Source organism: Dipodomys spectabilis, unplaced genomic scaffold (genome assembly GCF_019054845.1).
Source record: "Dipodomys spectabilis isolate Male_0828 unplaced genomic scaffold, ASM1905484v1 ptg000145l, whole genome shotgun sequence".
NCBI classification, from domain to species: domain Eukaryota; kingdom Metazoa; phylum Chordata; class Mammalia; order Rodentia; family Heteromyidae; genus Dipodomys; species Dipodomys spectabilis.
The window spans coordinates 25332848-25404936 of NW_024870822.1; the positions used below are offsets into that span (position 1 = coordinate 25332848).

General features: G+C 36.8%; 5 protein-coding genes across 5 annotated transcripts; 2 read left to right on the forward strand and 3 right to left on the reverse strand.

Annotated features, from left to right (window-relative positions):
- The first annotated feature begins 15240 nt into the window (after positions 1 to 15240).
- LOC122117744 (olfactory receptor 502-like) lies at positions 15241 to 16185 on the forward strand. The gene has a single exon (XM_042691546.1). The coding sequence runs from the start codon at positions 15241 to 15243 to the stop codon at positions 16183 to 16185; it is 945 nt and encodes a 314-aa protein (XP_042547480.1).
- Positions 16186 to 24035: 7850 nt separating this feature from the next.
- LOC122117746 (olfactory receptor 478-like) lies at positions 24036 to 24977 on the reverse strand. The gene has a single exon (XM_042691548.1). The coding sequence runs from the start codon at positions 24975 to 24977 to the stop codon at positions 24036 to 24038; it is 942 nt and encodes a 313-aa protein (XP_042547482.1).
- Positions 24978 to 37424: 12447 nt separating this feature from the next.
- On the reverse strand, positions 37425 to 38366 carry LOC122117753 (olfactory receptor 502-like). Its single transcript, XM_042691557.1, has one exon. It carries the CDS (start codon positions 38364 to 38366, stop codon positions 37425 to 37427), a length of 942 nt encoding a protein of 313 aa, XP_042547491.1.
- Positions 38367 to 55176: 16810 nt separating this feature from the next.
- On the reverse strand, positions 55177 to 56118 carry LOC122117766 (olfactory receptor 510-like). Its single transcript, XM_042691591.1, has one exon. It carries the CDS (start codon positions 56116 to 56118, stop codon positions 55177 to 55179), a length of 942 nt encoding a protein of 313 aa, XP_042547525.1.
- Positions 56119 to 65082: 8964 nt separating this feature from the next.
- LOC122117836 (olfactory receptor 502-like) lies at positions 65083 to 66027 on the forward strand. The gene has a single exon (XM_042691699.1). It carries the CDS (start codon positions 65083 to 65085, stop codon positions 66025 to 66027), a length of 945 nt encoding a protein of 314 aa, XP_042547633.1.
- Positions 66028 to 72089: the final 6062 nt, after the last annotated feature.

Genomic DNA, 72089 nt, shown 5'->3' on the forward strand with positions numbered 1-72089 from the left:
AGTCTTTAGCCCACTTATTTATTGGGTAGTTGTTTCTTTGAGGATTTGTTGTTGGGGGATTTAATTTTTTGAGTTCCGGGTATATTCTAGATATGAGACCCTAGTCCGTTAGTGAAGATCTTCTCCCAATCCGTGGGCTTTCTATTGATCTTGCTAGCTATGTCCTTTGCCATGCAGAAGCTCTGCAACTTCATGCAATCCCATTTGTCCAACCTTTCTTTGATTTGTTGTGTTTCTGGGTCTCTATTCAAGGAGACCTAGGGTTTCTCCTATTCCATCCTGTAATGTTTTCAGTGTCTGCTTTGACTCTGAGTTCTTTGATCCATTTGGAGTTGATTCTGGTGAAGGGTGATACATAAGATAACAACAGATGCTGGAGGGATGTGGACAGAAGGGAACTTTGCTGCATTGTTAGTGGGAGTGTAAACTTGTTCAATTACTTTGGAAAGTAGTATTGAAGTTCCACAAAAGACTCCACATAGAGCTCCCCTAGGACCCAGTAATCCCACTTTTAGGTATTTACCCAAATGATCACAAATAACACCATACTAAAGCTACCAGCACAACTATGTTTATTGCAGCATTATTTACCATAGCTAAGATATGGAACCAACCTAGGTGTCCCTAACTAGATGAATGGATCCAGAAAATGTGGTATATATACACAATGGAATTCTATGCCTCCATCAGAAAGAATGACATTGCCCCATTTATTAGGAAATGGAAAGACTTGGGAAAAAAATATTAAATGAAGTAAGCCAGGCCCAAAAAACATAGGTGCCATGGTTTCTCCTATTTGCAATAACTAGTATATGTCTGAGACAAGCAGAAAAGGCCAGATAAGTTGATGTTAGGTGAAATGAACCCCAAGATAGGTATTCAAATGTTTTTTTTACCTGTGAGTGTTTCTAACATATTTATAGTTATGATTTCTTTGTTACTTTGTATGTTCCTCCCCCACGGTATAAGCCCTGCTTTCATTTTATTTGATGTTGGCATAATTTGTGGAGGGGAAGGGAAAAAACAAATCTTTTAAATAGGGATACAGGTGGACCCATTGCAACAATGAGATGTACAAGTCATTATGTTGAAAAACGAACTTTACAACTTTGGCTGGGGGTAGGGTGGGTGGTGGGTAGTGAGGAGTGGGGGGGTTGGGTGGAGTGGGGGTTGTTAGATGGGATGGGATGGGAAGGGGAAACAAAGGAGGAGACAACAATGCTTGATAAGAAATGTATTCATTACCTTGCCCATGTAATTGTAACCCGTCTATACAGTATTTTTCACTATAAAATAAATAAATTAAAAAAAGAACATTTTCATCTACCTAGTTCTCAGGTCAGACATCAGTCCTGCTTTATAGAGGCAACTAATTTTCTGATATTTTTCACTATTGTTTAGTTTAAAAATTTCATAGTATTGAGATAAGACCATATGTCTTTTTTTGTCTGTTTCCAGTCCTGGGTGTTGAACTCAGGGACAGGGAGTTGTCCCTGAGTAGCTTTTTCCTTCTGAAGTCTAGCCCTTTACCAGTTGAACCACAGCTCTATTTCTGGATTTGTTTGGTATTTAATTGGAGATCAAAGTTTCATGGACTTTTCTGCCCTGACAGGCTTTGAACTGTGATCCTTAGATCTCAGCCTCTTTAGTATCTAGAATTACAGGTATGAGTCATGGGTGTCTGACCAGTATCTTCTTTTTTATTTTGTGTAATACTACTCTTAGTATGCTTGTGAAACTCATTCATGTTATTGTGTATCAATGGTTTTGCTCTTCGTTGCTGATGTATTCTAATATGTCAGGGTTTATGGCTCTTTTCATATAAATGGCAACTTGAATTGTTCTCATTTTGTAACTAAGAAGAAAGCTAGCTATGACTGTTGGTATTCACAAAAAAAGAGAAAAGTCCAATAGAGAAAAATCAATCAAAGCTGTTTCTTTGAGACTTTCAACAAAATTTATAATCTTTTGGGTAGAGTGAGAAAAAAAATGAAGCCACCATGGCTGGGAAGGTGGCTCAGTGGTAGAGTGCTTGTCTTGCATGCCTGAGGCCCTGGGTTCGATTCCTCAGTACCACATAAACAAAAAGAAAAAAGCCGGAAGTGGCGCTGTGGCTCAAGTGGTAGAGCAGTAGCCTTGAGCTGAAGAGCTGAGGGACAGCACCCAGGCCCAGAGTTCAGGCCCCACGACCGGACCCCCCCTCCCCCCCCCCAAAAAATGAAGCCAGAACTCAAATTAGTAGGGTCAAAAGTTGAAAAAAGAATACTGTTAATGACTTCATTCAAATAAAAAGTACATGAACAAGGGCCTGAAACTAAATCAGAAAACTTGGGAGAAAGAACACACACACACATACACACACACACACACACACACACACACACAACTATACACTTTCATGTTTGTTTAAATGGAGTTTAGAATTTTTAGTAATTTCTTTGTATGGTGATCATTCTCTCACAGAGGAGGAAGTAGAGTTATTAAAAAGAAGTTATAGCAATGGTGGCTCACGCCTGTAATCCTAGCTACTCAGGAAGCTGAGATCTGAGCATCACAGTTCAAAGCCAGCTGAAACAGCAAAATCCATGAGACTCTTATCTCCAATTAAGCACCAGGAAACAGGAAGTGGTGCTGTGGCTCAAGTGGTAGAGTACTGTCCTTGAGCTGAAGAGCACAGAGCAGAGGGAGAGCACATAGGCCCAGAGTACAAGTCCCATGACTGGTAAACGAAAAGAAAGAAAAACGAAGAAGTCATGAGGAGGGATGCTGTGGATGCAGCCCTCAGGTGCTAATCAAAGAAGGGCAGAAGTGTAGCTGTGTATAACAGAGAAATAGGACTTTCGAAGTTGATAGCTATTTTTGTGCAATTCCTTTCTTGGATCGGTCTTTTTATAGTTTTGTTTTATTTTGTTGTCAAGGTGCTGTACAGAGGGGTTACAGTTGCATAAGTAAAGAAATGAATACATTTCTTGTTGAACATTGTTACCCCCTCCTTTGTTTTTTTTCCTACTTTACCCTCCACTCTTTTTTTTCTTTTTTTTTTTTTTTTATTGTGAAAATACTGTACAGAGCGGTTACAAGTACATGGGCAAGATAATGAGTACATTTCTTTGTTTCCCTTTCCCATCCCTTCCCATCCCTCCCCGCTCCCCCAATCCTCCTCCCAGCCCCACCAAAGTTGTAAAGTTCGTTTTTTGACATAACGACTTGTACATCTCATTGTTGCAATGGGTCCACCTGTATCCCTATTTAAAAGATTTGGTTTTCCCTTCCCTTCCACAAATTATACCGACATCAAATACAGTGAAAGCAGGGGTTTTACCGTGGGGGAGGGACATACAAAGCAACAAAGAAATAATCTTATAAATGTGTTAGAAACAATCCCATGAAAGAAAAAAAACATTTGAGCCCTTATTTTAGGGTTCATTTCCCTAACATCAACTTATCTGACCTTTTCTGCTTGACTCAGACATACACTAGTTATTGCAAATAGGAGAAACCATGGCACGTATGTTCCTTTTGGCCTATCTTACTTCACTTAAAATAATTTTTTTCCAAGTCTTTCCATTTCCTAACAAATGGGGCAGTATCATTCTTTCTGATGGAGGCATAGAATTCCATTGTGTATATATATACCACATTTTCTTGCTCCATTCATCTGCAGAGGGGCATCTAGGTTGGTTCCATATCTTAGCTATAGTAAATAATGCTGCAATAAACATAATCGTGCTGGTAGCTTTAGTGTGGTCTTGTTTGTGAACATTTGGGTAAATGCCCCACCTCTACTCTTTTGCCCCTCCTCCCCCCACTCCTCCCTACCCCCGCAGTTGTAAAGTTCATTTCCAACAGTGTCTTGTGAGTATCGCTGTTGCATTGGTTCACCCTTTGTCCTTGTTTCACCATTTTGTTTTTCCCCTTCCCTTCCCCAAATCAGATAAATGTATATACAAGGCAAGGCACCAGAATCAAAAACACTGACTCCTGGAGATAAACTAAAGGAGGGGGAAAAGAAAAAAAAGACAGAACTACATACAGTACATTAAAAAACATCATCATCTACAACAACAACAACAATAAAAAAGACCTCTTGTTTCCATATCTGGAAGTTCATTTTGATCAGCATCATATTATATGGCCAGATGAACATAGCTATTGAGCTATTGTGATTGGATCTATCTTACAGAGGGCAAAGGACATACCCTTCAGCTTCCTAAGGACTGACTGCTAATATTCAAAGACAGACTCTTTTAAAATTACTTCTGGCTGAAAGGAAGGTAATTAACTAAAACAACCCCTGAGCATGTGCCCTGACACCCGTTATGGCCTATGGCCACCTGCTGAATAATATAGTGACTTAAAATAGCAGCGAAAGGCCCAATTGTAGCAATTTTGGACAACTTTGAAGCACCATAACTTTGAAGTACCATTGGTGCTCTAGCATTCCCTGTGGGCCAAGACTAAAGCTACACTTCAGCCAACCCCATGTCTTTATGCAGTGTCTCTCCCAGCCTTGTCCTCCTCTCTCATTCTCACCTGGCATTTTAGGCACATATCTTTGCATTACTTTTGAAATGTTTGCTGTACTATTTTGTCTTAAAAGTCCATCACATCTAGCATTACTAATGTAGTACTTTACAGAAAATATGAAGATCTTGAGATTTTATAAATTTTTCCCTCATGCTACCTTATGATATGTTGTGATAGGTCTTAAATTTATATAACATCACCAAAAGGAGTAGTACCATTTTATTTGGTGAGGTTTATGTATTTTAAAGGAATTTGAAGGAGTATGCGTTTATGTAAACCAGGTATTTGCTGTTTTAGATATTCTACCCTTTCAGTTAGAGATTAGAGTTAGAGATTCATTTTCTTTCCTAATGTTTATCTTCCTGAATGCATAATCAGGTTGATATTTGAGAACTGTAGTTCAAAGCCAGCCAGGGCAGGAAAGTATATGAGACTCTTATTTCCACTAAACTGCACAACAAAAAGCTGGAAATGTACCTGTGGCTCAAAGTGGTAAAGCACTCATCTTGAGCACAAAAGCTCAGGGACAGCCTTCAAGTCCAGAGGGTCCAGAGTTCAAGTCCCAGGACTAACAAAAGAAAAAAAAAAGAGTAAGTGTGTGTGAAATTTTAATATAGAAGAAAGAAGCAAATAATCTCCATTGGCAGATGACACAATTATCCACTCAAATGTTAGGCTTACCAAAGAAAATTTGTGCCTGGGGCTGGACTAAAGGCTGTGGAGGAAAAGAGAGACATCCCCAAACAAATAGAGTGCATGAAGCAAGATTTGTTGGTTTCCTGCTATGCTTACTGAATGAGTTATATCAGACAACAAGTGCAGAAAAATAAATGTGATGACCTGAGGGGTCAGAGGACTGAGTGAGGAGCAGATATTTAGCAGCTGGTTTAGTTGTTTAGCAGCTGATAATGGGATGGTTACCTAACTGCAAGGGAGCTGCAGAGTCAATGATTGTAGAAAATGCAAAAATAAATGAAATGAGACATTATAGCATAGAATTTTAGGGACAGTTTTGCTAAAACTAGTTTTAAAATTACAGTGGAATTACTCTATTTAATTGTGTACAGGTTCTCGCATATGTTTATGATGATATTCCTTATGTGTCAGTGAAAATAAAACCATTACATTTAGAATTCTTTCATGTAATCCTTGTTTTTCTTTTCCTTTTTCTGAGTCGTGGGGATTGAACTCTGGGGCTGGACGCTGTCCCTGAGGTCTTCAGCTCAAGGCAAGCCCTCCACTACCACTTGAACCACAGTGTTACTCCCTCTTTCGTGTCATCTTGTCATCCCAGATTTATCTTGGCAGCAGTTCCATTGTCTCATGGACTCCCTGGTGGATGAGAACCTCACTGCAGTGACAAAGTTCATTGTGTTGGGTTTAACACAGGACTGAATTCTTCTAGTCGTCTTCATCATTATCTTATGCATCTACCTGGAACCATTAACCGGCAATCTCTGAGAAGTCCTCTTATCAAAGTGTCTACTAAGCTTCACCGTTGCGTTTACTTTTTTCTTGAGCAATTTGGCTTTTGCTGACATTGAAATTGAGAGTATATGGCCATCTTAATAATTGAGAAGTATTCAAGAGAGCAATCTGACACTTTTACTCATCTTAATAATTGAGAAATATTCAAGAGAGCAATCTGACACTTTTACTATTCTGGAAGTCATCCTAACATTATGTTGATGAATATTTTCATACGCAGTTTTTAGGCACCAATTTTGTTCTTCTGGCAGAATAATATAGATCTTAAGTTGTTTTGATCCTTGAACTTCAACTTTATGTGGTATTCCAATTCACAGTAATCCCACAGTACTTAATGTTATGTGTTATAGTGGTCAGTATAAAGTACTAGCACTAAGCTATATTGGATGGTTAAAGCTAGTGCTAGATTTTATACTTGAAGTTTACTACTATTTCTAAATCTTGAATATTGAAATATTTATGATTCTGATAATGTTTATCCATGAAGCAATTTGTTTGATTATACTCTATTAACAAGATTAAAGGACTATACATGAAGACCTGAAGAGAAACAATACACTTGACCACTAGAGAACTGGTAGCATCAGAACAATGGGTTTATTGTGTACATTGCATTGCCCAATATTTACTGCAGAACTTAATGATGTTTCATGATGCTTTTGAATTCATTGTTGCATCTCCAGCTTCATCAGGGATTTATCCCTAAGGGAAAATAAAAATAAAAAAAAATAGCTATGTAACCATAGCTTTGAGTTTGTGTTACTACTAAAAGGTGAGTGAGGTCTCATTTCAAGAGGCAAGATGTTGGGTTTTGGTAATGAATATGACTCCATGCTGAAGACAGCTAGCAGTCTCTACAGCTAGCAGTTATCCCATGGCACAGTGTAGAAGTGGGAAGATGCAATCAGGTAGGGAGCAATTTGGACTGACTTGCTCTGCTTACATCATGGTCATGTGAGTAACTAGTCATGATCCATTCCCAGGATCCCTTGTTTACTTAACCTGAAGACAGAAATTTACACTGTCTTTTCAGCACTACACACACTTGGAACTCTGCCAAACTGCTAGCTTGGAGTTGATTACTTAAGTTGTTACTTAAATGTTGATAATTAATTAGAAGAATAAAATATCTAAAGGTACACATTTTGCAGTAATACTTTGTTTATACACCTGATGTTTTGTAAAGTAGGATTTATGAATAGCTTGGTCATACATTCTTTAGATTTAGAGATCAGGATTATCCTAACCAGTAGCTCAGAGATCTTTCTTAAATGTTTAGTATGTTCTTTATTCAATATGTATTACACTTAACACATCTTTACTTATGCTAGAAAGTGTGATTTAGAAATCATTGTTTTAGGAAAATATGATTTAGGAATTAACTTATTTTAATTTGAGATGATCATAGAGGGCTTTTGCAATTGATTGCATTAGTAGTTCATTCATATTACTATAGCATTAATATTACTATAGCATTAATAAATATATTAAAGCACTATTTTCTCTTTCAAATGTATAAAATATCTAATAAAATTTAAATTTTAAAATTTTTAAAAATTTTTAAAGCATTTCTTATTTTTAGTTTTTTGATCGGTTATGGGGCTTGAACTCTGGGCCTGGCACTGTCCCTCAGCTCTTCACCTCAAGGCTAGCGCTCCACCACTTGACCCACAGCTCCACTTCCAGCTTTTTTTCTGCTTATGTGGTGCTGAGGAATCGAACCTAGGGCCTCATGCATGTAAGACAAGCACTCTACCACTGAGCCACCTTCCCTGTCCATTTTTTTATTTTATTATCAAGTAGTTGTGCAAACAGTTTTCAATTCCAAGAATCAGGTTCTGAGTAGAGTGCATCTTCATCATTGTTACCCTTTCCATCATTCTCTCTTATTTTTTGCCCTCCTAGTTTTACCTTCAAGCCATGCAATTCAGTTTTTACATAATGGGCATTGGGTATAATAGCTACATTTAGTCTCTTTTTTTACTTAAAACAAAATAATTTTATCCTGAAATGTAAAACATTCTTGGTGACATTGTAACATGTAGAATTAAGAATGCTAAACAAATCTGTTTCCTGGGAGTACTGGATTTTGTGGTTTCTATAATTTAATTTTCATTATTAAGTATTTACATAAGGAACAGAAATCAGTCTTTTGGGCTTCATAGTTGTGACTTACCACTTGCTATGTAATTGTGAACAAGTTCCATATTCTTCTCCAGATTCTGCTTAACTCAGTTCTGCATGATGCAGAATAGATCATTTTTGGAACATGTAATGTATACATTTATGTATGTGTCTATATGTACACATAATTCAATATGTATACAATTCTTAGCTGCATGATTATCATTTAAGAAGCAAGCCAATATATATGAGCAGCTATCTGAGCCTTCTTTTTAACAGCCTTTATATTTTTTTTTCCTTTCAGTACAGTCAGGTCTCCTTGCGGTTATGATCAACTATATTGCCTTTTTCATTTTCCCTTAAAGCTACATATTATAAAGAGTTAAGAAAATATAAATATAAGGGAAAAGGATAACATAGATTAAAATTTTGGGGTCTGTTCTCGCTAACAGTTTTAAAATTACAGACAGAATTATCATTCCATGTCAATGCATGCTGGTACATGAATATGTTTATGATAGTCCATACATATCAATGAAAATGAAATAATTGCATTTATAATCTTTTAAAGCAATCTGTTCATCCTAGATTTGTCTTGGCAGCAGCTCTATTGTCAGATAGATTCCCTGGTGGATGGGAACTACACTGCAGTAACAGAGTTCATTCTATTGGTCTTAAATATGACCCAGTCCTTTGAGTCATCCTCTTCATCATCATTCTGTGTATGTACTTGGTGACTATATCTGGCAGTCTCTGAACAATTCTCATCAGCATCTCCATTCAGCTCCACCAACCCATGCAGTTTTTTTTCTGAGCAATTTAGCTTTTGCTTCATGATCTTTTCAATTTATATAACCCCAAACATGCTGGCTAACTTCTTGGTGGAAAGAAATACAATCTCCTACCTTGCAGGTGGCTTCCAGAATGGTTCAACTTGTTTCTTTGGGATTTTTGAAGACTTTATTTTAGCTGCCGTGGCCACTGCAACCACTACTGTATTCAACCAAAGTCTCTACAAGAGTTTGTGTGCTGTTACTTGTAGTAGCTTTCATCCTTTACCATTTCCTTTAGTTTTCTGTGGACAAAATGGAATCAACCCTTTCTCCTGTGATTTTGCTCCTTTAGTTGAGCTCTCCTGTTCTCATGTCAGTGTCCTCACACTCACTCTTTTATTCTAGCTTTTTCATTGTTTCCACAGTATCTGTCATAGCCATCTCCTACTTCTGAATGTTCATCATTGTCTTGAAGATGTGCTCCACCAAGGGCCTCCAGAAGGCCTTCTCCATGTACACCCTCCACCTCACTGCAGATGTTCTGTTCTATAGGACCGTTACATTCATTTATGTGATGCCCAATTCCAGCTACTCCACTGACCAAAACAAGGTGATATCTGTGTTCTACATGGTGGTGATCCCCATATTGAACACACTCATCTACAACCTCAAGAATAATGAGACCAAGGGGGCTCTGAAGAGATTGGGAAGAAAATGTTTTCCTAATGAGACATTAGTTTGTACAGTTTCTTATAGCAATGACATTCCATAGCTGTTGTATTAAAGAGAAGCTGCATATGTGTTATCATCATCTCATCATCATATTCATCATCATCATCATCATCATCATCATCATCATCATCATCATCATCATTGTCACCATTATCTTTAAGTAGTCATACCATGGAGTTGCTGTTCAATAAAGCAGTCTATAAATACTATATGTCTTGGTCAATGTCATCCTGAATATCTGTTTTGAAATCTATCCACTAAGGTAGCATTAGTGAATGTGATGATTTTTTTTTAGTAAACACAGGGGTTAAATTTTTGAGTCACTCACTCAGAGTGAGTTCCTTGCACAAAGTAAAATATATTTACAATTAGGAACATGAATTATGTCACATTAAACTAAGTTGTATTCATACATTGAAAAAGTTTTTCTATGGCATCTCTTAGTGAGGTTAGACCTTCTTATGGGTTGGCTCTTAAATATTGCCCAAGGTAGGTATTTGTTAAAGCGTTGGTCCTTAGTATTGTGCTATTAAGAGTGACTGCAGAGAGGTGGGAGGTGTCGGTGGAGAAGGCCTGGTGGTGTCCCTCAGTGAAGACATCTTATGTTACTGTAACTTCTTGTACATCACCTGTATGATAACAACACAATGATTTTTAAAAAGATGATAAAATTCAAGATTAGGTGGATATAAATCTGTGGGTTCATTTCTGGGTCTTCAGTTCTATTCCACTGGTCCTCAGGTCTTTTCTTGTGCCAGTACCAAACTGTTTTGATTACTAAGGCTTTGTAGTAGAGTTTGAAGTTTGGTCTTGATATTCCTCCAGCACTATTATTTCTGCTGAGGAGTGTTTTTGCTATGCAGGATCTTTTATTTGTTCCATACAAATTTTTGGTAGAACACTTAAACTAGATCCTCATATATCACATTGTACCAGAATTGACTCCAAATGGATCAAAGACCTTAGTCAAAGCAGACACCCTGAAAACATTACAGGAAGGATAGGAGAAACTCTAGGGCTCCTTGGCACAGGTCGAAATTTTCTTAATAAAGAAAGACCAGAAATCAAAGAAAGTTTGTACAAGTGGGATTGCATGAAACTGCAGAGCTTCGGCATGGCAAAGGACATAGCTAGCAAGATCAATAGAAAGCCCATTAATTGGGAGACAATCTTCACTAGCAATACAACAGACAAGGGCCTCATATCTAAAATATAGTTAGAACTCAAAAAATTAAATCCCCCAACAACAACTGTCTAATTAATATGTGGGCTAAAGACTTAAAGAGAGACTTCTCTGAAGAGGAAATAAGAATGGACAATAGACACATGAAGAAATGCTCAACCTCTCTAGCCATAAAAGAAATGTAAATCAAAACAACATTGAGATTCCACCTCACCCCAGTTAAAATGGCTATAATCAAGAACTCTAATAACAACAGATGCTGGAGGGGATGTGGCTGAAAGGGAACCCAACTACATTGATGGTGGGAGTGTAAACTTGTTCAACCACTTTGGAAAGCAGTATGGAGATTCCTCAAAAGACTCCACATAGAGCTCCCCTAGGACCCAGCAATCCCACTTTTGGGCATTTACCCAAATGTTTACAAACAAGACCACACTAAAGCTACCAGCACAACTATGTTTACTGCAGCATTATTTACCATAGCTAAGATATGGAACCAACCCAAATGCCCCTCAGTAGATGAATGGATCAAGAAAATGTGATATATAAAAATATATATACATATGAATTTTATTTTATGCCTCCATCAGAAAGAATGACACCACCCCATTTGTTAGGAAATGGAAAGACTTGGAAAAAATTATATTAAGTGAAGTAAGCCAGGCACAAAGAAACATAGGTACCATAGTTTCCCTTATCTGTAATAACTAGTATATGTCTAGAACAAGTAGAAAAGATCAAAAGCTATGTACATATGACCATATAAGATTATACTAAGTGAAATGAACCCCAAGATAGGGACACAAGAGGTTTTATCTTTGTTGCTGTTGTTTTTAATGTACTTATAATGGAATATGTGATTTTTTGTTTCTTTTGTTTTCCTTCCATTGTATAACCCTTGTTTTCACTGTAGTTGAATCTGATGCCCCATGTCTTGCATATACATTTTTCTAATTTGAGGAGGGGAAGGGAAATAACAAAAGGGAAATAACAATGAGATGTACAAGACACTATCTTGAAAACTATATACCTTTTGGGGAGGAGGGAGGAGTTGAGATTGGGAGTGAAAGGATGTTAGGGGAAAAACAAAGGCGGGGGTAACAATGCTTAATAGGAAATGTACTCATTACCTTAAGCATGTAACTGTAACCCCTCTGTATAATATCTTTACAATAAAAAATATACTTTAAAAAAGTTGATAAAATACATAAGCCTTGGCGCTGGGAAGGTGGCTCAGTGGTAGAGCGCTTGCCTTGCATGCATGAGGCCCTGGGTTGGATTCCTCAGCACCACATAAGCTGGGAAAAAAAAAAAGCCGGAAGTGGCGCTGTGCCTCAAGTGGTAAGCGCTAGCTAGCCTTGAGCTGAAGAGCTGAGGGACAGCGCCCAGGCCCAGAGTTCAGGACCCACGACTGGACGTCCCCCCTTAACCTCCCCCCCCCCAAATAAGCCTTGAGGTTGTATGTGGGATGGCCAAGAAACATGATTATCTCAAGGTGAACTCAGTATGCAAATAGATAATTCAAGCTGTAGTTATTCCTATCAAATACAGTGAAAATTATAACCAAAGAAAATAAGATATCATACATGGGAGCAAAGGGAAGCAATCGCCACTAAGCGATTAAAAGTTTAGGAAACTTTTAATTCAGTTATTATAGAACATAATAATAATTGATTAAAGAGGAAAGAATGGTTAAAACCAGCTATTAGTCTCAGATACATAATAATTGGGAGCTTCTTTGCATCCTGTATGCTGGATTTGGGGGCTCAAAAGCTGTCACCATGCCCCATAGTGATAGTCACTATGAATGTCTCTTTGAAAATTGTGAGAGGGGGCTGGGAACGTAGCTCAGTGGTAGAATGCATGCCTTGCAAGCATGAGACCCTGGGTTCGATTCCTCAGCACCACATAAACAGAAAAAGCCGGAAATGGCGCTGTGGCTCCAGTGGTAGAGCGCTAGCCTTGCGCTGAAGAGCTGAAGGACAGTGCCTAGGCCCAGAGTTTAGGCCCCATGACCGGCAAAAAAAAGAAAAGAAAATTGTGAGAAAAAGAAACAGGAAATCAAGGAGTTCATGAACAACCATATGGAATCATTAAAGCTAATGTTAGATTTTATACTTGACATTTAACACTACTTCTTTGTCATATGTATCTAGATATTTATAATTTTCATGATTTTATTAGACTAATTGGCCAATTATACTCCCTGGTAAATGTTAAACAAAGATGATAGATCTATGCTTGAAGAACAACATAGTAACGAATAATTGACCACCAGAGAATTGGTAACATCTTGGAATTTTGTTGTGAGAATTGAGTTGCTCAATAAGAACCTAAAAATGTATGAAGATGCTTTTGCATTCATAGTTGACTCTCCAGCTTCACTGGGCATTTATACCCAAGGGAGAACAAAAAATATTTCAAGCTGTATGACCACAGTGACTTTGTGCTGCTACTCAAAGGTGAATGTGTTCTCATTCCAAGAGGTAGGAGTTTCATTTATGTTAAGACTTTTGTGTCCTGAGTTTTACTTACTTAATCATAAGACAGAAAATCACATGATCCTAGCACTACCCAAACTTGACATTCTAAGAAAATGCTAGTTTTATACTAGTTATTGCAACTAAGGGAAACCATGGGACCTATGTTTCTTTGGGCCTGGTTTACTTCACTTAATATAATTTTTTCCAAGTCTTTCCATTTCCTAACAAATGGGGTGATGTCATTCTCTCTGATGGAGGTATAGAATTTCATTTGTGTGTGTGTGTATGTGTGTGTGTGTGTGTGTGTGTGTGTGTGTGTATACATATATATATACCACATTTTCTTGATCCATTCATCTACTGAGGGGCATCTGTTGGTTCCATACCTTAGCTATGGTAAATAATGCTGCAATAAACACAATTGTGCTGGTAGCTTTCATATGGTTTTGTTTGTGATCATTTGGGTAAATGCCCAAAAGTGTGATTGCTGGGTCATAGGGGAGCTCTATGTGGAGTCTTTTGAGGAACCTCCATACTACTTTCCAAAGTGGTTGAACAAGCAGAAACGGTCAGATAAGGTGATGTTAGGAGAAATGAACCCCAAGATAAGGACTCAAATGGTTTTACTTTCTTGCTATTGTTTCTAGCATATTTATAAGACTTTTTTTGTTGCTTTGTATGTTCCTCCCCTACGGTATAAGCCCTGTTTTCACTGTATTTGATGTAGGTATAATTTGTGGAGGGGAAGGGAAAAAAAACAAATTGTTTGAATAGGGATATAGGTGGACCCATTGCAACAATGAGATGTACAAGAAGTTATGTCGAAAAACGAACTTTACAACTTTGGCGCGGGCCGGGGCAGGAGGGGGGGGAGGGGGAGGGGGTATAGGAATGGATGGGAAGGGGAAAAAAAGGAGGTAACAATGCTTGATAAGAAATGTACTCATTACATTGCTCGTGTAATTGTAACCCCTCTGTACGGTATTTTCACAATAAAAAAATGAAAATGCTAGTTTTGAGATGCTCAGGCTTGTGTTGATACTTAAAATTAATTTGAAGGTTTATATGTAAAAGTATACGAATCTTTTCAGAAATATTCATTTGCTTGTAAATCTAAGTTTTTAAGGGTCAAGCATGGTGTATAAAAAGTTTAATGCATACATTCAACAGATTTAAAGTTTAGGATAAATATAGCCACAAGCTCAGTGATCCTTCTTAAATTTTTTAGTATATACTTTATACAAATGTATATCATATCATTTTCAAAGTGACTTTACTTCATGTTAAAAAGAATGAGCAGGTCCTGGCCGAGATCTGAGCATCAAGGTTCAAAGTCTGCTCAGGCAGGAAAGGCCATGAGATTCTCATTCATACTTAACTACCAAAACGCTGGAAGTGGAGCTATGGTTCAATTCATAGAGCACTAGCCTTGAGTGAAAAAGGGTTAAGGAGTGTGTACAGGACTGCCATATATATGCAAAAAATCATCTTTGGAACACATAATAAACTGTGTAATGCATAGTCCAATAAGTATACAATTCTTAGCATTTAGATATATATTAACTGCTAGGTGAGCTTTCCTTGTAATAACCTAATTTATTTTCTTTCCTATCAGTACACCCAGTCTTGTTTGTTTTTGTTCATCTACTTTGAATTTTATTTTCCTTTAAAACAACATTATATAGATTTAAGAAAATGTAAATATAACGGGAAAGAAAGATTATAGGATAGAATTTTGAGGGTGGTTTTGCTAAAATAATTAAAATTTATAGATGGAATCATCTTTCCATGTTAATGTGTACATCCTGGTACTTGAATGTGCTTATGATGACTTTTAATATACAATAAGAAAAATGGAATCAGTGCACTTATAATTTTTTCATGTAATATCTTCATCCTAGATTTGTCCTGGCAGCAGCTCCATTGTCTAATGTATTCCCTGGAAGATAGGAACCACACCACAGTGACAGAGTTCATTCTATTGGGCTTAACACGTGATCCAGTCCTTCGAGTCATCCTCTTCTTCATCATCCTGTGCATCTATCTGGTGACCATAGCTGGAAATCTCTGCACAATTCTTCTCATCAGAGTCTCTACTCAGCTCCACCACCCCATGTACTTTTTCCTCAGCAATTTAGCTTTTGCGGACATGGTGTTTTCATCTTCTGTCACACCCAACATGTTGGTTAACTTCTTGGTGGACAAAAATGTGATCTCCTACCATGGATGTGGCATTCAGCTTGGTACAGCTGTTTTCTTTGGGGCAGTTGAGTGCTTCCTTCTGGCTGCCATGGCCTATGATCGCTTTGTGGCCATCTGCAATCCACTGCTTTATTCAACCAAAATGTCCACACAAGTCTGTGTCCAGTTACTTATTGTAGCTTACACCAGTGGTTGTTTTAATGCTTCATCCTTTACTATTTCTTTCTTTTCTTTGGTATTCTGTGGATCAAACAGAGTCAATCATTTCTTCTGTGACTTTTCTCCTCTACTTGAAGTTGCCTGTTCTGAAGACAGTGTGCTCATACTTCTTTCCACATTTACCGCTGGCTTCATCATTGTGTTCACAGTGATTGTCATAGCCATCTCCTACATCTACATCCTCATCACCATCCTGAAGATGCACTCCACAGAGGGCCGCCAGAAGGCCTTCTCCACCTGCACCTCTCACCTCACTGCAGTTTCTCTGTTCTATGGGACAGTTATGTTTATTTATATGATGCCCAAATCCAGTTACTCCACTGACCAGAACAAGGTGATATCTGTGTTTTACATGGTGGTGATCCCCATGTTGAACCCCCTCATCTACAGCCTTAGGAATAATGAGATCAAGGGGGCTCTGAAAAGAGAGCTTGGGAAGAAAGTGTTTTCTTAATCTGGTTTGGTATTTTCTAATCTTCATTTTAGAATTAATAATTATTACTATACATCAAAGTAAAGTGACTTTCTGAGATGGTCCTATAACCATTGACACATAATTATCCCTGGTGAAATTTTTAGCAAGCATGGTTCATTTTGAGATCATGTACCAACTAAGAGGTTTGATGTGCTGTGATAAAATCTCACTGAATTTATGATTAAGGGCAAACTGTTATTGGAAATCCAAATTTGCTAAAAATTCTTTAAAAGTTTTTCCCCAAAAAAAGTGTTTACTCTAATATATTAGTTTGTATCTTAAGTTCCCTGAAGGATCATAAAATTAGTTAATTTCAGTTCGCTTTTGGGTAGTGGATGAAATAGTGAGGGGTAAAGAAGAACTTTAACCCACCGATTAAAGGTATTTTCCATCTTGAGATATTAATCCTTTTAATATTCTTGCAAGTATCTTGTAAGCTTTCTTCATTCTTCTTTATTACTTTTTATATTTTATGTCCAACATTGTCTTTTAGTGTAGTCTGGCTACAAGTTTATTATTTCTTTCTGTTTGATCTACTCTCCCAGTGATGTATTCTATCACATTTTTAATGTGATAAAGGGTTTGTGGTGTATTTATTTTTTATTTTTTCAAAAAATAGTAATTTGAGCTGGGTACTGGTGGCTCATGTGTGTAATTCCAGCTACTCAGAAAGCTAATATCTGAGGATTGTGGTTCAAAGGCAGGCTAGGCAGGAAAGTATGTGAGACTCATCTCCGAAGTGGAAGTGTGGCTCAAGTGGTAGAGTGCTAGCCTTGAGCAGAGAAGCTCAAGGATTATGTTCAGGCCCTGAATGCAAGCCCCAGGACTGCCTCCCCTGGTACACATATGGGTACACACATACACACACATGCACACACACTCTCTCTCTCTCTCTCTATATATATATATACACATACATAGTATTGTATAATCTCATTAGTTAATAGTTATGCAGATTTGTCAAATATTTTTTTCAAAGAAAATAAATGCTGCAAAGTCCATAGTGATACATTTTTAATATGATCTGAAGATCTTACAGAATTTTTCTGAGGCTCTGGTTCTGGCCATACAACATGTAACACATATCTCAAAAATACTGCTCAGATTTTTATATTTCCCCTATAATCTAGTATGAAATACTAAGCAGTACATTTGTCCTCAATTTCATATTGAAGCTGCATGACATTTTAACAAGCCTGATGACATTTATTGTTACTGTCAAGGAAAACAAATTAATGGACTATTTTGACTTTAATTAAATTCTGATTAATTCCTTTTTGATTACTTCAATTTCTCTCTTGAGAGTCTTAAATATACATGTACTTGCTAGAATAAATGTAATCTCCTAGTAATACATTATGGTCTTCATAAACTGCTGATAAGGTTGCTAATATTCTGTAAAGTATTTTTGTCTATTTTCATAAAAATGAAGCTGGAGTATAATTGCGTTTTCTTTTGTGCTTGTTGGGTTTCAGTATCAAGACATCTCAGATGTTATTATTGCATCAAAATAGGCCTTCATTAGTCTCTATAAACTTACAGAAGGATGTAATTAGTATTTTATTGAATGTCTTTAATATTTAATAAAATTTAATGATAAGGTATTTATGCCTGCTTTTTATTCTTTTTCATATATGGATTAAAATTTTTAATTATCAAATGAGCCTGGCTGGTTTGTTCTGCTTGAATTGATTTGAATTAGTTCTGTTTAAAAAATTCTTCAGTTTACCTGTTACCAATTATTACATACAAGTGCTCACATTTACTTGTATTCCTAAAAATAGCTGTAAAAGCTGTATTTGTATTTCTTTTGACCTTCCCTATTTGGCTATTTAGATTTTGTACTTTCATTTTATTTTTACATGATGAAAGGTAAAAATATGAGAGTGAGAAAACAAGTTTTTATTTTCTTTCACTGTCTTGTTATTGTCTATTTAAACAATTTCTGTTATTATTTTTATAGTTATTTTCCTTTTTATATGCTGTTCTTTATATTACTATTCTTTTCTACCTAATTGAGTTAAATGCAAATCTTATAGTTTTTAATATTCTATATGCAAATTAGTTTACAAACTCACTAGTTTTATAATTAGAATTAGTCTTATCAAATTCCTCTCTCCTCTTTCTCTCTTTCTCCATCTATGTTGAATGTTCATGAGCCTCTTGCTTTATTTCATTTCTCATGTTCACCCAAATGGTAGGCACAGTGCTAATAGTGCATATCAAGATGTTCTTGTTATGTCATTATGACAGCCTCAGGGCCTACAGGTTCAGCCTGGGATGCACGGAAACTCTAAATTTTTAGAAACTCAAAAATTCAGAAACTCACAAACTGAAGGGGTGCAGCTTTCTTTCCCTTTTTTAAATTTTTTAAATTTTTTATTGTGAAAATACTGTACAGAGGGGTTACAATTACATGGGCAAGGTAATGAATACTTTTCTTATCAAGAATTGTATCCTCCTCCTTTGTTTCCCCTTCCTATCCCTTCCCATTCTCCCCTTGCCCCCTGCCACTGAATCCACCTTCCCCCCTTGTCCCCCCTCACCGAAGTTGTAAAGTTCGTTTTCCACATAACGACTTGTACATCTCATTGTTGCAATGGGTCCACCTGTATCCCTATTTAAAACCATTTGTTTTTTTCCCTTCCCCTCCACAAATTATACCAACATCAAATATAGTGAAAGCAGGGGTTATACTGTGGGAGAGGGACATACAAAGCAACAAGGAAATAATCTTATAAATATGTTAGAAACAATTGCATGAAAGAAATAAACATTTGAATAAATATCTTAGTGTTCATTTCCCTAACACCAACTTATCTGACCTTTTCTGCTTGACTCAGACATTTCTTTCCCTTTTTAATAAAGTAGTATTATTGATTGTGTTGATTACCGTACATCTATATCCTAAAAAATGTTTCTTAGGGTTTCAACTGGCTCTCCTTCTTGGTGTCTTGGTTTCTTTGAGCTGGACATGCTTATCTTAATAATTGATAAAACTAATTACAGCTTTGGTTATTTATTTGCATATTCATTTTACCCTGATATAATATTAGTTTGCTCATCTTATAGTCTTGATTATCTCAAGATTTGTGATTTCCCAGTGTCCTATGGCTGTATATCTGTGAAAGCCCTGATTACTTCCCATTTTTCTTTGTCCTGAAGATATATGTCAAGTGTGTAAATCAAACTTTTTACAAAATATTCACCTTGCTTTTTTTTTTTTTTTTAAACAAACTTTGGCTCTGTTATATCAAAGCAATAGAAACTCTACAGCCTGTACAAGTGGCCTGTGTTAGTAAGACTGTTTTCTGACTTGTCAAATTCTGTTTTCGTAAAGTAACACCTCAGTGCTATGTATTTTTACTGTGCTTTCTTATTGTTTGGTAGTGAAACTCCTTATTTTCTGTAAGTCAAATATCATATTTACAACATTTTTTAACAGATCATCATTTCTTCCAGTTGTGCTCAGCGTGGAATTAATTAAAATGACCCAAACTGATACTGTGACAGGAACTCCCAAATAAATTTCATATATATGAGTAGGATATATTCTTAACTCTGTAGAGAGATGGTATCATGATCAACATGAACTGTCCTCACCTCCTGCCATCCTTGCTCAGGTTGTTTAGTGGCCACTGAGACCTGCACTGACCACTCCTTTCTCTGGCACATCAATGTCCCACACTTGCCTCTGTTTGTTCTTTCTCCATAGAATTTATTCCTCTCTCATAATCTGTGTGGTTTAATTTACTGTCTGGATCCTACACTGAAACATATAGTCCATCTTTGTTATTTCTCAGTGCAGCATCAAAAGTGAAAATCAACTCTTTCTTTCTTTTTCTTCCTTCCTTCCTTCCTTCCTTCCTTCCTTCCTTCCTTCCTTCCTTCCTTCCTTCCTTCCTTCCTTCCTTCCTTCCTTCCTTCCTTCCTTCCTTTCTTCTTTCTTTCTTTCTTTCTTTCTTTCTTTCTTTCTTTCTTTCTTTCTTTCTTTCTTTCTTTCTTTCTTTCCTTCACCATTAGGTTTGAACTCAGGGCCTGGGTGCTGTCCATGAGCTCTTTTCCTCAAGGCTAGCACTCTACCATTTGAACCACAGTGTCACTTCTGGCCTTTTCTGTTTATATGGTTCTGAAGAATCAAACCCTGGGCTTCATGCATACTAGGCAAGCACTCTAACACTGAGCCACATTCCCAACCTGCAAATACTCTCTTGAATGTAAGAATTACTCAGAATATTTCTTAAGTGTTGAAAAAAGAGGTGAATGAATAAAAAGACTAATATCTTTGGTTTTATTAAAAAAATTAGGTGGAATTTGTGTCTGGATCAACTTAAAGAGAGCAGAAGAAAAGGCATATACATGATTGTTGTCAGCATATAATGATGGAAGGTGTCTATAGGGGTGATAACACTTGTAAGGGCAGGAATACTAAGTCACCAGCATGTGGGTCAGTTCATGAAGTCAATCTAAAAGTTTAGTTGCAACTGTCTCACTGTTATCTCACCATAAGCTGCATGCTTTTCTTGGAAATTGTTTGTTTTTCTTCCATTAAGTCTTTAGAAGCCCAGGAACTCCCCGCTTTAGCTAGTGGAAGGACTTATCTGTTTTGACCAGAAAGTAGAATTCACAAATCCATCAGTGATAGTTCCTCCTATTCTTCTCCTTGGATCCCATAATTTGACAAGAGTGAGAGATTAAGAACACAGACCAGAATGTTATGTATTCACAAAGGACACTCTCCAAAGATTTTTTTCAACAGGAAGAGTTTTTGAGAATTGTTCTCTCTGTTTCCTCCTTACATTTCTCTTAAAGTCTACTGAGTCATAAATATACACACCAGGTTAATCTCAGGATAAATTGGTGTTAAAATTGTTACAATAAAGTGATTGAAATATGTGTAGTCACTTTTCCATTATTATAGCCAATAGGTGATAATAATCCACTTATAGAGATGTCAGTTTAACTTGGCCCACAGGTTTGGATGTTTTAGTCTCTGATAAGCTGATTTTGTTTCTTTGGTGACACATTACAGTAGGGACATAGGAAGGCAAAACCATTCACCCATGTGGTCAGGAGAACAAACTAGGGTCCCACAATACCCTCAGATACATTGTTCTCCTACTTAGCTTAACCTCTAAATACTTCCATCACTACCCAATAGGACACAAGGAGACACAAGTGAGTAACTTTATAAACCTTAACTTAACATCTAAACTATAGAAGATTTAACAACCTGAATATACTGCAGTGAACACGATTTGAAAAGTAAAAAAAACTGCAAAAAAGATTTCCAGCAAATACAGCAATAAGACAAGATACAAACATAAAGGGGATCCAAACAGGGAAAGAAGAAGTAAAACTCTCCCTTTTTGCAGATGACATAATCTTGTATTTAAAGAATCCCATAGACTCCACTCCCAAATGACTCAAGCTGATTCAAAACTTGGGCAAAGTAGCAGGGTATAAAATTAACCCTCAAAAACAATGGCTTTTCTGTATGCCAACAATGAGAAAAGTGTGGCTGAAATTAGGAAAGCAACTCCATTCATAATAGCCCCACAAAAAATAAAATACTGAGGAATTAACTTAACCAAAGAAATGAAGGACCTCTATGATTAAAACTTTAAAAACTTGAAAAAGGAAATCAAAACAGAACTTAGAAAGTGGCAAAAACTCCCATGCCCCTGGATTGGAAAGATCAGCATCGTGAAAATGGCAATACTTCCCAAGGCTATCTACAAATTCAATGTGATCCAATCAAAATTCCAACCTCATTCTTCAAGGAAATAGAAGAAGCAATCCAAAAATTCATATGGAACAATAAAAGACCCTGAATAGCAAAAACGATCCTCAACAGAAAGAACACTGCTGGAGGAATATCAATACCAAATTTCAAACTCTACTATAAAGCGATAGTAATCAAAACAGCTTGGTACTGGCACAAGAACAGACCTCAGGACCAATGGAATAGAATTGAAAACCCAGAAATGAACCTACAGACCTATAGCCATCTAATCTTCGATAAGGGAGCTAAAAAAACAGAATGAAGAAAGACAGCCTCTTCAGTAAATGGTGCTGGCAAAACTGATTAACAACTTGTAGAAAACTAAAGCTAGATCCTTATATATCACCCTGCACCAGACTCAACTCCAAATGGATCAAAGACCTCGGAGTCAAAACAGACACTGAAAATATTAAAGGATAGAATAGGAGAAACCCTAGGTCTCCTTAGCGTGGGTCGAATTTTTCTTAATAGAGACCCAGAAACACAACAAATCAAAGAAAGGTTGGATAAATGGGATTGCATGAAGTTGAGAGCTTCTGCATGGCAAAGGACATAGCTAGCAAGATCAATAGAAAGCCCACAGATTGGGAGAAGATCTTCACTAGCCATACAACAGACAAGGGTCTTATATCTAAAATATACTTGGAACTCAAAAAATTAAATCCCCCAACAACAAATTCTCAAAGAAATAACTGCCCAATAAATAAGTGGGCTAAAGACTTAAAGAGAAACTTCTCTGAAGAGGAAAGAAGGATGGCCAATAGACACATGAAGAAATGCTCAACCTCTCTAGCCATAAAAGAAATGCAAATCAAAACAATATTGAGATACCACCTCACTCCAGTTAGAATGGCTAAAATCAAGAACTCTAATATCAACAGATGCTGGAGGGGATGTGGACAGAAGGGAACCTTACTTCATTGTTGGTGGGAGTGTAAACTTGTTCAACCACTCTGGAAAGCAGTATGGAGGTTCCTTAAAAGACTCAACATAGAGCTCCCCTAGGACCCAGCAATCCCACTTTTGGGCATTTACCCAAATGTTTACAAACAAGACCACACTAAAGCTACCAGCACGACTATGTTTATTGCAGCACTATTTACTATAGCTAAGATATGGAACCAACCCAGATGCCCCTCAGTAGATGAATGGATCAAGAAAATGTGGTATATATACATAATGGAATTCTATGCCTCCATCAGAAAGAATGACATTGCCCCATTTGTTAGGAAATGGAAGCCTTGGGAAAAAATATATTAAATAAAGTAAACCAGGCCCAAAGAAACATAGGTCCCATGGTTTCCCTTACTTGCAATATCTAGTATTGGTCTGAGTCAAGCAGAAAATGTTAGATAAGGTGATGTTAGGGAAATAAACCCTAAAATATGTATTCAAATGTTTTTTCTTTCATGTGATTGTTTTTAACACATTTATAAGATTATTTCTTTGTTGCTTTGTATGTCCCTCCCCCACAGTATAGCCCCTACTTTCACTGTATTTAATGTTGGTATAATCTGTGGAGGGGAAGGGGAAAAGCAAATCATTTAAATAGGGATACAGGTGGACCTATTGCAACAATGAGATGTACAAGTCGTTATGTCGAAAACGAACTTTACAACTTTGGTGTATGTGTGGGGGAGCAGGGACGATTGGGTGGGGGGGGGCAGTCAGAGGATGGGAAGGGATGGGAAGAGGAAACAAAGGAGAAGGCAATAATGCTTGAGAAGAAATATACTCATTATCTTGCCCCTGTAATTGTAACCCCTCTGTACAGTATTTTCACAAAAAAAGATTTCCAGCAAAGTTTATTTTATGAAAACAGTTTATGTTCTTAATATAGATTTAGTGAGGTATTATATAGCTAACATATTAGAAAACTCTAATATACTACAGGATCTGAAAACTACCACAATGTTTTCTTAATGCTTCACCATGAATAGTTGCATATCCATAAATACAAGACAACATCAGAGAATCACTTTTCTTTTAGATACAGCTGTGGATTATTATTTGTATAGTAAAGGTTAGAAAATAGCACATCTTCCTAGAATATTTTCCTACCAAGCTCTCTTTTTAGAGCCCCCTTAATCTCATTATTCCTGAGGCTGTAGATGAGGGGGTTCAACATGGGAATCACCACCATGTAGAACACAGATATCACCTTGTTCTGGTCAGTGGAGTAACTGGATTTGGGCATCACATAAATGAATGTAATGGTTCCATAGAACAGAGAAACTGCCGTGAGGTGGGAGGTGCAGGTGGAGAAGGCCTTGTGGCGTCCTGCAGTGGAGCGCATCTTCAGGATGGTGATAAAAATATAGATATAGGAGATGGTTATGACAACTGCTGTGAAGACAACAATGAAGCCAGCAGTCAATGTGGAAAGAAATATGAGGACACTGTCTTCAGAACAGGCAACTTCCCGTAGGGGAGCAAAGTCACAGAAGAAATGATTGACTCTATTGGGTCCACAGAAGTGGAAGGAACAGAAGGAAATGGTAAAGGATGAAGCATCAAAAACCCCACCAGTGTAAGCTACTATAATTAACTTGACACAGACTTGTGTGGACATTTTGGTTGAATAAAGCAGTGGGCTGCAGATGGCCACAAAGCGATCATAGGCCATGGAAGCCAGAAGAAAGCACTCGGCTGCCCCAAAGAAAACAACTGTATCCAGCTGAATGCCACATCCATGGTAGGAGATCACATTTTTGTCCATTAGGAAGTTAACCAACATGTTGGGTGTTACAGAAGATGAAAACACCATGTCCACAAAAGCTAAATGGCTGAGGAAAAAGTACATGGGGTGGTGGAGCTGCGTGGAGACTCTGATTAGAAGGATTGTGCAGAGATTTCCAGATACAGTCACCAGGTAGATGCACAGGATGATGATGAAGAGGATGATTCGAAGGACTGGATCTTGTGTTAAGCCCAATAAAATGAACTCTGTCACTGTGGTATGGTTCCTACCTACAAGGGAATCCATCAGATAATGGAGCTCATCCCAAAACAAATCTAAGATAAATAGAGTATATAAAAGTTTATAAATGTAGTAATTTCAATTTCATTAACACATATAATATTGTGTACTTGAAACTGTGTATAAAGAAAAATCCATTGAGGAAAAACTAAACTACAAAATAAATATGATTGTACAAAAGAAATTAGATTTTATCAGGCTATGGCATGTCTTATACAATATCTTTATCTTTTTATCATTCCTTGCTTCCTTATTATAACCAGTGTGGAAATGAGTAATTTATCTTTTATGTCTTTACTTTTATATTTAAATTTTCTTCAATATATGTAATACATGACATTAAAGCCAAATAAAAATACTAGCCAGATGAATATAACCTCAGGGAAAAATGATTGTACTTGAAGGAAACAAGGTATTCAAGCTGTTGCAAGGAAGGTTCAGGTAGCACTTCATATATTTGCATGCTTTCTAAATGGTAGGCATGCAGGTAAGTATTAGATCACAATTATCTTTAGGTACATACATGGTTTATTTCATGTTCCAAAAATGATATGAAAATATTCATCATTTAGATCTGAGTTAGCAGAGTCTAGTGACAAGTATGTAACATGCCCATGGTTGCAGAGCAAGTGATAAATCCCAAATTTTCAGCCCAGAGGCTAGCTTACCAATTCCCTGCATTTTAATGAAATTAAGTTGTTGTAAAAAGCACTAACTCCATATATTTAGCCATAAATAGAAATTGTATTCGTTTTATCTTCTTCAGGCTAACATTATAAAATATCTCCTAGATTGTTTTACATTTCAAAATAGCTATCAGTTAAATAAAACCCTTTCTGAGAAGTACAAACTAGATACAAACTAGATAAAAATCCTAAATTAGCACTTTAATGAGGTTGCTCACTGCTTTGCAAGCTGTTAGAATTGATTACATATTTTTGTTTTTGAAATAGAAAATAGTATATTTGTATATACTTCGAATTACCATTGTAATCTCTGTAAATGGCACTTGATACTTACCTCAAATTAAAATTCATTCATTTAAATAAATCAGTTTTTACTCTAGGAGTAATTTCTAATTTTTTTTTCACCAAGTCAAGGCATTTTGAACATAAAATATAGCTGTATACAGTACATAGAAAAATTCCCAGGTTGATCCCATTTTTCCAAACCTTCTGTATGCTTATATAAACATATTCATAAACCCAAAGCAACCCAAATCTAAACATTTTTGCAGAAATTTGAATAGTGCTAAAATGATCATGTGCATATCTTACTGTTTAGTAAACAAAAAATCCTGGTAATGAATTATAAGTAATTACTCACATGAAATTGATGGTATAAACAGAGCAAATTAGCCCAAATCACTCAGTACCTGATTGCTTGATTACATTTGTCATGTTTCTACATGTATGAACTGTGGACTTTATATGGAAAGTAAAGTTTTCTCCATTCGTAAGTTTGCATCAAATTAATGAATAAAATTCAATTTCTTACATCTTGAAAGGAAAACTCATCATCATTCTGTACTCTTGCAAAGTCATAGTGGCTATATTACCTTTTAAAATACTTTTGTTCTCCCTTGTGAAGAAATCCTGGATGAAGCTGGAGATTCAGCTATGAATTGGATGGTATGATGGAGTCTCATTAGATTCTGGCTTAGCTATTGAGCAAGTCAATTCACACAGCAACACAGCTGACTTTTCAAGATGCTACCAATTTACTGATGGACAATTCGTTTGTTTCTATCTAAGTGCTCATGTGCACACCTCAAAACTTTAATATTTACAAGAGAATTTAATTTAAATTAATTTTCTTATAGGTAAACATTGTTTCCAGGTTTGCTTTGATATCTGTGATTAAGAAATGGTACTAATGTGCTGGGAATGTAGCTTAGTGGTAGAATGCTTGTTTAGCATGCACAAAGCCCTGGGTTTGAGTCTTCAGGACCACATAAACAGAAAAATCAGAAGTGGGACTGTGGCCCAAGTGGTAGAGTGCTAGCCTTGAGCAAAAGCTCAGGGACAGTGCCCAGGCCCTGCGTTCAGGCCCCAGGACTACCAAAAAAAAAAAAAAAAAAAAAAGAAAGAAAGAAAAAAATGCACTCAGTTCCTCAAATGAACTAATGACATTAGCTTTAATCATCCAGGATGTGTCTACTGCTAAGGATTCTGTTTTGATACCGTCAACACCTGACCCTAAATACTATGCAGGCACATGAGATAGAAATATGTAAAATTCAATTTTAAATAACCAAAAATAGGACATATAATGTCATATAGAAAGTAGAAAGTAAATCTTTAAAATTTCTCCGAAGAACTATACATTTAAAAGATGTTCAGATAACTTCTAGAATAGTGTCAAAATATTGTCTAGAATATTTCCTTTTGATTCAGAACAGCAGAATGTTCACAATGCTCTCTTATGAATCCTCTGTATGTAGGATCTGCTGTATGTAAAATACTGTAACTCCACTGTTGAGAAGGTTTTAGAACACTAGGACAATTAGAATCTCTATTGCTAAAGATTTCACTTTTCCCATATCCATATACCTAACATCAAACACGTATTTAATACTCATAGCAATTTCATGAGGTAGGTTCATTTTCTTTTTTATGTATTTTATTGTAAAAATAGTGTTCAGAGGGATTATAGTTACATGAGTAAGGTAATGAGTACATTTTCTATTGAGCATGTTACCCCTCCTTTGTTTTTCCCCTACCATCCTTTCCCTCTCCACCTCCCCAACTCTCCCACGCTAAATTGTAAAGTTCATTTTCAACATAGTGTCTTGTACATCTCATTCTTACAATGTATCCTTGTTTCAGCATTTTGTTCATTTTCTCTTTTGCACTCATTCTACAGAGGAGAAGGAAGAGCCAAAAGAGTTCAAACAACCTGTGACAATGAGTTTCAGCTTCCGCTGTTATTTCCCTGGTTCCACTGCCATCTACTGAGGTCTCTCGCTCAACTTTCACTGAAGTCTTAGTTTGGCCGAGAAGCCACAGCAGAATGTTGAGTCCGTAGGCAAGCAACTCCTACATATGGAAACTGTTCAGGTCCCTGAAGACAATCCCAAATAATGGAGTTTGGAATTCAGTGCATGAACATTATTCCCTTTACTTTCAGATTGACCATGCTGAAAGATTAGCTCCCAGTGAGCCATATATGACCCAGGAGAACTGAGCTGTTACTGAAGTAGTCCAGCCAGGTAGATGGATATTATTTGGAGATAGGATCTCTTTTCTTGGAGGATTAAAGTAAATTTAAAATGCATATATCTGGTATTATATAAGGACACAACCCTTCTAATTCTTTTGAATAAGCAAACATCAAATAAAAACATAATTGATTTTTGATGTGTCTTTATAGCTAGTTATAAGATGTAATACAACAATATGATGAAGGTATTATGAAGAAAATGAATATTTTAGGTCCTGGGATATTTTGAAATAAGTCAGGCCCAGAGAAACAAAGGATACACATTTTTTACTTCTATGTGGAAACTAGATTTAGCTTATAAATTTATAAGTAAATGTATTGGGTGGTATACAAGTGTATATAAAGATCTTAACTGAAATAGGATAGATTCAAGGGAGAACTCGATTGTGTATATATACCACATTTTCTTTTTAAAAAAAATATTGTAAAGGTGATGTACAGGCATGTTACAATTCAGGTAATGAGTACATTTCCTTTTGAACATTATCACCCACTCTCTTGTACTCTCCTAGTTTTTCCCCTTCCATTTCTCCTCACCCCTGAGTTTATAGTTCATTTCTAACATAGTATCTAGTGAATATCATTGCTGAATTGGCTTACCCTTTGCCCTACTATTTCTGTGCTTCCCTTTCATTTTATATATAAGACAGAAGGTACAGAAATCAAATACAGTGACAAAAGGGAATAAACCAAACCAAAAAAGGGGAAAAAGCACAAACAGTGCAATAAAAAAACCCTTGCTTCCATTTCTTGGAGTTTATTTTGATAAATATTATTTTATATGGTCAGATGCACATAGCTATTAAGCTCTTGTGGTCTAAGAAAATCCTCCTTTGGTCTCACTGTGTGAATGTTGGGAGTGCTATTTAATTAATCATGTCCAAGAGTAATTATTTATCTTTTACTATCCATTGGGTTTACTTGTAGATTTATAGGCACATTCTAATTATTACAAATAAGGAAAACCATGTTGCCTATGTTTCTTTGGGTCTGGCTTACTTTGCTTAGTATAATTTTTTTCAAAGTCTTTCTATTTCCTTATGAATGGAACAATGCCATTTTTCTGATGGAAGCATAGAATTATATTATGTGTATTTTACTACAGTTAATATGTCATTATCAAGAAAACAATGGAATTCTATGCCTCCATCAGAAAGAATGACATTGCCCCATTTGTTAGGAAATGGAAAGACTTGGAAAAAATTATATTAAGTAAAGTAAGCCAGGCCCAAAGAAACATAGGTCCCATGGTTTCCCTTATTTGCAATAACTAGTATATGTCTGAGACAAGCAGAAAAGGTCAGATAAGTTGATGTTAGGTGAAATGAACCCCAAGATAAAGATTCAAATGTTTTTTCGTTCTTGAGATTGTTTCTAACATATTTATAAGATGATTTCTTTGTTGCTTAGTATGTCCCTCCCCCACTGTATAACTCTTGATTTCACTGTATTTGATGTCGGTATAATTTGTGGAGGGGAAGGGAAAAAGCAAATTGCTTAAATAGGGATACAGGTGGATCCATTGCAACAATGAGATGTACAAGATGTTATGTTGAAAAATGAACTTTACAACTTTGGCCGGTAGGGGTGTGTGTGGGGGGGGGTGAGGGGGGGAGATGGGAAGGGATTGGAAGGGGAAACAAAGGAGGAGGCAACAATGCTTGATAAGAAAAGTACTCATTACCTTGCCCATGTAATTGTAACCCCTCTGTACGGTATTTTTCCAATAACCTCTGTTTTCACTGTGCTTGATGCTGGTATAATTTGTGGAGGGGAAGGGAAAAACAAATCTTTTAAATAGGGATACAGGTGGACCCACTGCAACAATGAGATGTACAAGTCGTTATGTCCAAAATGAACTTAACAACTTTGGTAGGGGGGAGGAGGATTGGATGGAGGATGGGGGGTGGGGGAGGGGAGGATAAGAAGGGATGGGGAGGAGAAACCAAGGAGGAGGCTACAATGCCTGATAAGAAATGTACTCATTATCTTGCCCATGTAATTGTAACCCCTCTGTACAGTATTTTCACAATAAAAATAGGAAAAAAAAAAACTAACAATAATAGATGCTAGAAGGGTTGTGGCCTAAAGAGAGCACTACTACAGTGTTTATGGGAATTTAAACATGTTCAATCACTGTGGAAAGCAATATGGAGGTTCCTCAAAAGAGTAAACATAGAGCTTCCCTATGGCCCAGCAATCCTACTCCTGGGCATTTATCCAAATGACCACAAAGCAGGTTGCACTAAAGTCATCAGCACAACCATGTTCATTGCAGTATTGTTTACCATAGCTAAGATATGGAATCAACCCAGATGTCCCTTCAGTGGATGAATACCACATTTTCTTTATCCATTCATCCATTGAGGGGCATCTGGGTTGATTTCTTGGCTATAGTAAGTAGTGTTGGAATGAACAGGGATGTGCTGGGAGCTTTACAGTGGACTTGTTTGTGCTCTATTGAATAAATGTCCATGTTTAGTTTCTTAAAGAACCATATTGTTTTTCAGAGTAATTGTACAAGCTTGCATTGCCAACAACAGTGTAATAGCGTTCCCTTTTGTTCCCAGTATTGTTATTGTTTCTTTTAAAAAATTAATTCATTAATTAATTCTGTTATTAATTTTATAATTATTTTCCTTTTGATATGCTGTTCTTTATACTATTTTTCCTAATTGAAATAAATGGAGATCTTTGAGTTTTTAATATTTTCCTATATGTAAAACTCTCTGAGTTTTATAACTAGAATTTGTCTTATCAACTTTCTGTCTCCTCTTTCTCTTTCTCTGTCTCTGTTGAATGTTCATGGGCCTCTTACTTTATTTCATTTCTCATGTTCATCCAAATGGTAGGCACAGTGCTTATTGTGTATATCAGCATGTTCTTGTTATGTCATGGTAATACCCTAAGAGCCTCCAAGTTCAGCCTGGGATGCACAGAATCTAAATTTATTTTTTGGTCAGTTGTGGGCCTTGAACTCTGGGCATGAGCTCTGTCCCTGAGCTTTTCAGCTCAAGTTGAGCACTCTACCATGTGAGCCACAGTGCAACTTCCAGTTTTCTGGTGGTTAATTGGTGATAAGAGTCTTGGGGACTTTCCTGCCCAAGCTGGCTTTGAATCATCGTCCTCAGATCTCAGCCTTCTGAGTAGCTAGGATTGGAGGTATGAGCCACTGGCACTTGGCCAGAATCTAAATTTTGAGCCTCAGAAACTCAGGAAGTGTAGAGGGATGCCTTCTTTCCCTTTTTAATAAAGTAATATTAATGACTGTGTTGATTACAATATATCTACATTCTAAAATTAGTGTTTCTGTTTCCGTTGTTTCCACTGGCTCTTTTTGGCATCTTGGCTTTTTTGAGCTGGGAATACTTATCTTTATTTTTGTAAATATTTTTTTATTGTAAAGATACTGTAAGATGGATTACAGTTACATGAGTAAGGTAATAAGTATATTTCCTATCAAGCATTGCTACCTCCTCTTTTGTTTTTTTCCCTGACCATCCCTTCTGTCCCCAATCTCCTCAAATCTCCCCCCGCTCCACAAAGTTGTAAAGTTCATTTTTGACATAGTGTGATGTACATCTAATTGTTACAAAGGATCAACCTATATCCTTATTTCAGCATTTTGTTATTTCTCTTCCCATTCCCAAATTAGAAAAATGTATATACAAGATGCAGGGCTTGAATCAAATACAGTGAAAACAGGAGTTATACCATAGTGGAAGAACATACAAAAGAAACAAAAACAACTCGTTTAAGGATACAGGTGGACCTGTTGCAACAATGAGAAGTACAAGGTCATGTCGAAAACGAGCTTTACAACGTTGGTGTGGGAGGGGAAGGGAGGGGGGGGGAGGGGGAGAGGATTGGGTGGAGGGGTAGGGGAGAGGTAGGGAAGGAATGTGAAGGGTAAACAAAGGAGGAGGCTGCAATGCTTGATAAGAAATGTACGCATTATCCTGCCCATGTAATTGTAACCCCTCTGTACAGTATGTTCACAAAAAAAAAAAAATTAAATTAAAAAAAAGAAAAAAGAAAAATGAACTTTACAACTTTGGTGGTGTGTGTGGGGGGAAGATGGGAAGGGATGGGAAGGGGAAACAAAAAAGGAGGCAACAATGCTTGATAAGAAATGTACTCATTACCTTGCCTATGTAATTGTAACCCTTCCATACGGTATTTTCACAATAAAAAAAATCACGCAAAAAAAAAAAAAAAACAAAAGAAACAAAAAAAACACATGGTACATTATAAATACATTAAAAACAACAGCAAAAGGGGCTGGAAAGGTGGCTCAGTGGTAGAGTGCTTGCTTTGCATGCATGAGGCCTTGGGTTCAATTCCTCAGCACCACATAAGCAAAAAGAAAAAAAGCCTGAAGTGGCACTGTAGCTCAAGTGGTAGAGCGCTAGCCTTGAGCTGAAGAGCTGAGGGACAGTGCCCAGGCCAAGAGTTCAGGCCCCAAGATCGGACCCCCCCCCCCCACCAAAAAAAAGAAAAACAACAGCAAGAAAGATAAAACTTCTTGTGTTCTTATCTTGGGGTTCATTTCACTTAGTATCGTCTTATATGGTCATATGTACATAGCTTGACCTTTTCTGCTTGTCCTAGACATATACTAGTTGCTTCCATATCTGCTAGCTATGGTGAATAATGCTGCAATAAACATAGTTGTGCTAGTAGCTTTAGTATGGCCTTGGTTATGATCATTTGGGTAAATGCCCAAAAGTAGAATTGCTGGGTCATAGGGGAGCTCTATGTGGAGTCTTTTGAGGAACTTCCATACTGCTTTTCAAAGTGATTGAACAAGTTTACATTTCCACCCACAATGCAGTAGGGTTCCCTTCTGGACATATCTCTCTAGCATCTGTTGTTATTAGAGTTCTTGATTATAGACATTCTAACTAGGGTAAGGTGGTATCTCAATATTTTGATTCGCATTGCTTTTATGGCTAGAGAAGTTGAGCATTTCTTCATGTGTCTCTTGGCTATTCTTATTTTCTCTTCAGAGAAGTTTCTCTTTAAGCCTTTAGCCCACTTATTAATTGGGCAGTTGTTTCTTTGAGGCTTTGTTGTTGGGGGATTTTATTTTTTGAGTTCTAAGTGTATTTTAGATATGAAGTCCTTGTCCATTGTATTGCTAGTGAAGATCTTCTCCTAATCTGTGGGCTTTCTACTGATCTTGCTGATCATGTCCTTTGGCATGCAGTTTCATGCAATCCCATTTGTACTAACTTTCTTTGATTTGTGGTCTTTCTTTATTAAAAAAATTTCGGGCTGGGTGCTGGTGGCTCACGCTTATATTCCTAGCTACTCAGGAGGCTGAGATCTGAGGATCATGGTTCAAAGCCAGTCCTGGCAGGAAAGTCTGTGAGACTCTTATCTCAATAAACCACTAGAAAACCGAAAGTGGTGCTGTGGCTCAAGTGGTAGAGTGCTCACCTTGAGCTGAAGTGTGCAGGGACAGTGCCCAAGCCCAGAGTTCAAACCCCACAATCTACCAAAGAACAACAACAAAAGGATTGTTTTTACTATTCTGGGTCTTTTATTGCTCCATATAAATTTTTTGGTTGTTTCTCCTACTTCACTGAAGAATGAGGTTGGGATATTGATAGATATGGCATTGAATTTGTAGACAGCCTTGGGAAGGATTGCTATTTTCATGATGTTAATCCTAACAATCCAGGAGCATGGGAGGATTTTCCACTTCCTTAGTTCTGCTTTAATTTCCTTTTTCAGGTTTTTAACATTTTCATCGTAGAAGTCCTTCACTTCTTTAGTTAGCTCTTAGGTATTTTATTTTTTGTGGGGTTATTACAAAAGGAGTTGCTTTCCTGAATTCAGCCACACTCTTCTCATTATTGGCATACAGAAAGCCATTGATTTTTTTTTGCTTTGTTTTTATTTTTTAGTTGTAACTCTATTTTTTTAATTGTGAAAATACCATAAGAAGGGTTAGAATTACATGGGCAAGATAATGAGTACATTTCTTACCAAGCATTGTTGCCTCCTTCTTTGTTTCCCCTTACCATCCCTTCCGCTCCCCCGCACTACCAAAGCCATTGATTTTTGAGGGTTAATTTTATACCCTGCTACCTTGCCAATGTTTTGAATCAGCTCAAGTACCTTAGAAGTGGAGTCCATGGGATTCTTTAAATACAAGATCATGTCATCTGCATAGAGGGAGAATTTTACTTCATATTTCCCTATTTGGATCCTCTTTATGTTTGCATCTTGTCTTATTGGTGTAGTGAGGCATTGTAATACTGAATTGAAGATAAGTGTCTCATTCCTGAATTTAGAGGATATGGCTTTATTTTTTCGCCATTAAGTATAATGCTGGCTGTAGGTTTGTCATATACAGCCTTTATTGTATTGAGGAATGTTCCCTGGATTCCTAGTTTTTCCAGAGCTTTCATCATAAAGGGGTTTTGGGTCTTTTTCTGCATCTATTGAGATAATCATGTGGTTCTTATCCTTGCTCTTGTTGATGTGATAAATTATATTAATTGATTTGTATATTCTGTGAACCAGCTTTGCATCCCTGAAATGAATCCTGTTTGATTGTGGTGTATGATTTTTTGGATGAATTGTTGAAGTCTATTGGCCAGAATTTTGTTGAGAAGCTTTGCATCGATGTTCATCAAAGAAATGAGTCTATAATTCTTTTTCTTTGATGAGTCCCAGCCTAGTTTTGGGATGAGGGTTATGATGGCTTCATAGAATAAGTTTGGTAGTGAACTTTCTCTTTCAATTTCATTGAAGAGTTGGAGGTGTAGTGGTATGAGTTCTGCTTTGAAGGCCTTGTAGAATTCAGCTGTAAATCCATCTGCTCCTGGGCTTTTCTTAGCTGGGAGGTCTCTTATTGCTCTTTCTATTTGATGCTTGATATGGGTCTGTTAAGTTAGTTTAAGTCATCTTGGTTTAGTTTGGGTATGTCAATATTTGCTAGAAATTCGTCCATTTCTTTAATATTCTCAAACTTATTAGCATAAGGTTTGAGAAATATTCCCATATAATATTCTGAATCTTAATTGTTTCTGTGGTGATGTTTCCATTTTCATCTCTGAGTTTGTTTATTTGGCTATGTTCTCTTCTTTTTCTGTAAGATTTGCTAAGGGCCTGTTAATTTTGTTAACTTTTTTGAAGAGCCAGCTCTTTGTTTTGTTGATTCTTTCTATGTTTTTTACTCTAATTCATTTAATTCTGATTTAATTTTAATTATTTGTTTCCATCTACTGGATTATGGTTTAGTTTGTTGCTCCTTTTCAAGGAGCTTCAGGTGCCTTGTTAAATTAAATGGTGCTGGAAAAATTGGTTAATCACTTGTAGAAAACTAAAGCTAGATCCTTATATATCACCCTACACCAGAATCATCTCCAAATGGACCAAAGTCCTCGTAGTCAAATGAAAACATTACAGGACATAGTAGGAGAAACCCTAGGTCTCCTTGGCACAGGCCGAAATTTTCTTAATAGAGAGCCAGAAGCACAACAAATCAAAGAAAAATTGGACAAATGGGATTGCATGAAGCTGCAGAGTTTCTGCATGGCAAAGGACATAGCTAGCAAGATCAATAGAAAGCCCACAGATTGGGAGAAGATCTTCATTAGCCATACAACAGATAAGGGTCTCATATCTAAACTAGACTTGGAAATAAAAAAATTAAATCCCCAACAACAAATCCTCAAGGAAACAATTGCCCAATAAATAAGTAGGCTAAAGTCTTAAAGAAAAACTTCTCTGAAGAGGAAATAAGAATGGCCAATAGACACATGAATTACCCAAATGATCACTAACAAGATCATACTAAAGCTACCAGCACATCTATGTGTATTGCAGCATTATTCACCATAGCTAAGATATGGAACCAACACAGATGTTCCTCAGTAGATGAATGGATCAAGAAAATGTGATATATATATATATATGATTTCTATGCCTCCATCAAAAAGAATGACATTGCCCCATTTGTTAAGAAATGGAGACTTGGAAAAAATTATATTAAGTGAAGTAAGCCAGGCCCAAAGAAATATAGGTCCCATGGTTTCCCTCATTTGCAATAACTAGTATATGTCTGGGACAAGTAGAAAAGTTCAAAAGCTATGTACATATGATCAGATAAGGTGAAGTTAAACGAAATGAAGTCCAAGATAGGGACACAAATGTTTTTTTTCTTTCTTGCTATTTTTTCTGATGCATTTATAAGGAACCATGTGATTTTTTTTGTTGCTTTGTATGTTCCTTCCCCACGGTATGACCCCTGTTTTCACTCTATTTGATGTCGGTATAATTTGGGGAGGGGAAGGCAGAAAACAAAATGTTTAAGTAGGGATACAGGTTGACCCATTGTAGCAATGAGATATACAAGACTCTGTTGAAAAACAAAGTTTACTATTTAGCCGGCAGGGGTGGGGGAGGATAGTGGTAAAGGGGAGGGTAGTTGTGGAGGTGGGAGGGAAGGGATGGTAGGGGAAAAACAAAGGAGGCGGCAACAATGCTTACTAGGAAATGTACTCATTACCTTGCTCATGTAACTATAACCCCTCTGTATAGTATTTTCAAAATAAAAAACTTTGTAAAAATAAAGTGATTGAAATATATCTAGTAACTTCTCCATTATTGTAGCCAATAGGTGACAACCAACTTATAGAGATGATCAGTTTACCTCGGGACACAAGTTTGGATGTTTTAGCCCTTGATAAGTTGATTCTGTCTCATTGGTGGCACATTATGGAAGGGACATAGTAGGGCAAAACCATTTACCCATGTGATCAGTAAGCAAACTGAAGTAGAACAAACTGTGGTCCCAGAATACATTTTTATACTTTGTTCTCAATTATCCAAACTCCCACTTAGCTCAATACTTCCATCACTACCCAGTAGGACACAAGGAGCCACAACTGAAGTAACTTTTGTTGACCTAACAAGATCTAGACTATAGTAAGATTTAACAACCTGACTACAGTAAGATTTAAACAACCAGTGCGCACCATTTCAAAAACATAAAGAAAACTTTATAAAGAGTTCCATAGAAGTTTGTTTTATGAAAAGAGTTTATGTTCTTAATATAGATTTAGTGAGGTTTTATATACCTAACATATTAGAAAACTCTAATTTACTACAGGATTTGAAAACTACTACCATGTAAAGATTAGAAAATAACAGACCGTTCTAGAATATTTTCCTACCAAGCTCTCTCTTTACAAGACCAGTGCTCTAACCCCTGAGCTATGGAGCCAGCCGCCCAAGCTCTCTCTTTAGAGCACTCTTAATCTCATTATTCCTAAGACTATAAATGAGGGGGTTCAGCATAGGAATCACGGCCATGTAGAACACAGATATCACCTTGTTTTGGTCAGTTGAGAAGTTGGATTTGGGCATCACATAAATGAATGTAAGGGTCCCATAGAATAGAGAAACTGCAGTGAGGTGGGAGGTGCAGGTGGAGAAGGCCTTGTGGCGGCCCTCAGTGGAGCGCATCTTCAGGATGGTGATGAGGATGTAGATATAGGAGATGGCTATGATAATTACTGTGAAGACAACAATGAAGCCAGCAGTCAATGTGGAAAGAAGTATGAGGACACTGTCTTCAGAACAGGCAACATCCCGTAGGGGAGCAAAGTCACAGAAGAAATGATTGACTCTATTGGGTCCACAGAAGTGGAAGGAACAGAAGGAAGTGGTAAAGGAGGAAGCATCAAAAACCCCACCAGTGTAAGCTACTATAAGTAACTTGACAAAGACTTGTGTGGACATTTTGGTTGAATACAGAAGTGGGCTGCAGATGGCCACAAACCTATCATAGGCCATGGCAGCCAGAAGAAAGCAATCAGCTGCCCCAAAGAAAACAGCTGTACCAAGCTGAATGCCACATCCATGGTAGGAGATCACATTTTTGTCCATTAGGAAGTTAACCAACATGTTGGGTGTGACAGAAGATGAAAAGAACATGTCCACAAAGGCTAAATTGCTGAGGAAAAAGTACATGGGGTGGTGGAGCTGAGTGGAGACTCTGATGAGAAGGATTGTGCAGAGATTTCCAGCTATGGTCACCAGGTAGATGCACAGGATGATGATGAAGAGGATGACTCGAAGGACTGGATCTTGTGTTAAGCCCAGTAGAATGAACTCTGTCACTTCAGTATGGTTCCCATCCACCAAGGAATCCATCAGACAATGGAGCTGCTGCCAGGACAAATCTAGGATGAATAGAGTAGAGTTTATAAGTGTACTAATTTCAATTTCATTAACACATATGGAATGTCATCATAAGCATATTCAAGCATCCTTGCACATTTAGGTGCAAAGATGTATAATTTTAAAACTGAAATTTGCCAAACCATCTTCAAATTTCTATTTTTGATGGTCTCTTAACCTTTACATTTAAATGTTCTTCAATCTGTATAATATGTGACATTAAAGCCAAATAAAAATACTAGGCAGATGAATATAACCATGAGCATGACTAAATGTACTTGAAGGAAACAAGGTGGTTAAGCTGTTGCAAGGAAGGATCATATTTATTTGCATGCCTTCTAAATGGTAAGCATGAAGGAAGAATTATATCCCTACTGAACTATGGGTACATATAATATTTATTAGATGTTCCAAAAATGATATTGTAATCTTTATCATGTAGATCTGAATTAGCAGAGTCTGTTAATGAACGTATAACCAGCCCCTGGTTGGATAGCAAGTGGTAAATCCTAAATATTCAGCCCTGAGGATTGATTGCCTATTCATTTCTTTATTGAATCAAAATGAAAAGTTGTTACAAGCACTCCATATTACCTAGCTGTAAACTGAAGTTAGATTCACTTAATCTTCTTCAGGCTAACATACTAGGGTATCTCCTAGATATTTTTACAATTCAACTTAGCTATCAGTTAAGTAAAACCCTTTCTGAGATGTAGTAAATTTGTTTCTGATACTCTGCTAGATAAAAATTCTAAATTAGGGGGCTGGGAAGGTGGCTCAGTGGTACAGCGCTTGCCTTGCATGCACGAGGCCCTGGGTTCGATTCCTCAGCACCACATAAGCAGAAAAAAGAAAAGCCCAAAGTGGCACTGTGGCTCAAGTGGTGGAGCGCTAGCCTTAAGCTGAAGAGCTGAGGGACAGTGCCCAGGCCCAGAGTTCAGGCCCACGACTGGACCAAAAACAAAAAATTCTAGGTTAGGGTTATCAATGAGTTTACTTACTCCTTTGCAAACTTGTAAAACTGATTAAAAACCTTCATGCTTTTGAAACAGAAAATAGTATTTTTATATACTTTGAATTACCATTCCAATGCCTGCGCAAAAATCACGTTATACCTAGCTCAAATTAAAGTTGATCCATTCAAATAAATCATATTCTATCATAATAGTAATGGTCCTTTTTTGTGTAAAGTCTAGACATTTTGAACATAATATATAGCTATGTAAAGTATATATTAAAAAACTCAAGGAGGATCTCTGTACTTGTTCCCAGGTTGATCCAGATGTTCCATATCTTCTATATATATCTATATACATCTATATAGATATATATACACATTTTAATAAACCCTACTCTACTCTAAAGGAATCAAGTGGATAAACAAAGTAGTTTTGCAAAGTTTTATATAGTTTTACATTTAAAAGTCTTCAATTTAATTAACAACATTTAAATATTAACACAATCCGACAACAGTGCTTAAATGATCATGTGTATTTCTTACAGTGAAGTAAATGAGCAATTCTGGCAATGAATTATAACTCATTACTCACATGAAACTGATGATGTAAAAAGAGCAAGTCATCTCAAATCATTCACTACCTGTTTGGTTGATTACTTGATTACTGCCATGTTTCTACATGCATGAACTGTGGACTTTATGGAGTCAAATTTTCTCCAATAGTAAGTGAAACTTGTACCAAATTAATGAACAAAATCCATTTTTTTACATCTTGAATGGAGAATTCACTCATCATTCTGTAGTCACACAAAGTCATAGTGGTTATATCATTTTTAAAAACACTTTAGTTCTCCCTTGTGGAGAAATCCCGGATGAAGCTGGAGATTTATCTATGAATTGGAAAGCATTATCTTCTGGAGTGGTTCTTGTACAACTCAATTCCCACTACAACAAAACTGGTCTTCCAAGATTCTACCAATTCTCTGGTGGTCAATTTATTCTTTTGTTTCTATGTAGATGCTCACGCATGCATCTCAAAACTTTAATATTTGCAAGAGTTTAATTAAATGAATTGTCTTATAGACACATATTCTTTCCAAGTTTACTTTGAGACCTATGATTAAGAAATGGTCCTAAATTGCTGAAATTAAATAATAACACTAACTTTAAAAAATTATTTTAGTGTTGTTATAGAGGTGATGTACATAGGGGTCACATTTACATGCATCAGGTGATAAGTTAATGTCCTTTTGTACCCGTGTCATGTGTTCCCTCATTCTTCCATTCCTTTCCTCCCATCTCTACTTATGAGGTGTATATTTTACTTTGATCAATATCCAGTGCAGTCCACTGCTATAATTTCTCTTTGGTTTTTGTGCTTTCTTCTCAACTCTCACACATATGCCTGTGAATATATTATATATAAGGTAGAGAATACAGAAAAAGAAAAAAATTAATAAAAAGTCTTTGTTTCCATATTTTTAGAGTTTGTTTCAGTATAACATTTTATATACACATATAGAGAGCTTGGGTATTGCACCCTGTGATTCTCTCCTAAGACTCTTTTGATCTCACTGTACGTGAGTATCTAGAATCCTGTGTAATTTGTCATATGCCAGTGCATTTTATATCTAACTTCCACATATCAGAGAAACATGCCCCGTTTGTCTCTGTGATCTTGCCTACCTCACGTAACATGGTTTGTTCTAGTTCCATCCATTTCCCTGCAAATGACATTATTTTATTCTTTCCAATGTCTGTATAAAATTCCATTGTATATAGGTACCACATTTTTTGGATCCACTCATTATGGTGGGCTATTGGGGTTGTTTCCATATTGTGAATAATGTGACAATGACTATGGGTATGCAGCTGTCCTTATCATATCCTGGTTCATGATGCACAGAGTAGATGTCTAGAAGTGGTATGGCTGGATCATAGGTCTATGTTTAGTTTTTTTTTTTTTTTTTTATTGTAAAGCTACTATACAGAGGGTTACAGTTACATGAGTGAGGTTATGAGTACACTTCCACTTGAACATTGTTACCCCCTCCATTGTTTTCCCCCTACCATCCCCTCCCTCCCTTCCCCGAGGTTCTTTTTTTTTTTTTTTTTTTGATTGTGATTAAATGATTACATAATTTCAAAGTCACAAGTTCATTCTAACTTCCCTGGAGCAAATTGTCTACCACAGTCTGTAATATATAACAGTGTTCACATGTTATATACCATATTTGTGATCAGCAGCATGGGGATATTTAGTAGTGGTTCAACCAGATGAGCGGGAGTTCTTTGTTTCTTAAGTCCTGTTAGTTTTGTCGTATCACCTAACCTTTTGGATTTAGCATCCACTTATCAGGGAGACCATGTACCGTTTGTCTCTTCGTTCTTGGCTTACCTCGCTCAACATGATTCCTTCTAGCTCCATCCATTTCCCTGCAAATGCCATTATTTTGTCATTTCTAATGGCTGCATAATATTCCATTGTGTAGAGATACCACAATTTTTGGATCCATTCATCTGTGGTGGGGCACCTAGGTTGTTTCCATATCCTAGCTATTGCGAACAGTGCTGCAATAAACATGGAGGTGCACGTGTCCTTGTATATTGGTTCCTGTTGTTCAGGGTAGATGCCTAGAAGTGGTATGACTGGGTCGTAAGGGAGGTCAATCTTTAGCTTTCTAAGGACCCTCCAGACTGCTTTCCAAAGTGGTTGTATAAGTGTACATTCCCACCAGCAGTGTAATAGGGTTCCTCTTTCTCCACATCCCCTCCAGCATTTGTCGTTGGCTGATTTGTGGATGTGGGACATTCTGACTGGGGTAAGGTGGTATCTCAGGGTTGTCTTTATTTGCATTTCCTTCACCACCAGGGATGATGAACATTTCCTCATGTGTTTCTTTGCCATTTTTATTTCTTCATTTGAGAAGTCCCTCTTTAGTTCCCTTGCCCATTTAGTAATTGGTTTGTTAGGTTTGGGAGGGATTAGTTTCTTGAGTTCCCTGTATATACAGGATGTTAACCCCTTGTCTGATATATTGCTGGTAAATATTTTTTCCCAATTAGTTGGTTGTCTTTCTAGCTTAGTTGCGATAGATTTAGCTGTGCAGAAGCTTTTTATTTTAAGGTAGTCCCATTTGTCGAGTCTCTCTCCAACTTGTTGTGACCCTGGGACTCTGTTCAGGAAGTTCCTTCCTGTGCCTATTAGTTCAAGTGTCTCTCCTACTCTGTCCTGCAGTAGTTTCAGAGATTCAGGTTTAATGTTAAGGTCTTTAATCCATTTTGAGTTGATGTTGGTGCATGGTGATAGGCTGGGGTCCACTTTTAGTTTTCTGCATGTGGCTGCCCAGTTTTCCCAGCACCAGCGGTTGAAGAGGCTGTGTTTCTTCCATTGTATGTCTTTGGCTCCTTTGTCAAATATCAGCTGGCTGTAGGCCTGTGGATTTATATCTGGATCTTCTATTCTGTTCCATTGGTCTTCGGGTCTGTTTTTGTGCCAGTACCATGCTGTCTTTGTGATTATAGCTCTGTAGTAGAGTTTGAAGTTCGGCATGGATAGCCCTCCCATATTGTCTTTATCCCCTAGAATTGTTTTGGCTATTCTAGGTCTTTTGTTGTTCCATATAAATTTTTGGACTGTTTTCTGTATTTCAGTGATGTACGTCATTGGGATTTTAATAGGAATTGCATTGAATTTGTATATTAGTTTTGGAAGTATCACCATCTTTACTATATTAAGTCGGCCTATCCAGGAGCATGGGAGGTCTTTCCATTTCCTAGTGTCTTCTGCAATTTCTTTCTTTAACTTTTTATAGTTCTCATTAAATAGTTCTTTTACATCTTTGGTTAGGTTAATTCCTAAATATTTTATTTTTTGGGAGGTTATTGTGAATGGGGTTGCTCCCTTTATTTCCCTCTCTTCCTGTGCGTTATCAGTGTATAGGAAGGCAACTGATTTTTGTGGGTTTATTTTGTATCCTGCTATTTTGCCGAAGTGACTTATGATTTCTAAAAGTTTGGGGATGGAGTTTTTGGGATCGTGGAGGTATAGTATCATGTCGTCTGCAAAAAGGCATAGTTTCACTTCTTCTTTCCCTATGCGGATCCCTTTAATGTCTTTTTCTTGCCTTATTGCCCTGGCTAAGGGTTCTAGGACTATGTTGAAGAGGAGTGGAGACAGTGGACATCCTTGCCTTGTTCCTGTTTTTAGGAGGATTGGTTGTAGCTTTTCCCCATTAAGTATAATATTGGCTATTGGTCTGTCATAAATGGCTTTTATTGTTTTTAGAAATGTTCCTTCTATTCCTATTTTCTCCAGAGCTTTTAGCATGAATGAATGTTGAATTTTATCAAAGGCCTTTTCTGCATCTGTGGCGATAATCATGTGATTCTTGACCTTGGCTCTGTTGATATGCTGGATTACATTTATTGACTTACGTATGTTAAACCATCCCTGTGTCTCTGGGATGAAGCCTACCTGATCATAGTGTATTATTTTTTTTATGTGTTTCTGGATTCTGTTAGCTAGAATCTTGTTAAGGATCTTTGCATCTGTGTTCATCAAGGAGATTGGCCTGTAATTCTCCTTTTTGGTTGGGTCTTTGCCTGGTTTGGGGATGAGTGTTATATTGGCTTCGTAGAATGAGTTTGGGATAGCTCCCTCCTTCTCTGTTTCTCTGAAGAGCTTGAGGAGTATGGGTATTAGTTCTTCTTTAAAGGTCTTATAGAATTCTGGGGCTGGGAAGGTGGCTCAGTGGTAGAGTGCTTGCCTTGCATGCATGAGGCCCTGGGTTCGATTCCTCAGCACCACATATGCAGAAAAAAAAAAAGCTGGAAGTGGCATTGTGGCTCAAGTGGTAGAGCGCTAGCCTTGAGCTGAAGAGCTGAGGGACAGCGCCCAGGCCCAGAGTTCAAGCCCACGACTGGACCCAAAAAAAAAAAAAAAAAAAAAAAAGGTCTTATAGAATTCTGCTGTGAATCCATCTGGTCCTGGGCTTTTTTTTGTTGGAAGACTTTTGATAGCTTCCTGTATCTCATTATAGGATATTGGCTTATTTAATTGGTTAACTTCTTCTTTGCTCAGTTTGGGTAACTTGTATTTCTCTAAAAATGCATCCATTTCCGCCAGATTTTCTTCCTTTAGAGAGTACAGCTTTTGAAAGTAGTCTGTTAGAATTGTTTGGATATCTTGGGTACGTGTTGTGATGTTTCCCGTGGCATCCCTAATCCTATTAATATGGGTTTCCTCTCTTCTTTTTTTAATTAATCTTGCCAACGGGCCATCAATTTTGTTTATTTTTTCAAAGAACCAGCTTTTTGTTTGGTTTATTTTGGTTATGGTTTTCTGATTTTCTAATTGGTTAATCTCTGCTCTCAATTTGGTTATCTGGCTTCGTCTAGTAGCTTTAGGTCCCATTTTTTCTTGTTTTTCTAGCTGTTTTAGTTGCAACATGAGATTATTTACTTGGTCTGTCTCCATTCTCTTGATGTGGGCACTGAGGGCAATAAATTTGCCCCTCAGGACTGCTTTTGCTGTGTCCCACAAGTTTCTTTGTGAGGTGTTTTCATTTTCATTGAGTTCTAGGAAATGCTTTATTTCTTCTCTGATCTCTTCTGTTACCCAGGCCTTGTTAAGGAGTGTGCTGTTCAATTTCCATGTATTAGAGAAATTTCTGCGGTATGCTTTGTTATTGAGAGCTAGCTTGATTCCACTGTGGTCAGATAGGATACAGGGGATTATGTCGATCCCTTTGTATTTGCTTAAGTTCCTTGAATGAACTATGATATGGTCTATTTTGGAGAAAGTTCCATGAGCTGCTGAGAAGAATGTGTACTGTGTTGTTTTAGGGTGAAATACTCGGTAGATGTCAGTTAATTCCGCTTGAAGTATGGCCTCACTTAATTCGGTAGCTTCTTTGCCAATCCTCTGGTTGGTAGACCTGTCCTTTGGTGAGAGTGGCGTGTTAAAGTCTCCTAGTATTATCGTATTGGGATCTATTTTATTCTGTAAGTTTGAGAGCATTTGTTTAACATATCTGGGTGCACCGATATTTGGGGCATATAAGTTGATGATGGTTATATCCTCCTCTTGGATTGTTCCCTTTATTAATATGTAGTGTCCGTCCTTGTCTTTCTGTACTGATTTTAATGAAAAGTTTATTTTGTCAGATATCAGGATAGCTACACCTGCTTTCTTATTGGGGGAATTTGATTGGTAGATCCTTTTCCACCCCTTCACTCTGAGTTTGTTTGTATGTTTGGCTGAGAGGTGGGTCTCCTGAAGGCAACAGATGGATGGGTCTTGTTTTCTGATCCAGTCCTCAGTTCGTTTTCTTTTAATTGGCGAATTCAGCCCATTTATATTAAGAGAAAGTATAGAGAGATGCATTGTTGTCCCTGCCATTCCGTTTTCCTAAGTTTTTCTTCTTTCCTTTCCTCCTGTGCTTGCTCAGTTAGACTTTGAGTAATGCCTGTTTGGGGCAGGTCCCAGTTCCTGGTTGCTTTCTTCAGGTTGTGTCCCCCCTCTTAGAATTCTTTGTAATGCTGGCTTAATGTTTATGTATTCATTTAGTTTTTCTTTGCTATTAAAAGTTTTTAGTTCTCCATCGAATGTGAATGCTAGCTTTGCCGGGTATATCAGTCTGGGTTGGCAGTTATTGGCTCTCAGGGCTCGTATGGTGCTTTCCCAGGCTTTTCTTGCATTCATTGTTTGTGTGGAGAGATCTGCAGTGATTCTAATTTTTTTCCCGTTGTAGTATAGCTCCTTCTTCATTTTTGCTGCATGCAGGATTGTTTCCTTATTATTCAGATCCATCATTGTTACTATTATGTGCCTAGAAGTGTTTCTCCTGGGATCTTGCTTGTTGGGTGTTCGATAAGCTTTTGTGATGTAGTTAAGATGGTCGTTTTTGAGGTGGGGAAAATTTTCATTGACTATCTTGTTAAATAGGTGTTGCATTCCCTTGCTCTGGAATTCCTCACCTTCGTCCACTCCGATTATGCGAAGGTTAAATTTTTTAGCATTATCTGCTTGCTCTTGAATTTCCCTTTGGTTTAATTTGAGTGATTTTTCCATATCTGTCACTTTTTGGTCCAGTTGGTGTATTCTGTCTTCTGTATCTGACACTCTACCTTCCATTTCATTCACTCTGTTGACCGTGGCTTCTATTGTGGTTTGCATGGTGGAAATGGATCCCTTTATGGATTCAATGTTGGTTCTCAGAGTACTGATCTCACCTCTCAATGAGGTGAGATCAGTATGCATTACCTCTAATTTGGCGTTTATCTCACTTCTTACTGAGGTTTGTGCAGCTTCTATTTTTGCATCCAATTTTTGTTTGATATCCTGTATATCTTTTGATAGTTCATCCTTGTGCTCTTTCAATTTCTGATCCATTTCTCGCTTTATTTCTTGAGTCATTGCCTCCAGCAACCCTTGGATGTAGTTTTTGTCTTCCATTCCTGCTTTGCTCCCACTGGGGCTCTCCCCTGCGTGGCTGCTGGCTTTTGAGGTGAGCTTGCTGTCCTGGGTAGTGGTAAACCTTGTGATTTTTCTCTGTGATTTTCGCATGGGGGTTCAGGAGACTGCTCTTCAATCTTGTTTTGGTGTGTCTGTCTTTGCTTGGTTGCTGATTCCTGTAGGTCGTCAGTTGTTGTTGCAGTCCGTCAGTTGTTGTTGCAGTCCGAGTTCAGTTGGGGTGGTTGCGGGCTGGGTTGGGCGGCCCCCCGCCGGGTCGTTGCGATCGCGATTGGGCGGGTGGTCTGCGGACAGGTCCCTTTGTGGCGCTGCTGGTGCCGGGCGGCTTTGGCGGGATGGAGCCTCTCCGCTCCGGTGGAGAGTGATGGGTGGGGTGGGATCCTCCTGGAGACTCCCGGCTGGTAGGTTTCTCTGTTCCTGGCGATCCGCTGTTCTGCAATCCGGTACCTGGTGATCTGCAAGCAGCCCCCTGTGCCGGGCCGGCTGGCCGGCGGCTTGGCGCACTGCCGCACGGCCAGTAAAGGTTGGGGGAGGGGTCTTCGCTCTTCTCTGTTCTGAAATTCTTCTTTTCCTCTCTTTCTTTTTTTGTTATTTTCCACCTCTGGTTTTTCTCTGAGTGTTCGTCTTTTTGTTGTTGTCGGTCTCTTGGGGAGATTAAAGGTTGGAACTCGAACTCTCTTTTTGGTTGGAGAGAGCTGTGGCATTTCCCTACTGCCCCGTCGCCATCTTGGTCCCCCTCCTATGTTTAGTTTTTTGAGGAATCTCCAGACCACTGTCCAGAGTGGTTGTACTAGTTAACATTCCTACCAACAGTACAGTAGGGTTCCTTTTCCCCCACAACCCCACCAGCATTTCTTGTTGTATTCAAAATGTTGACCAGTCTAACTTGGGTGAGGTGGAATCTCAGGGTTGTTTTGATTTGCATTTCCTTTATTGCCAGAGATGATGCGTATTTCTTCATGTTGTTCTTTGCCATTCTTTGCTCTTCTGAGAAGTCTCTCCTTAGCTCCCTTGCCTGTTTAGTAATTGATGTATTAAGTTTGGGAAGGTTTAGTTTCTTGGGTTGCTTGTATATATTGGATATTAGGCCTTTCTCTCATGTATGGTTTGCATAGATCTTTTCCCAGTTGGTTGGCTATCTTTCGAGTTTAGTAACTATGTCCTTAGATGTATAGAAAGTTTATTTTACTTTGTTAAAAAATTTTCTTTTTGTCAGTTGCGGGGCTTGAACTCTGGGCCTGGGCGCTGTCCCTGCGCTCTTCAGGTCAAGGCGAGCGCTCTACCGTGTGAGCCACAGTGCCACTTCCGGTTTTCTAGTTATTTATTGGAGATAAGAGTCTCACGGACTTTCCTGCCCGGGCTGGCTTTGAACCGTGATCCTCAGATCTCAGCCTCCTGAGTAGCTAGGATTACAGTCGTGAACCACCAGTGCCTGGCCAGAAAGTTTATTTTAATGTATTGTTATCTCACTTGTCCAGTCTTTCTCCTATCTGTGTGCCCCAGGGACTCTATTCAGGAAGTTCCTGCCTATACCTAAAGATCTAATGTTTCTCCTATTCTCTCTTGCAGTAATTTCAGAGTTTCTGATTTGATGTTGAGATCTTTGTTTCAATTTGCATTGCTCTTAGTGCATGGTGACAAGCAGAGATCCACGTTTAGTTTTCTGCTTATGGCTGCTCAGTTTTTTCAACACAAACTATTGAAATGGGCTATGTTATTTCCAATGTATGTCTTTGGTTCCTTTGTCAAATATCAGATGACTGTCTGGGTCTTCTAATCTGTTCCACTGATCTTCAGGTCGATTTTTGTGCTAATACCAAATTGTTTTTGTTATTATGGTTCTGTAGTAGAGCTTGAAATCTGACATTGTGATGCCTCTTTCATTGCTTCTTTTTTTTTTTTTTCCCTAGAATCGTTTTGCCTTTTCTATTTCTTTTATTGTTTCATAGGAATTTTTGGATTGTTTTCTCTATCTCAGTAAAGAACATCATTGGGATTTTCATGGGGATAGCATTGAATTTGTATGTCGTTTTTGGCATTTTGACCATTTTCACAATATTGATTCCACTTATGCATGGACATGGAAGGTCTTTCTATTTCCTGGTGTCCTCTTTGATTTTTTTCTTCAGATTATTATAGTTTTTGCTATAATGATCTTTTACATCTTTGGTTAGGTTAATTCCTAAGTTATTCTTTTGAGACTATTGCAAATGGGGTTATTTTCATGATTTCCTTTTCTGTTTGTACATTGATGGCATGCAGAAAGGTTACATATTTTGGTGGGTTATTTTTCTATCCTGCTACTTTATGGAAATGGTTGATCAGCTATAAGAGTTTGGGGATGGAGTTTTTTTGGATCCTTTAGGCATAAGATCACATCATCTGCAAATAGGGATAGTTTATTTCTTCTTTTCCTATGTGAATCCTTTTTGTAGAATTCAGAGCTATAATGTAGATGACTGGAATAAGTGGGCATCCTTACTTTGTTCCTGATTTTCAGGGAAACGGTTTTAGATTTTCCCCATCTATTATGATGTTGGTTTTTGGTCTGTCATATGTAGCCTTTATTGTTGTAAGGAATGTTCCTTCTATGTGTAGTCTAATGCTTTTAATATGAATAGATGTTGTATTTTGTCTGAGGATATTTCTGTATGTATTGAGATGATCATATGGTTCTTGTCATTGAATATATTGATGAGGCGAATTATATTTATTGATGTGCATATGTTAAACCAGCCTTGCATCTGTGGGGAGAAGCCTTTTTGGTCATAATGTACAATTTTGTTTTTGGCTTTGGATTCCGTTGTTGGCTAATATTTTATTGAAGAGCGTTGCACCTGTGTTTATCAGAAAAACTGGTCTGTAGTTCTCTTTTATATTTTTGTTGGATCCTTACCTAGTTTTGAGATCCTTACCTAGTGATATTGGCTTTATAGAATTCTTTCTTTCTTTTCTTCAGTAGGTTTTTTTGATCAAATGGAGTCAATCATTTCTTCTGTGATTTTGCACCTCTACTTGAAGTTGCCTCTTCTGAAGACAGTGTCCTCAAACTTCTTTCCACTTTACTGCTGCTCCTTCCTTGTGGTCACAGTGATTGTCATAGCCATCTTCTACATCTACATCCTCATCACCATCCTGAAGATGCATTCCACTGAGGGACACCATAAGTCCTTCTCTACCTGGGCCTCTCATCTCACTGAGGTCACTCAGTTCTATGGGACAGTTACATTTTTTTATGTGATGCCCAAATCTGGATACTCCACTGACCAGAACAAGGTGATAGCTGTGTTCTACATGGTGGTGATCTCCATGTTGAACCCACTCATCTACAGCCTCAAGTATAATAAGATCAAGGGGGCTCTGAAGAGAGAGCTTGGAAGGACAGTGTTTTCTTAGTCAGGTCTGTTATTTTCTAAGTTTCATTATAGGAAAATTATTATAATTATACCTAAAAGTAAACTGACTTTCTGTGGTGGTTCTACAATCATTGATACATAATTATCCATTGTGAAATTTTTAATAAGCATGCTTCATTTTGAGACCATGTACCAACTAAGAGTTTTGAAGTGCTATGATAAAATCTCATTAAGTTTATGATTAAGAACAAACTGTTACTGTAAAACAAAATTTGCTAAAAATTCTTTAAAAGTTTCTTTCCCCCAAAAGTGTTTACTGCAACATATTACTCTGGATCTTAAATTCCCTGAAGGCCCACAAAATTACTTAAGTTCAGTTCCTTGTGTGATTTTGGATAGTGGATGAAATGGTGAAGGGTGAAGAAGGGGATCTTTAACGCATTGATTAACGACCTTCTCTCTCTTGAGACATTCATCCTTTTAATGTTCTTACAAGTGTCTTGTAAGCTTTCTTCATTTCTCTTTATTCCTTTTTTTGTGTTTTATGTCTAATATTATATTAATGCAGTCTGTCTAAGAGCTTAGTATTTTTTCTTCTGTTTGATCTACTCTCCCAGTGATGTATTCTATTACATTTTTAATAGGATGATATCTGGTTTATTTATTTTTATCATTTCAAAATATAATATTTTCAGCTGGGTGCTGATGTCTCATGCCTACAATTCTAGCTACTCAGAAGGCTAAGATCTAAGGATTCAAGTTCAAAGCTAGCCCAGGCAAGAAAGTACGTGAGACTCCTATATCCAATTAACTACCAAAAATGCTGGAAGTGGAGCTGTGGCTCAAGTGGTAGAAAGCTAGCCTTGATCAGAAAAGCTCTGGACTGCGTTCAGGCCCCGAGTTTAAGACCCATGACTGCTGCCCTTCCCCATGCAGCATGTGAACAGACAGACAGACAGACAGACAGACAGTCAGACAGACAGACAGACACACGTATATAAACACACACGCATAGCATTTTGGATAACCTCATTAGTTAATATTTATGTAGTTTAGTAAAATACTTTTTTCAAAGAAAATGTAAATACTGAAAAGTCAAAGTCCATAGTGATAACTTTTTTTTAATTGTCAAGGTAATGTACAGTTACATAAGTAAGGTAGTGAGTACATTTCTTGTCAAACTTTTTACCTCTTCCCTCATTTTTCTCCCACTTTCCTTCCTCCCTAATTCCCCTCCCCCAGGTTATACAGATTATTTCCAACATATTGTCTTGTGAACATTGCTGTTCCATTGGTTCCCACCTTGTTCTTTGTCTCACCATTCTGTTGTTTCCTTTCCCTTCCCTAATTCAGATAAATGTGTCTACAGTACCGGGATACCAAAGTCAAATACAGTGACACTAGGGAGTGTGATAACATTTTTAAGTGAACTGAAGTCATTACACAGTTCTTCTGAGGCTCTGGTACTGACCATACAACATGTAGCACATTTCTCAAAAATAAAGTTCAGGATTTTTTTTATTTCTCTTATAATCTAGTATGAAATACTAAACAGTATATTTGCCCACAATTCTACACTGAGCTGCATGGCATTTAACAGGCCTGATGATGTTTCTTGTTTCCGTCAGGAAAGACAAATTAACAGAATTTTTTGACTTTAAGCAAATTCTGATTAATTCTTTTTGGTTACTTGAATTTCTCTCTTGAGGTTCTCAAATTAATCCACATGTTTTTGTTAGAATAAAGCTAATCTTATATTAGTACTTTATGGAGTTCATAAACGGATAAGGTTGCTAATATTCTGTGAAGTATTTTTGTCTATTTTCATAAAAATGAAGCTGGGCTATAATTGCATTTTCGTTTGTGATTGTTGGGTTTTAGTATTGAGAAATCTCAAATATTATTACTGAATTGAAATCTGCACTCGTTAGTCTCAATGAACTTACATGAGAGTGTAATTACTACTTCATTGAATGTTTTTTAATACTTAATAAAATTTAAAAGTAAGGCATTGCTATCTGCATTTTCTTTTTCATATACAAATTAAATTCCTTAATTATCAAATGATCCTGCTGGTTTGTTCTGTTTCAGTTGATTTGAATTAGTTCTGTTTAAAAAATTCTTCAGTTTACCTGTTACCAATTATTACATACAAGTGCTTACATTTACTTGTATTCCTAAAAATAGCTGTAAAAGCTGTATTTGTATTTCTTTTGACCTTCCCTATTTGGCTATTTGGATTTTGTACTTTCATTTTATTTTTACATGATAAAAGGTAACAAAATCAGGGTAAGAAAACAAGTATTTATTTTCTCTTTCACTGTATTGTTATTGTCTATTTAAACAATTTCTGTTATTAATTTTATAATTATTTTCCTTTTTATGTGCTATTTTTCATATTACTATTCTTCTCTAACTAATTGAAATAAATGTACACCTTATAGTTTTTAATATTCTACTATATGCAAATTAGCTTACAAACTCACTGAGTTTTATAATTAGAATTAGTCTTATCAAATTCTTCTCTCCTCTTTCTCTCTTCTTTCCCCATCTATGTTGAATGTTCATGAGCCTCTTGCTTTATTTCATTCCTCATTTTCGTCCAAATGGTAGGCACAATGTTTATAGTTGCATATCAAGATGTTCTTGTGATGTCATTGTGACAGCCCCCCCTAGGATGCACGGAAACTCTAATTTGGAATCTCAGAAACTCTGGAACTGAAGTGGTTGTGCCTTCTTTCCCTTTTTAATAAAGTAATATTGACTGTGTTGATTACCATATACTTATATTCTAGATTGAGTATTTCTGTTTCCATTGTTTCCACTGGTTCTCCTTCTTGGTGTCTTGGTTTCTTTGAGCTGGACATGTTTATCTTAGTAACTGATAGAACTAATTACAGCTTTGGTTATTTGTTTGCATATTCATTTTATCATGAGATAATATGTTTGCTCATTTTATAGATTTAATTATCTGAAGATTTGTGATTTCCTAGAGCTCTATGGCTGCATATCTGCACAAGGTGTGATTTATTTCCATTTTCCTTTATCCTGAAGATATATGGGAAGTATGTCAATCAAAATTTTCACAGTACATTCATCTAGTTTTTTTTTTTTTTACTTTGGCCCTGTTATAGTGAAACAATAAAAAAAAATCTATAGCCGTACTAGTGCCCTGTGTTAATGACAGTTTTCTGACTTGTAAAGTTCTGTTGTCATAAAAGAATACCTCAGTGCTACATATATTTTCTGTGTTCTCCTATTGTCTGGTAATGCAATTCCTTACTTCATTTAATTCAAATATCATATTTAAGATATACTTAACATTTCATCATTTGTACTAGTTGTGCTTATCATAGATTTAACTAAAAGAACCCAAACTACACTTCATGTATATGAGTGGGATATTACATTCTCAACCCTGTAGAGAGATGGTACAATGATCAATATGAACTGTCCACACCTCCTGGCATCCTTGCTCTGGTGCTTAGTGGCCACTGAGACCTGCACTGACCACTCCTTTCTCTGGCACATCAACCTCTCACACATATCTCGGTTTATTCTTTCTCAATGGAATTGATTCCTTTCTTATAATTGTATGCTTTAAGTTTCCTGTCTGGATCCTATCCTCAAACATGTATTCCATCTTGACTATTTGTCAATGTAGCATCAAAAGTACAAACAGTTTCTTGAAAATAGGAAACACTCAATGTATTTTCTAGATGTATGAAAGAAGAGGTGAATGAATAAAAAGACTAATACCTTTGACTTTAACAGCAAATTAGGTGGATATTTTTCTGAAATACTTTAAGCAGGGGAGGAGAAAAGACATATACATGATGATTGATACCATATAATGATGGAAGGTGTCTCTAGGGGTAATAACAATTGTTAAGGGCAGGAATACCAAGTCAGTAGCATGTGGGTCAGTCCATGAAGTCAATCTAAAGGTTTAGTTGTAAAAGTCTCACTGTCATCACATTATAAACTGAATGCTTTTCTTGGAAATTGTTTTTCTTCCATTCACTCTTTAGAAGTCCAGGAACTCCCTGCTTTAGCTAGCAGAAGGACTCACCTGTTTAGAACAGAAAAGTGTAATTCACAGAACCATCAGTGATAGTTCTTTCTGTTTTTCTCTTGGGACCCCATAATTTGACTGGAGCAAGAGATTAGGAACACAGAGCAGAATGTTATGTATCACAAAGGACACTCCCCAAAGACTTTTTTTTGACAAAAAGAGGTTTCCAAGAATTGTTCTTTCTGTTTCCTCCTTACATTTCTCTTAAAGTCTACTGAGTCATAAACATACCTACGAGGTTAATCTCAGGATAAGTTGATGTTGTAATTGATACAATAAAGTGACTGGAATATGGGTAGTCACTTCTCCATAATTGTAGCCAATAGGTGACATAACCAACTTATAGAGATGAACAATTTACCTTGGCACACAGGTTTAGATGCTTTAGTCCCTGATAAGTTGATTCTGTTTCTTTGATGGCACATCGTGGTAGGGATTTAGTAGGACAAAACAATTCACCCATGTGGTCAGTAAGCAAACTAAAGAAGAATAAACTGGAGTCCCACAATACACATTGATACTTTGTTCTCCATAAGCCAAAGAACTCCCACTTAGCTCAACTGCTGAATACTTCCATCATTACCCAGTAGGACACAAGGAGGCATAACTGAAGTAACTTTCGTTGGCCTTAACTAAAGATCTAGACTATAGTAAGATTTAACAATCCAAATAAACAGTAGTGAGCATGGTTTCAAAAACATAATGAAAACTTTGATTTCTAGCAAATTTGTTTTATGAAAAAAGTGTATGTTCTTATTTACTATAGGATCTGAAAACTACCACCATGTTTACTTAGTGCTTCACCATGAATAGTTGCATATCAATAAATGCAAGAAAACATCAGAGATTTACTTTTCTTTTAGATATATCTGTGGATTATTATTTGTATAGTAAAGATTAAAAAATAACAGACCTTCCTAGAATTTTTTTTTCCCAAGCTCTCTCTTTAGAGCACTCTTAATCTCATTATTCCTAAGACTATAGATGAGGGGGTTCAACATGGGAATCACCACCATGTAGAACACAGATATCACCTTGTTCTGGTCAGTGGAGTAGTTGGACTTGGGCATCACATAGATGAATGCAACAGTCCCATAGAATAGGGTGACTGCAGTGAGGTGGGAGGTGCAGGTGGAGAAGGCCTTGTGGCGGCCCTCAATGGAGCGCATCTTTAGGATGGTGATAAAAATGTACATGTAGGAGATAGCTATGACAATTACTGTGAAGACAACAATGAAGCCAGAAGCCAAAATGGAAAGAAGTACAAGGACACTGCCTTCAGAACAGGCAACTTCACGTAGGGGAGCAAAATCACAGAAGAAATGATTGACTCTATTGGGTCCACAGAAGCGAAACGAACAGAAAGAAATGGTGAAGGAGGAAGCATCTAGAAACCCACTAGTATAAGCTACAATTAGTAACCTGACACAGACTTGTATAGACATTTTGGTTGAATACAGAAGTGGGTTGCAGATGGCTACAAAGCGATCACAGGCCATGGCAGCCAGAAGGAAGCACTCAACTGCCCCAAAGAAAACAACTGTATCCAGCTGAATGCCACATCCATGGTAGGAGATCACATTTTTGTCCACCAGGAAGTTAACCAACATGTTGGGTGTGACAGAAGATGAAAACACCATGTCTGCAAAAGCTAAATGGCTGAGGAAAAAGTACATGGGGTGATGGAGCTGAGTGGAGACTCTGATGAGAAGAATTGTGCAGAGATTTCCAGATACAGTCACCAGGTAGATGCACAGGATGATGAAGAAGAGGATGACTCGAAGGACTGGATCTTGTGTTAAGCCCAGTAGAATGAACTCTGTCACTTCAGTATGGTTGCCATTGACCAGGAAATCCATGAGACAATGGAGCTTTTGTCAAGAAAAATCTTGGATGAATAGATATACAAAATTTACTGATTTCATTTTCACTAACATACATGCAATGCCATTGATAACATCGTATATATTGTAAGCACCTGTACTTATTCGCATTGACTTAGGATTCCATCTATATTTTTAAAGATGAATTTTCCAAAACCACCCACAAAAAACTATCCTATATTGTCTCTTTAACTTTATATATAAATGTTCTTCAATGTATACAATATGTGACATTAAATCCAAATAAAAATGCTAGCCAGAGGAATATAACCACAAGGACAACTGAATGCACTTGAAGGAAAAAAGGGTAAACAAAGGAGGAGGCTGCAATGCTTGGTAAGAAATGTACGCATTATCCTGCCCATGTAATTGTAACCCCTCTGTACAGTATGTTCTCAAATAAAATAAAATAAAATTAAAAAAAAACTGTTGCAAGGAAGGCTCAGGTAGCAGCTCATGTATATTTGCATGCTTTCTAAATGGTAAGCATGAGGGAAGAATTACAATCCTACTGAATTATGGTTACACACTATGATTATTGCATGTTCCAGAAACCATACTATAATCTTTATCATGTAGATCTGAGTTAGCAGAGTCTGCTGATGAATATTTAACCAGCTCATGGTTGCATAACAAGGGGTATATGCCAAATATTTAGCCTAGAGTATTGTTGCCTGTTCCTTTATTTACAGCATTATAACGAAATTAAGTTGTTGTAAAAGGCACCATAACTTAGCTATAAGTAAAAATTCAATTCATTGTATCTTCTTCAGGCTAAGTGATATGGCATTTCCTAGATAGTTTTACATTTCAAAATTGTTATAGATAAAATAAAATCCTTTTTGAGATGTAACACATTTGTTTCTGATATTCAACTAGATAAAAATTCTAAATTAGGGCTATCAATGAGTTTACTTACTGCTTTGAAAACTCGTAAAAACGATTAAGTATTTTTATGATTTTGAAACAAAAAATAATACTTTGTATATACTTTGAATTATCATTGCATTGCCTGTTCAAAAATCACTTTATACCTAGCTTAAATTTAAGTTGATCCATTCAAATAAATCATTTTCTACCATAACAATAATTTCTAATTGTTCTTTTTTGCATGAAGTTAAGACATTTTGAACATAATATGTAGTTATGTAAAATAAATATTAAAAAACTCAAGGAAGATCTCTGTGCTTGTTCCCAGGTTCATCTTGATGTTCCAAATCTTCTGTATGTATACATGAGCATTTTCATAAACCCTACTGTACTCTTAAAACAATCAAGTGGATGAACAAAGTAGTTCTGCAAAGTTTGTATAATTTTATGCTTAAAAGTCTTCAATTTAATTATTAACATTTAAGTATCAATCCAAGCTGAGAACAGTGCTGAAATGATCAGGTGTGTTTCTTACTGTTATGTGAATGAGCAATCCTGGTAATGAATCATAATGAATACTCACATGAAACTGATGATGTAAAAAGAGCAAGTCAGCCCAAATCACTCACTACCCGATTGTTTGATTACAAATGACATGTTTCTACATGAATGAACTGTGGACTTCATAAAGAGTCAAATTTTCTCCAATAGTAAGTGAAACTTGTATCAAATTAATGAACAAAATCCAATTTCTTAGGTCTTGGAAGGTGAATTCATCATTGTATAGTCACACAAAGTCGTAGTGGTTATATTACTTTTAAAAACACTTTTGTTCTCCCTTGTGGAGAAATCCTGGTTGAATCTGGAGATTCAGCTATGAGTTGGAAAGCATCATGGAGCCTCATTTTGTTCTGGAGTTGTTATTTTACAACTCTATTCCCACTACAACACAACAGATCTTCCAAGATGCTACCAATTCTCTGGTGGTCAATTTATTCTTTTGTTTCTGTCTAGATACACTTGTATACATCTCAAAACTTTAATATTTACAAGAGAGTTTAATTAAACAAATTGTCTTATAGACAGAAATTGTTTCCAAGTTTAGTTTGATATCTATGATTAAGAAATGGTCCTAAATTGCTGGAATGAAATAATAATATTAACTTTAAAAATTACTTTATTGTTTTTTATAGAAGTGATATACAGAGGAATCACATTTACATGTGCCAGGTAATAAGTCTATTTCCTTTTGTACAGTGTCTTCTCTTCCATTCCCTCCCTCCTATCTCTGCCCAGGAGTTGCATAGTTCACTTTCATCAATGTCTAGTGCACTCTACTGCTGCACATTTACACCCTTTTCCCTCAGATTCTATGCCCTCCTTCCACCCTCCCACAGATATGTCCATGAATATACCTTAGATATGGTAAATAATACAGAATCATCAGAAAAAGAAAAAGCAAATTAAGAAAAAAGTCTTTTGGTTCCATATCTGTAGAGTTCATTTCAGTATGTTTATTATTTTCTATACATATGAAAAGGTGCTTGGTCTCACTGTATGTGAGTATCTAGAATCCTGTGTAATTGTCTTATTTCAGTATGCTTTGGATCTAACTTCCACATATCGGAGAGTACATGTGCTGTTTGTCTCTCTCATCTTGGCTTACCTCACTTAGTATGGTTGGTTCTAGTTCCATCCATTTTCCTGCAAATGACATTATTTTATTCTTTCTAATGGCTATGAAAAATTGCATTGTATATAGGTACCACATTTTTTGGATCCAGTCATCTATTGCGGGGCCTGGGTTGTTTCCATCTTTTGGCTATTGTGAAGTGTGGCAATAAACATGTATCTTTATTGTATCCTGTTTCATTTTGCTCAAAGTAGATGCCTAAAGATGATATAGCTGGGTCATAGGGAAGGTTTTTGTTTAGTAATTTTTTGGCGGGGGAAGGTAGGTCATGGGGCTTGAACTCTAGGCCTAGCTGCTGTCCCTCAGCTCTTCAGCTTAAGGTGAGTGCTCTACTACTTCAGCCACAGGACCACTTCCAGTTTTCTGGTGGATTATTGGAGATAAAAGTCTCATGTACTTTCCAGCCTGGGCTGGCTTTGACCTGCGAGCCTCAGCTCTCAGCCTCCTGAGTAGCTAGTATTACAGGCATAGCTGCCGGCGCCCGATCTTTGTTTAGTTTTTTTTGAGGAATCTCTGCGTGCTTTCCAGAGTTTTTGTTACTAGTTTACATCTATTTGGTCCTGGGATTTTCCTTGTTGGAACTCATCTGATTACTTCCTCTATCTTGTTGCATGCTATTGGCTTGTCTAGCTGGTTTATATATTCTTGGTTCAGTTTTGGCAGTTTGAATGTTTCTAAAAATTCATCTATTACTGCTAGGTTTTCCTTCTTTTTTTAGTATAGGTTTGAAAGTAGTCTTTTATAATCATTTGAATTCCTTAGATGTTTGTTGTAATGTTTCCTGTAGCATCTCTGATCTTACTGATTTAAATCTCTCTTCTTTTTTCTTTTTGGTTAATCTCACAAGTGGTCTGTTCAGTTTATTTTATTTTTTCAAACAATCAGCTTTTTGTTTCATTTATTTTATGTAGTTTTTTTTTCTTTTTTGGTCTGTCGTGGTGGCCTGAACTCTGGGCCTGGGTGCTGTCCCTCAGCTCTTCAGCTCAGGCTAGTGCTCTACCACTTGAGCCACAGTGCTACATCTGGCTTTTTCTGCTATGTGGTGCTGAGGAAGCTAACCCAGGGCTTCATGCATTCAAGGCAAGCATTCTACCACTCAACCACCTTCCTAGCCCCATATGTGTTTTTTTTAAGTTTCTATTTTGTTGATTTCTGCCCTAATCTTTGTTATATCTCTCTAGTATTTTTAGATTTGATTTTTTCTTATTCCAGCAGTTTTAATTGCATCATGAGGTTATTTACTCAAGCTGTTTGTTTCCTTTATGTGTGTGCTTAAAGCTATAAACTTTCCCCTCAGCACTGCTTTTGTTGAATACCAGGAGTTACATTGTGACCTTTTCATTTTCATTGAATTGTAAGAAGTTTCTAATTTCATCTGTGACCCAGGTGTTATTCAGAGTAGTGTGTTATTCTGCCTGCAAATGTTTTGAGTGATTTTTGCTACATGTTCTGTTGTTGAGAACTAGTTTGATTCCACTGTCATCAGATGGGATGCAAGGAATTATGTCAAACTTCTTGTTTAGGTTCATTGTGTGTACTATGATATAATCTATTTTGGAGAATGAATAACATTAACTTTGACCATTCAGTACTAAATAATCTGTTTTGGTATTTGCAACACATGACCTTAGAAACTGCAGACACATGAAGTAGGAATGTTTAAAATCCAACTTAAAAAAAACAAAATATAGGATATATACAGAAGGCAGAAAGTACATCCTTAAAAAATTTCTCAAGAAGTATATTAAAAAGATATTCAGATAATTTCCAGAAAAGAAATAGTGTCAAAATATTGTCTTGATCATTTTCTCCTGATGCAGAACACCAAAATATTTACAATAAAATTACAATATTCCACGGTCTCTTATGAATCCTCATAAAGGGATTATAAATCTGCTGTAAGTAAAACAATGTCAGTCCACTGCTGAGAAGGAAGTTTTAGAACACTATGACAATTAGAACTCTTATTTCTAAAAGAAGTATATATTCCTAACATAGAACACATATTTAGTCTTCACAGCATTTTTATAACATAGGTTCTTTTTCTTTTTGGTATTCATTCTCGGAGAAGAAGAGTTAACTACTTGTGATGACGGATTTCAGCTCCCAGTGTTATTTCTCTGGTTTCACTGCCATCTACTGAGGTCTCTATGTCAATGTCACACAACCTTCACTGAAACCCTAGTCCTTCTGGGCAGCTACAGAAGACTGTTGAGTCCACAGGTAAGCAACTCCTAGATATGGAAGCTGTTCAGGTCCCTGAAGGCCATCATAATAGAGTTTGGAATTCAGTGCATGAACATTATTCACTCTACTTTCAGATGGACCATGCTGGAAGGCTAGCCCCAAGTGAGTCATATAACCCAGGAAGAGAACTGAGTTGTTGCTGAAGAAATTCAGCCAGGTAGATGGATGTAATGAGGAGATAGGATCTCTTTTCTTAGAAGAATGAGTGAATCTAAAATGCAAATATCTGGCACAATATAAGCATGCAATCCTCCTAATTCTTTTGAATAAGCAAAAAAATAAAAATATAGTTGTTTTTTGGTGTCTTTATATAAATATAAGATGTAGCAGTATGATGAAGGTAGTATGAGGAAAATGAACATTTATGGTCCTAGGATTTTCATGTATGTCAGACTTAGAGAGACAAAGGATGCACATTTTCCCTAATATGTGGAAGCTAAATTTACCTTATACATTTATAAGTAAATGCATTGGGTGGTATGCAAGTACATATAAATGTCTTAACTGAAATATGATAGATTCAAGGGAGAACTCAATTGTTTATATATACCAAATTTTCTTAATCCATTCATCCATTGAGGGGTATCTGGGCTGTTTACTTGGCAATGGGAAATAGTGTTACAGTGAATAAGGTTGTGCTAGTGGCTTTACTGTATACTTGTTTGTACTCTATTGGATAAATGCCCAGGAGTAGAATTGCTGGGTCATTTGGTAGTTCTGTGTTTAGTTTCTTGAGGAACCTCCATATTGCTTTTCAGAGTGGTTGAACAAGCTTACATTCCCATTAATAGTGTAACAGAGTTTCCTTTTGACTGTATCCTTGCCAGCATATGTTACTGTGTGTTTTCTTGATGATGGCCATTCTAACATGCGTGAGGTAGAATCTCAGTGCTGGCTTGATTGGCATATCCTTTATGGGCAGTGATATTGAACATTTATTCATGTTTTCACTTATTCTGAGAAGTTTGTCTTTAAGTCATTAGCTCATTTATTAACTGAGCTCTAAGTATATATTCTGAATATTAGGCCTTTATCTAAACTATAATGGTATAAAATATAAAATGGTAATAATTTTCCCCATTGTGTGGGGTGTCTTTTTAGCTTGTTAGCTATGCCCTTGCCATGAAGAAACTTTTAGGTTTGATGCAATCCATTTATCAAATCTTTCTTTGATTTTTTTGTGTTTCTGGATCTTTACTTTAAAAAGCTTTTTTAATATTATTTTTAGTTTTTGCCGGTCATGGGGCCTGAACTCTGGGCTTGGGCGCTGTCCCTCAGCTCGTCAGCTCAAGGCTAGCATGCTGCCACTTGAGCCAGACAGCACCACTCTGGCTTTTTCTGCTTATGTGGTGCTGAGGCATCAAATCCAGGACCTCATGCATGTAAGGAAAGCACTCTACCACTGAGCCACCTTTCCAGCCCCACTTAATTTTGATCTGTGCCAAGAGATTTAATGTTACCCCTATCCATTCCTATAATAGTTTCATGGTTTCTGGACTTACATTGAAGTCCTTGATCCATTTTGAATTAATGCTGGTGCAAAGTGATATAGAAAGATCTAGTTTTAGTTTTCTGAATGTGGATATCCAATTTTACCATCCCCATTTGTTGAAGATGCTTTTATTCCCAACCAATGTTTTTGGCTCCCTGATCAAATATTAGATGGCTATAGTTCCCTGGATTCATTTCTATTTAGTTCCATTACTGCTCAGGCTTAGTTTTGTGACAGTGTGGTCAAGGGGAGAGAGGTAGATATATGAAAGGGAGGAAAAGGGGGAGAAGGTTTTCAAGAATTCATTGTATATATCACAAAATTATGGAAAGTATGTCAAGGGAGAGTGAAAATGAAGGTGGTGACATAGATCAAGATGCATTGTATTTATAAACTGCGTTGTTAAATGGCAAATTATACATATCCTAAAAGGTTAAGAGAAGTGAAGGGAGGAGTGGATTGGGAGAGATGCGTGAGAATGTTGAAAGGTGACATTGATCAAGTCATACTTTATTCATAAGCTGCTTTGTTGAATGGCAACTCCTTTGTACAAATACTTCAAGAAAATAAAAATATATTTTTAAAGAAGAACTCAAATAGTGTAATTCCTTAGAAAGGCAAAGTCAAGGTTCAACAAAATAAACACTTGGAAGCAGGTACTTGAAAGTGTTGGAGTGGGGTGTCAAAGGGAAAGAGATAGACAATAAAGCAGAGAATAGGGGAAGAATGTCAAGAATTCAATATATATTGTATAAAATTAAGAATTAGGAAAGGGGTGGGGAAGATAACGTTGGATAAGAATGTTGAAAGAGGTGACATTGGTCAAAATGTATTGTATTTTGCTTTGTTAACTGGCAATTCCTTTGTACAATTTACGGACAATTTAAAAAAGTGCTCACTGAGCCAGGCACTGGTAGCTCATGCTTGTAATCCTACCTTCTCAGGAGGCTGAGATCTGGTTCAAAGCCAAGCCAGGCAGAAAAGTTGCCATGAGACTCTTATTTCCAATTAACCACTCAAAACAACAACAACAGCAACAAACCCGGAAGTGGCACTATGTCTCAAGTGGTAGAGTAGTAGCCTTGAGCATAAAGAGGCTCAGGGATAGTGTCCAGACCCTGAGTTCAAGGCCTGCAAGTGAGAAAAGAAAAAGTGCTGACTGATACGATGTCATTGCAAACAACCACAAAGTCAAAAGGCAAATTACTTAGTAGAAAATACATATTTAATGTTTAAAGTCGATGTTAACATTTGTCTCTGAAATTTAGCACTATTTTTAAATCATAATATATAAAGTGAACTTGAACTAATGTTTATCTTTAAGGCAATTTGTTTAATTATTCTCTTGAGGAAATACTAAGGAAAGATTATCAATGTGTGCATGAACACTTAGATAGAAACACAAGCATAAATTGATCACTTGAGAATTAGTAGTATCTTGGAGAATCAGTTGTTTTGTGTGAATTGAATTGCTCAGTATCTATCAGAGATCCTTTTGTTTTGAATTCATAGCTGTATCCTCAATTACCTTAGAAAATAATCCCCAAAGGATAACAAAAATTATAAAACAACTTACTCTCTTTATATCCACTGTAATTTTGTGTTGCTATCAAAAGATGAATGACTTCTCGTTTCAAGAGGTTAGACTTGGACTTTGATTAATTGATCATCTTTCTTAATTTCACTTATTACTTGAGAAACCTTTTCTCTCTGTAGTTTGCACGTTTTACATATCATGGTGTGAAAATAGGGTAGGTGTAATCATGCAATCCGGTAGTGGATTACTTTGTCTGACTTGCTCTGCTTACATTCCTAACAGTACTAGGATTCCTGTTTGCTTAGCCATAAGTTGGATACTTCTGTATCCAACTTTTAGCATTCTTTCACAAACTGCTAAGTTTCACTTGCCTTAGGTTTTGTTAATACTTAAAGAATTAATTGAAAAGTTAAAAATCTGAATATCCATGTGATATTACTCATTAACTTTTACAAGGTAAAGGAATTGGTTATATACTCAATTGTAGATGTATTGAGCTTTATGGTTATTATAATTTAATTACATTATTACATAGTTACTAAAAGAACAGGTAGTCTCTTGGGCTTCATGTTTCTAACTTTATTCACTTGATATGAAATTATGTGAATATTTTACATTCTCTTTCAGACTCTGCAAATTCAATTCTACAATGACAATGGAATTAATGTTTCTTTTGAACATTTAGCGAATCATATATTTATAAATATTTGTGTAAGTATATAATTCAAAGCTACATGCTTGCCATCTAATAAACATTGAAATAATAGCAAAACTCTACATGTTTATCTTTCTATTACAATCTGCCTTCATAGTTGCTATATCCCTTGCTTTGTATTTTTATAATAGGTGTAAAAGCCATTTAAGAGATTTTCAAAACAGAAGCATAAAGGAAAAGAGACAATATACTGAGGACTTTTGGGTCATATTTACTAAAAGTTTTTATATTGTAACTTGATACATTGTTTACAAAAGTGTACAGGTACTTGAATGTCGTTGTTTTTAGTAACATTTCATAATTGTTAAAGAAAATGATATCATCATATTTATCTTTCAGGTAATATATTCATCCTAGATTTGTTCTGGCAGCAGCTCCTCAGTCTGATGGATTCCCTGGTGGATGGGAACCACACCACAGTGACAGAGTTCATTCTATTGGGCTTAACACATGATCCAGTCCTTCGAGTCATCCTCTTCATCATCATCCTGTGCATCTACCTGGTGACTGTATCTGGCAATCTCTGCACAATCCTCCTCATCAGAGTCTCCACTCAGCTCCACCACCCCATGTACTTCTTCCTCAGCCATTTAGCTTTTGCTGACTTAGGCTACTCATCTTCTGTTACACCGAATATGCTGGTTAACTTTTTGGTGGAGAGAAATACAATCTCCTATCTAGGATGTGGCATCCAGCTTGGGTCAGCTGTTTTCTTTGGGTCAGTTGAATGCTTTGTTTTAGCTGCCATGGCCTATGATCGCTTTATGGCCATCTGCAACCCACTGCTGTATTCATCCAAAATGTCTACACAAGTCTGTGTGCAGTTACTTGCAGTCGCTTACACAGGAGGTTTTCTTGATGCTTCCTCCTTTACACTTTCCTTCTTTGGTTTACTTTTCTGTGGACGCAACAGAGTCAATCATTTCTTCTGTGATTTTGCTCCTTTAGTTGAAGTATCTTGTTCAGTAGACAGCATCCTCACAATTTTTCCCTCATTTACTGCTGGATCTGTCATTGTGTTCACAGTTATTGTGATAGCCATTTCCTATATCTATATCCTCATTACCATCCTGAAGATGCGCTCCACTGAGGGCCGCCACAAAGCTTTCTCCACTTGTACCTCCCACCTCACTGCAGTTTCTCTGTTCTATGGGACAGTTACATTTATTTATGTGATGCCCAAGTCCAGTTACTCCACTGACCAGAACAAGGTGGTATCTGTGTTCTACATGGTAGTGATCCCCATGTTGAATCCCCTGATCTATAGCCTCAGGAATAATGAGATTAAGGGGGCTTTGAAGAGAGTGCTTGGTAGTAAAACATCTTTTTAGTGAAGTCTCAATTTTTTTAGAAGTTGTAGAAATAATAACCGATATATACCCTAATTGATTTTGTTAGTTAGACATATATGAATTTATCTGTATCTAAATGTGTAGCTTTCTCCAAATATAGACATTAAAATTTAAACTTGTACAGAAGTTAAGAGGTTCATCATGATGATTTATCTAAATAAAATTACATTCAACTGTAACTGAGAGCATATCTTGTGTTACATAAAGGAGAGTTTCTTAAAAGTTAGTTCAACGCCTTACACATACTCATTTCAAAGAGCATTCACGGCAATAGGTTAAGATAAATAAATCTTGTTATAATCTGGATTTTATGCAATTCCACAGTACCATAGTGTTGGCAGTTTTGTTTCCCAGAGTAGTGCTTTTGGGAAGCATTAGAAACTCTGAGAGGTTGAGCCAAGTAAAGAATCTTTTTTTCATGGATTTTATGTTTTTCTTTATATAAATCAATGTTAATGGCACAGGTTAAATTTCTTCGTAAGAAAGTAACGACTGAGGAAACATTGAAATAACACACTTAGATCAACCAAATGAAATAGCAGCATATTATTTTCTTTTGTTTAGTGGACAGGATTTGAAATTGGAGTCTTACGTTACTTGCCAGGTACCTGGTGACTTTAGGTACAACACGAGATTGTGTTTTTGTTAAAAAATGAAACATCTTATGTATTCATTGCACTTATGATCAAAATTATAAAATCATTGTTTGCATGGATTGTTAAGCTAAATCACAAAATTTATCTGAATGTCAATAGCAGCCTGAAAATAAAATAAGATACAAGGTTTAATTACAGGTAAAATATAGTTTAGAAACTTACCATATTCCTTTTTTTATCTGTTTTTTTTTTATTGTGAGAATACCATACAATAGGGGTCACAAGTACATGGGCAAGATAACGAGTACATTTCTTATCAAGCATTGTTGCCTCCTCTTTGTTTCCCCTTCCCTTCCCTTCCTATACTCTCCCCATCTCCCCCCTCCCGATCCTTCCCACCACCAAAATTGTAAAGTTCATTTTTTGACATATTGTACATCTCATTGTTGCAATGGGTCCACCTGTATCCCTAGTTAAATGATTTGTTTTTGCCTTTCCCCTCCACAAATTATACCAACATCAAATACAGTGAAAGCAGGGGTTGTACCGTGGGGGAGGGACATACAAAGCAACATAGAAATTGAACTAAGCCAGGCCCAAAGACACATAGGTCCCATGGTTTCCCTTATTTGCAATAACTAATATATGTCTGAGTCAAGCAGAAAAGGTCAGATAAGTTGATGGTAGGGGAATGAACCCCAAGATAAGTATTCAAATGTTTTTTTTCTTTCATGCAATTGTTTCTACCATATTCCTATAGATATGAAATGTGTTTTCTTTTTTCTAACACATGGTTTGTGACTTCTCGTGTTATGCATGAAACTGTATTCTCCAAAGAATATATTTTCTGTCATATTTACTTCTATAATTATTGGTATTTTCTATTTTTTTGTCAGCCTTGGGCTTGAATTAAGGGTCTGGCCACTGTCCCTGAGCTCTTTTGCTCAGGACTAGCTTTCTTTGATTTGAGCCACAATGCCACTTCTGGATTTCTGGTGGTTAATTGGAGATATAAATCTCATGGACTTTCCTGCCCAGGCTGACTTTGAAACACTATTCTAAAATCTCAGCCTTTTGAATAGCTAGGATTGCAGGTGTGAGCCACCAGTGCCCAAATGTTTTCTGATTTTTTGTTTTGATCAGTGATGCATTTTGAGTCGACTTCTTATACAGTGTGAGGTAAGGGTTGGTATAGTTATCCATGGGGATATGTAGGTATTTCAATAGCAGCTTCTGAGTATGCATTCGAGTGTGAGGTGGCAAGTCTGTTACCAGGCACTCCAGCACAACCAGGTGCCCTCTGGTCTCAGGATAAGTAGACTATCTCCAGGAACTTGGTCTGTAGGTTGGAATAGTTCTATTTTAATGCCTGTACCTGGTGAACCCTTTAAGATCTAATGGACAGGACTGGCTTACTTTGTGTCCCTGAGAGGGCTCCTACTAGGTCATTGGATATGCTCCTGGGTATTGAGTACTCTTATAGCATGGTTGTAAGAAGAAAGAGTTAAGTCCCAAATTTTTTGAGGATGTGCAGGTGAGATGAGAGTGAAGTTTTCAAGTCTGTTTCTATAACCGTTGTGTGTGCATCTCTCAACTGGTGTTTGATAGTTCTCAGAAAGTGATTGAGAGTTGCTTGAGCTTATTTATAGATAATGTCAAGATCTACAGAGGATTTGTTTTGTAATTATCTTCCATCTGAAGGAGGATAGGACTGGTGAAATATTTCTTTTGTGGGTCCTTGTCCTGGGCTTGAACTCAGGGCCTAGGCATTCACTGTCCTTGAGCTGTTTTGCTCAAAGTTAGTGCTGTAAACATGAGTCAGAATTCCATTTTTGATTTTTAGGTGGCTAATTGGAGATGAGTCTCACAGACTTTCTTGTTTGGGTTGGTTTTGACTCAACATCCTCTGATCTCAGCCTCCTGAGTAGCTAAGGATGATTAGCTATAAGCCACTGTCTCCAAACTTGATAGCATCTTATTAGGGACAAAGCTCACCATTAAGGATAGCAGGGCCTTACAAGACAGTTCACACCTAAAGAGAATAATTGCCAATAATGATCAGCTTGCACCACAATTGGAGAATAATGGTTTGGGAACAAGACTGATCCCCTCACGCGATGACAGCCAGGAAAACTTCTCTGGAACCTAGAAAACCAGAAATGACATGACAAGCCAGGACACACCTGTAATGAAACTCTCAAATTATACATACCTTGTGCCCTGTCCCTAATTCTTCCTGTATTTCAACTTAAACACTTACATTTCCATCCAAAGTATGGTTAAAGAGAAGCTGCAATGCTATCTTCTTGTGGTGGCATGGTATGTTATCTTTTTCTACCAGATTTTTCCCTAGTATGGGCTGTGAAGGTGGCTTAGTGGTAGAGCGCTTGCCTTGCATGCATTAGGCCCTGGGTTCAATTCCTCAGCACCACATAAGCAAAAAGAAAAAGGCTGCAAGTGGTGCTGTGGCTCAAGTGGTAGAGCGCTAGCCTTGAGCTGAAGAGCTGAGGGACAGTGCCAAGGCCCAGAGTTCAGGCCCCACAACTGGACCAAAAAAAAAAACTTTGCATGTAATAGATTTTTCTCTAGTAAATATTACTACCATTTTTACTATGTTGTCAACTTGCCTGATTGTTTTGCATGCCAAATGCACAGATCAAGTTTAGTTTTCTGTGCTAAATTTTTGTTAACAGCACGCAGATTAACAAAGAAGGAAATCCAGCAGTAGGAGAAAGAAGCTCAATGCCAATAGATTTAATGTAGCAGTACTGGTAAGTGTCTTTAACAAAGAAATTAGATGGATCTTATAATGTCTTTCCTGGAATGTTAAGGAGGAAAAGAGACACATTCTCATCCCTCACTGAGAGCCAGCTGCTTGCATACAGAGCCATCTTCTTTTGAGAACTGTCTGTGAGTGTTTCCCTTATATTCAAGGGGACCATAACCACCAGGTTGATGATAGAATTGTTTAAGAGCATTAATAAGAACAATGTTCTGTTACTACAATTTGGACTGAGGTAGTATAGACAGAGGAAACAACAGGGAAATTATATGAACTATTTAAACAGACCCACGAAAAAAAAGTTGCAACAGTATGTTTTCCTATCATCTTTTCTTCTTCTTTGAGATCTTTTCACATCTAAAGAAGAGAGAAACATCCAGCAAAGGGAACATTTTCCATTTCCTTTTCCTTTTAGATGCCAAGAAGATACAAAGTCTTGGAACACATAGAGAGACAGATGATAAAAGAAACATGATAAAAGACATTATTTCTCTTGTGGATTTCACTGAAGTTTCTTTTCATGTGTCTTCTATTCCACCATTTTAAGGTACTTATTTATTCTGATAGGTTAATACAGTTCTCAAATTGTTTTGATATTAACAAGTTGATTTACATGATGTCTATGCTGTGTCTCCACAATATTTAATGCTATGCATTGCATATATCAATATAAACTACTTAGCAGTGAACACATACTAGTTAAAGTGGCTGTTATCATTTTATACCTGAAATTCAGTAAGGCTCTTTTTCATATTGCTTCCTTCCTTCCTTCCTTCCTTCCTTCCTTCCTTCCTTCCTTCCTTCCTTCCTTCCTTCCTTCCTTCCTTCCTTCCTTCCTTCCTTCCTTCCTTCCTTCTCTCTCACTTTGTTTCTCTGTCTTTTTCTTTCTTCTTTTGTTTCTCTCTCGCTTTTTCCTCTCTCTCTTTCTTTTTTTCTCTCTCTTTCTTTCTGGAGCTTGCACTCAAGGCCTGGTGCTATCATTGTGATTTTTGCTCAAGTCTAGAACTCTTTCACTTGAAGCACATCTACACTTTAGATTTTCGTGGTAGATAATTGGAGATAAGAGTCTCAAGGAATTTTTTGCCTAGGCTGTCCTTCAGTAGTAATCTTCAGATCTAAGCCTCTTGAGTAGCTAGGATAACAGGCATGAGCTACCAGTGCCTGGTCCAGTACCATTTCTTCATCATAAACATCAAAGTAAACCTAGAAATAATATTGTTCTATGAAACATTTTGTTTAATTATGCTATCTTTAAATACTAAATGAGATTACAGTTCACCTTATGAACATCTACTGACATAGAAACAAGAATAAATTGAACACCAGAGAATTGGCAAAACATTTTTTTGTGTTGTGAAAATTGAGTTGCCCAGTATCCAATCCAGAACATAATGATGCTCCAGGATGCTTTTGAATTCAAAGTTGCATTTCCACTTTCATTAGGGATTTATTCCCCAAGGGCAAACCAGAAATTAAAAGACTATTTATATAATTGTTTTGGCTTTGTGTTATTATTAAAGATGAATGAATTATCATTTCCAGAGGTAAGACTTTGGGTTTTGTTAATGAGTCTGACTTCTTGTGTTTACTATCTGAGAAAGCTTTACTCTCTAAGCTGTTCTTGTGTCAGCGTATAGAGAGAGAGAGCAGAGGACTCAAGCAAGCAGGAGGTGAGATATTTAGGTTGACTTGTTCTGCTTGCATCATCAGTTCCACATGGGTAAATGGTCATTATCCATGATCAGAAACCTTATTTATTTAATCCTAGGACAGGAACTCACATGATCATATTACACTGTCCAAACTTGGCACTCTACTGAAATGCTCTTTTGCAGAAATACTTTCAATATTTATGTGTGAATTTTGAGAGTAAAATGAGATTTATGAAAACTTTAGTATACACACTCAAAATTTGGAAAAGAAGAACCTTGAAATGAAATGAAAACTTTGGAAATGAAAATCGGAAATTGCTAAAAAAAATAGTTTAAAATAACTTTACTTAGTACATTTGGACTTGATATCATATACTTTTCTCATAGTTACTGAATCTCAATTTGAAATTATTTTCTAGAAGAATATTTTGCTTCAAATATACAAGACTAGAACAGCTTATAAATTGAAACATCATAAACTTCATTTATAATACTAATTTAGAATTCCTGTCTAGTTATAGTATCAGTAATATATTTAAAACATCACCAAAGTGTTAGGATTAATTAAGTTGGTAAGTATATTGAAGAATAGAACAACCTGATGATGGTATTACACATTAACTTTGCCAAGGTCAAAGAAATATGTCAGTGGCAGATGAAGGAAGGAGAAAAGGAGGGGAGAATGCACTCAAGAATTCAATGCATAATCTACAAAATTAAGAAAAGCAAGGGAAGGGGTGGATTGGGAGAGATGGATAAGAATGTTGAAAAGGGTGATATTGATCAAGATGTATTGAATTCATAAACTGCTTTGTTAAATGACAACTCCTTTGGGCAACTATTTAATGATAATAAAGAACAAAAACTCCCCCACGCTTAGGTTTAGACATCTCATGTATTGCCAGACAAAAGATATGTAATACAAAAGTTATTTATTATAAGATAGGTCTTTCAGACTATTCTATTAAAATGAGTTGAAACCTATCTGGTTTATAAAAAGGACTACAATAA

What these genes read in the sequence shown, in the direction of transcription:
- LOC122117744 (XM_042691546.1), top strand. Translation starts at nt 15,241, where the DNA reads ATGTATTCCCTGGAAGATAGGAACCACACCACAGTGACAGAGTTCATT.
- LOC122117746 (XM_042691548.1), bottom strand. Translation starts at nt 24,977, where the DNA reads ATGGATTCCCTTGTAGGTAGGAACCATACCACAGTGACAGAGTTCATT.
- LOC122117753 (XM_042691557.1), bottom strand. Translation starts at nt 38,366, where the DNA reads ATGGATTCCTTGGTGGATGGGAACCATACTGAAGTGACAGAGTTCATT.
- LOC122117766 (XM_042691591.1), bottom strand. Translation starts at nt 56,118, where the DNA reads ATGGATTTCCTGGTCAATGGCAACCATACTGAAGTGACAGAGTTCATT.
- LOC122117836 (XM_042691699.1), top strand. Translation starts at nt 65,083, where the DNA reads ATGGATTCCCTGGTGGATGGGAACCACACCACAGTGACAGAGTTCATT.